Source organism: Mauremys reevesii, linkage group 2, assembly GCF_016161935.1.
Source record: "Mauremys reevesii isolate NIE-2019 linkage group 2, ASM1616193v1, whole genome shotgun sequence".
NCBI classification, from domain to species: domain Eukaryota; kingdom Metazoa; phylum Chordata; order Testudines; family Geoemydidae; genus Mauremys; species Mauremys reevesii.
This window is the reverse complement of record NC_052624.1, coordinates 174,000,800-174,061,747: the sequence shown is the minus strand read 5'-3', so window position 1 is coordinate 174,061,747 and position 60,948 is coordinate 174,000,800. Positions and strand designations below refer to the sequence as shown.

At 42.4% G+C, this 60,948-nt stretch overlaps 1 long non-coding RNA gene across 1 annotated transcript; it reads right to left on the bottom strand.

Annotated features, from left to right (window-relative positions):
• Positions 1-17,035: 17,035 nt before the first annotated feature.
• Positions 17,036-43,009, bottom strand: LOC120398438. The gene is made up of 3 exons (XR_005594411.1): positions 42,842-43,009; positions 35,000-35,091; positions 17,036-17,808 (listed from the first exon to the last, which is right to left on the bottom strand). It is a non-coding gene; the product is annotated as an uncharacterized LOC120398438 (long non-coding RNA).
• Positions 43,010-60,948: the final 17,939 nt, after the last annotated feature.

The window sequence follows — 60,948 nt, the reverse complement described above, 5'->3', positions numbered from 1 at the left end:
ATTTAAAGTGTTGAGAAACTTTATCTCTGAATCCCGTCCTGAGGTGACATGTACCCAGTCAATATGGGGATAGTTGAAATCTCCCATTATTACTGCGTTTTTTATTTTTATAGCCTCTCTAATCTCCCTGAGCATTTTGCAGTCACTATCATTATCCTGGTCAGGTGGTTGCTAGTATATCCCTATTACTATATTCTTATTATTTGAGCATGGAATTACTATCCATAGAGATTCTATGGTACAGTTTGGTTCATTTAACATTTCTATTTCATTTGATTCTATGCTTTCTTTCACATATAGTGCCACTCCCCCACCAGCACAATCTGTTCTGTCTTTCTGCTACTCATTCTGGAGTACTGTGCAAAATAGGCATCCACAATTAGGCCCTGATTCGGTAAGCTAAACATGTGCTTACACACTTCCCTGAATCAGAACTGAATTACCCCGAACTTAGTAGTCAGTCGATACTGTCATGGATGTTATCTTGCCATTCACTTTACATTTGTAAATTAAAAGGGGTATTTCAAGGTTTAATTAATTAATCTTGATGAAACACTTTCAACTCCTTGGATGGAAGTTGTCATATAATATAGCTATTGTGTGTTCTTCATCATTGTGTTTACCCCCTAAACAGAACTGAGCTGCTCTCAGTTATTCCCCAATCCAAATGTATGCCTACATCCATCCATCCATCTAATGCTGTCTGTGGTAGTAATGGGTAAACTTCCTGTTCTAATGAGACTGGAAATAAAATTAAAAGACTTTTCTGCAATATTTGATGCTTCAGCTTACAGTTCTGATTGAAACAGAAAGTTTCTATGTACAAGGAATTAAAATAGAAGAAGGAGCAGAAGTTATTCAAACAGTTCTGAACCTGCAAAACTCTTGAGTCTAACAGCAGTTCATGTTTTGGGTGAAAGTGTGGGTCAGCTGCTTTTATCTCAGTGGCTCACTCATCTCTAGATTACAGCTGAAGTTCCATGGAAATAAGTTATTTGATTCTTTGGAAATAATTAAATTGAATCAATTTCTAGTTATCTTGGGTCATGTTCTGAAAATTAACTGCAAATCTTTTCCTTGTATTCCGCAACTGGGTTTCAGATGAAGAAATGATAATGCATTTATAATTTTGAATGTTTGTTTAGACTTTCATACTCTCATCTGAAAACTTCCCTGATGTGTATATTTCTGTGGCATTGATTTCTGAATAAGCTGTTAAATTGAGGTATGATCAGTTATATGGACAGGCTCACTGCACTCTCTTATATCTGAAATATCCCTGGAGGCTCTTGCCATTTCTCAGCGTCATAGATGTTAATCTTTATGGATCTGAAGCCTAACATTACTGAGCATACACTATCTCACTTACCTCAAATGTAGTATACAGTACTTGCAAGAAGTATCACATAATCCAAACTACCATATGCATCTAAGGCCTGATCCAAAGTCCACTGAAGTCAAAGTCCACAGAAGGTGAGTTGCAGTGAAATCACAAATTTAGCTAATTTCTGTGATTTTCTTCCTAAAATTCCTTACTGAAAAGGTTACCCTCTATATTGCACAACAACAAAATACTGTAAAGCATTTTTCTAAATCGGTAATATAGTCACCTCTTTATATGTTACGTTGTTATTTCTTGAAACAGTAATAGAAACCATAATAGAGTAGTAAATTATGATATAGTGAAACTACACCTCTAACCCGATATAAGGTGACCCGATTTAACACGAATTCGGATATAATGCGGTAAAGCAGCGCTCTGGGGGGGCGGGGCTAAGCACTCCGGCGGATCAAAGCAAGTTCGATATAACGCAGTTTCATCTATAATGCGGTAAGATTCTCTGGCTTCCTAGGACAGCATTATATCAGGGTAGAGGTGCATATAGTGAAACTGAATGAAAGTTCTAATTTATCTGATTGCAATTCAACAATAAAATCTTGATACTATGCAATAATTTATATTTCAAATGGGATTAGGACTTGCTAAGACTGGGAAAATGACTATTTGCTAACATGGAGTGGTAGAAATGTAGGGCTCGAAGGGACCTCATGAACTCATCAAGTCCAACCCCTATGCTGAGATAGGACCAAGCATACTTAGACTATCCCTAACAGGTGTTTGTTTTATCTCTTCTTAAAAACCTCAAAGGATAGAGATTCCACAGCATCCCTTGGAACCTACTCCATATCTTAACTATACTTATAGTTAGAAAGCTTTTTTCCTAATATCTAACCTAAATCTTCCTTGCTGCAGATTAAGCCAATTACTTCTTGTAGACTCTCCAGCAGACATAAAGAATAATTGATCACTGCCCTCTTTTTAATAGCCCTTAATGTGTTTGAAGATTCTGAGGTCCTCCTCAGTCTTCTTTTCCAAAGACGAAACATCTCCAGTGTTTTCCTCATGGTAGATCAGGTTTTCTAAACCTTTTATCATTTTTGTAGCTCTCCTCTGGAATCTCTCCAATTTTTTCCTCATCTTTCTTGAAGTGTGGCATCCAGAATTGGACACAGTAGTCCAGTACCTAGTAGAATGGGGCAATTATGTCACAAATCTGTGAATACACCCCAGAATTATATTATCTTTTTCTGCAACTGACTCACATTGTTGACTCATATTCAATTTATGATCGATTATAACTAAGACTGCGAGTCAGTCACAAAGGTCATGGAAGTCACGGATTCTGTGACTTTCCATGACCTCTGTGACTTCTGCAGCAGCTGGTGCTGGCCCAGCAGTTTGGGTGTGGGGCAGGGGGCTCAGGGCTAGGGGCAGGCGTTTGGGGGTGGGGGAACTTACCTGGGGTGGGGGGGGCCTGCAGCTCCTAGGCAGTGGAGGGCCAGAGGGGGGGTCTCTGTGCCACACGCTGCCGGCACCCGCAAGCCCCACCCTTGCAGCTCCCATTGGCTGGGAACCACAGCCAATGGGAGCTGTGGCAGCTGGCACTTGTGCAGGGCCGGCTTTAGGCCAATTCAACCAATTCCCGAATCCCCGCGCGCCTAAGAGGGGCCCCCACAAGCCTCTGACAGTGCGCTGTACCGGGTGGCCCAGGGGCAATTTAAAGGGCCTGGGGCTCCCAGCAGGACTGGAGCCTCAGGCCCTTTAAATTGCCACCAGAGCCCCACTGCTAGAGCTCTGGGGCTATTTAAAAGTCTGGGGCTCCTTGCTTCTACTGCCCCAGCCCTTTAAATAGCCCCTGAACCCCACTGCTTTGCCAAGGCTCCCGTGGCTATTTAAAGGACGGGGCTGTAGAAGCAGGGGAGCCCAGGCCCTTTAAATAGCCCCGAACCCCGGGCTGCTGCTGCTACCCTGGTGGGGAGGGAGGAGGAGGCACTTACCGTACAGGGTGGGCGGTACCCCCAGCCCCCCCAGCCTGCACCCCGCGCCGCACTCCCGGCCCTGCCGGCAGCCAGCCCCTGCCCGCACCAGCCCCGCACCTCCTGCCCTGTCTCCAGACAACCCCTGCCGCACGCTCCTGCCTGAAGCCAGCCAGTCCCGCACTCCTCTGTGTCCAGCGCTGCCAACCCTTGCCACACCCCCCTGCAGCCCTACCTGAAGCCAGTCAGCCCACCCCACACACCCCAGCCTCCAGCCAGCCCCACACCCCTTGCCCTGCTTGCAGCCAGACCCTACCTCCAGTCAGCCCCTGCCCTGCCTCCAGCCAGCCCCATGTCCACTGCTGCCCTGCAGTTCCCAGGGCAGTAACCCTGCTTCAATGAGGGGGGGCAGGGAGCAGCTGGGACACACATGGGCACACCCTAGGGTGTCCAGAGAGCAAATGTGAAAAATTGGAACAGGGGTGGGGGTAACAGGAGCCTATATAAGAAAAAGAACCCCAAATCGGGACTGTCCCTATAAAATCTGGACATCTGGACACCCTAGCACACCCCAGGAGTGGCGGGATCCACACACATGAAACGGAGCTCAGTTCTAGTTCAGGCTCATCTTTTAAAAAGAACTTTAGGTCTGGTTAACGTACATCTGTATTTTCCCAGACATGTCCAGCTTTTGGTTCTTAAATCGCCATCCGGGAGGAATTTTTAAAATACGGACGTATGGTAACCCTATTGGTACAAAAATACATACTGTGGCACATCCTTAAAGCAGAACTTTTACAGGAACCGGTTGCTAAGAAATGAAAGGCTTTTACATGTTTTTTTTAAAATGTTCGAATTGGGCCCCGCACTTCCTAAAGCCGGCCCTGCACTTGTGGCAGGAGCAGCGAAGGAGCCCCTGCCCTGGCCCCTATCTCCACTGCCTAGGAGCTGCAGGGACATGGAGCTGGGTAGGGAGCCCCACTGCAACCCACAGCCCGCCCCCCATACCAGGGGGGTCCCAGCCACGCACTGCAGCCTGGTCCCCCTCTCCCCCAGCACCAGAGGGGGTCCCAGGTCACTTTGACCCCCTCCCCCAGCACCTGTGGCACCACCAGACTTCCCCCCCCCCTCACCCGAGTACCCCTGCCCAAGTTTTAGTCACAGTAGGTATTTTTAGTAAAAGTCTTGGACAGGTCACGGTCCGTGAATTTTTGTTTACAGCCATGACCTGTCCATGACTTTTACTAAAAATATCTACCATGACTAAAACATAGTCTTAATTATAACCCCCAGGTACTTTTCAGCAGTACTACCTCACCAGTTATCCCCCGTTTGGTATTTGTGCATTTGATTTTTTTCTTCCTAAGTGTAGGGCTTTGCACTTGTCTTTACTGAATTTCATCTTGCTAATTTCAGACCAATTCTCCAATTTGTCAAGGTTGTTTTGAATTCTAATCCTGTCCTCCACAATGCTTGCAACCTCTCCAAGCTTGGTGTCATCTGAAAATTTTATCAGTATGTTATCCATTGCATTATTCAAGTCTGACAGTATTCAATCGTGCCAGGCCCAGGATAGATCCCTCCAGGATCCCATTAGATACGCCCTCCCACTTTGACAGAGGACCATTAATAACTACTCTTTGAGGATAGTCTTTCAGGCAGTTATGCACCCACCATAGATTAATTTTATCTAGACCACATTTCCCTAGTTTGCTTATGAGAATGTCATGTGGGAATGTGTCAAAAGCCTTACTAAAAACTACATATGTTAGCTTCTATGTATTTAAACACCACTCAGAGCCTAATGTAGACAATGAAGTTTAATAACCCGTTAGCTGCTCACTGATAACCATAGGGCTATAAGACCTGTTGAACTTTACAGAACTTGAATTTTTCTGTTTTTTTAAAAAATCATCTGAAGATACAGAATGCCATGCTATTTAGCTGTGTTGTCATTTGCAGTGTTTTTATAGCCATGTTGATCCCAGAATATAAGCAAAACAAGGTGGGTGAGGCAATATCTTTTATCAGACCAACTTCTATTGATGAAAGAGACAAGATTTTGACCTCTAGAGTGACCTGAAGAAGAGCTCTATGGAGCTTGAAAGCTTGTCTCTGTCACCAGCAGAAGTTGATCCAATAAGATATTACCTCAGCCACCTTATCACACCATTTAGCAGACTGTAGTGGATCAATGTTTATTAAGGTCTTGGGTTTTAAGCACTGGATTGGGACTCAAGAGATACATAACGGTGAGCAAGCCATTGAGGTCCAGATTCAGTAAGGGACTTAAGCATAAGTCTAACTTTAAGCATGTGAGTGTTTCAAATTTAGTAGTAATGAGTGGTTATATTTAGACACCTGCTTAAGTATCTCACTGAATAAGCCTTATCTCTCTGTGCCTCAGTTCTCAATCTGTAAAATGGTGATACTACTTTATTTCTCCCATCCTTTGTCTGTCTTTTCTGTTCAGATTGTACGTAATCAGAACAGAGACTCTCTCACTATATGTTTGTACATTGCCTAGCACAAGGTGGCTGATCTCACTGGGGACATCTAGGCACTATAATAACATTAAACAAAACTCATCATAATAATTTAGTACACATTGTACACTTGATATCAGAACCATTTCTGGCTATTAGCAACAACCTTTGAAAGTGTACTCTAAGGGAACTTGGGCAGTTTTCTAATTAATTTCTGAGCATGCTTACCCTTTATAACACAAACCAAACATCAGCAAATTATGTTCTCTGTAATTGGAACTTTCCAAACCTTATTTTTCCGTTCTGTCTCCTTCACTTTTCCTTCCAGCAGAAACAGATACAGTTAAAAATCGCACAGTGAAATATTTCCATTTACATTCAGTTAAAGCATTTGCTATTTTTATTTCTTTTATGTTTAGGAACCTTTCACAGGTCTTCTGCTTCTGTTCAGGGGATGACTGGGTAAATGTAGTATATAGCTGCCCTGCAACATTGTTCTTAATTACCACAGACTACAGGACATTCCAGTGTCTAATAGTCTCTCTGAATCATACATGAGATGTGGATAATAGGGACACCTAGGTTCATGAACTATATTTATTTATTTAAATTTCTACTGTACCATTCTCAAGACTCAGGATACTTTTCAACATGTAAAACCAGCAGTACCTGTATATTTTAGATTAAAAGAACTTCATGTCATTATGGGCTCATTTCTCAACCCTAACTCACGCTGAATAATCCCTTACTCTAAAAGGAGTCCTAGTGACATGAATGGGAATGTATGCAGTAAGGACCTACTAACCATGAGTACAGATGGCAGGATGGAGCTCTTCCTGAAACTATCCTCAACAAATCATACACTAACAACAACACACTTAAGCCAAACCCAATCAACCTCTATTCTCCCCAAATGCCTATATATATTCATGGACTTTACTGTATGCCCAAAAGGTTCACGAATCCAGGCTGTGGCAGGCCATGGAAGAGAACTCCAAAGTGACAATGTTGCAGCCCACCTCCCCACTCTCCCAAGGAGAACTCCCACCTTAATAGCCACTTCTTATCATTTAAATGGAGGGAGCTCCTGCTCTGAAATCTCCAAGTGCAGCAGTTCCACAACGGCAGAGGGAGGGGCAGTGTCTCAGGAAATCAGGTCTTGAGCCTTCTAGGGCTCCACAGATCTGAAATGGTAGCCAGATTGTGGATAGTAGTGAAATAATAGGAATCTCTTAATGGCTTTTAGTGTTGCCATCACTCTGAAAAAGGTACATGTCATATGCTGTCAGCAGGATGCACTGCTTAAAATTGGACTTTGATGCAGCTTGCTGGAACTTTGGCTAGTCATTGTACACTGTAGTTTACCAGCAGTGTTGTTCCACCGGATTCTAAACTTGGTATGCAAGGGAGGGGAGAGTAAAACTGACAAGATCAGTTTCAAAGTTTCTCCTCATCAGTTACACCTGTACTGCTATGCTGTCTGCACATATAGATGTGGGAAGCTTGGGGAGAGAAGCAGGGGACTGTGGATGAAGGTGCCAGTGGGGACAGTTAATACATGTCTATGCTAGTGCGTGATTTTGGCCCATGGATTCCAAACCCATTGCAGTTGTGTCTGTATGAAAAGTATATATATTTACCATAGATAACAGATAAGTCCCAATTATATGAAGATCTTGGGGAGCCTGGGAAGTCTTCAGATGATATGGCGTTGCAGTAACTGGGAGTTCTGCAACTGTGAAGCTGAAAAGCTCCATAGGAGCTTAGCTTCAAGCCCTGAAGATTTTCTAAACTTTGCAATAGTTGAGCTCTATGCTCAGGACACAAAGAGGTCAGAAGGAGGACTGCAGCTTATGGAGATGGCTGTTTCAGTTGGCTCTGGGAGCAGATTTGCACAGCTATCTCATGGATTCCACCTCCCTCCCTGCATTGCACCCTCCATTTTTATTATCCTACGTTTCACCCTTCCTTCTCTGCTCCTAAATAGCTCCTACAGTAACCCCAGGGGGTATACTAGATCTTTGGTTAACCCAGAATTTGAGGGGTTGGGTAATTAGAGTGTATTACCTGTAATGCTTTACTTCTCAGAAGCATATCAATGTGTGAAATGAATGAACTCTCTTCACTGAGCAATAACATGAGAACAAAGACATTGAAGATGTGCAAAAACAGCCAAGTTGGGAAAAGGAAAATGTCATCCATATAAACATTAGAGACACAAGGTGGGTGAGGTAGTATCTTTTAAAGGACCAATTTCTGTTGGTGAGAGAAGCTTTCGAGCTTAAACAGACCTGAAGAAGAGCTCTGTGTAAGCTTGAAAGCATGTCGCTCTGACCAACAGAAGTTGGTTCAATAAAATATATTACCTCACCCACCTTGTCTCTCTAATATCCTGGTTACAACAACACTGCATACAGTCATATATAAATATGTATTATTGAAACACAATATACAATTTAGAGCTACATTTCAAGTGGAAGAAATGGACTTCAGACATAACATGAATTCTAACTTTCCTAAAGCTTTGAAAACTATCTGGAACCTCTGGATTCACCACTCTTCAGGGAGTTAATTTATTTTTCCTTGTTGTTTTAGGGAAGGAGGGATATAACTACTGTAATTAATTATATCTTGGTAATCCACTACAATCAAGACACAAAGCAAAAACAGGATATTCTTCTCACTATATTCTATCTGATGCAAGACCAAGCAAGTAAGAAGTGACTGCAAAATGTTAAGTTTCCAGAGAGGTATTTTCTCAGAGAATACTAATTTCTCATGGGACAAGCAATATAGAATCATAGAAATGTTGGTCTGAGAAAGACCTTGAGAGGCCATATTTGGTGGCAGAGGCAATTTGACAACTCTGTCTATCAACCCAAGCAAATCTATCGTTAGGGCTAAGCATTTCTTAACTGTCAAACTAAAACATGGACTTACAAATAAAAAAATTGTTCTCTGCTCTGAACTTTCTGCCAGAAAGTACAAAAAAAAAAAAAGAGGACTTCCAAACCATAAATAATATTTTTGCAGTCATGCTTGCATCCTTATTCCTGAAACCAATTTAGAAAACGATTGGACAGGACACCCTGGGAATAAAGAATCATTTGCCATTAGACTTTAATGTGTGATTACTTAGTAACATAATTGAAAGCATGACTGGAGCACATTGCCAGTTTTCTATTGCCAGGAGATTACATCATGAATGATACAGAGTATTTCAAATCATATTTTTTTAATTCCATATTTGTTGTTATAAGAAGTTTTACTTAATATTTGCATTATGTTTTCATTTTCAAATATTGTATAACTGTGGGGAAACTCTCAATGTCAGATTTTCTGGTGACAATCATAATACAAACAACTAATTACAACGATTCTCATATGAGGAATGCAGTGGAGGCTGGTGACATCTGAATGTGGGTTGATGGAATTGGCACAAAGGTGCAATCAGAGCCAATTTGTAGCAGTGGGTAGAGACTGAAATGAATTGGATTCAAAACAGTGCTAGATCCTCAGCTGGTGTAAATTGGAGGGACTCCTATGAGTCATAGAATCATAGGGTTAGAAGGGACCGCAAGGGTCAACTAGTCTAACTCTCTGCCAAGATGCAGGATTTGTTGTGTCTAAGCCACTCAAGACAGATGGCTATCCAGCCTCTTTTTGAAATCTATAGAACTTCCATGACTTCCCTAGGCAGTTTGTTACATTCTCCTACTGTTCTTACAGTTAAGAAGTTTTTTCTGAGATTTAATCTAAATCTGCTATGCTATAGTTTGAACCCACTGCCTCTTGTCCTGCCTTCTGTGGCTAGAGAGAACAATTTTTCCTCCATCTTTTTTATGGCAGCCTTTCAAGTATTTGAAGACGGCTACCATGTCCCCCTTAATCCCCTCTTTTCCAAGCTAAACATACCCAGTTCCTTCAGCCTTTGCTCGTATGGCTGCATTCCATCCCTTTGATCATCTTTGTCACTCACCTCTGGATCCTTTCCAGTTTCTCTACATCATTTCTCTACATCCTTTCTATACAGCGATGACCAAAATTGGACACATTACTCCAGCTGAGGCCTAACCAGCACTGAGTAGAGCGGTACTTTCGCTTCCTATGATTTGCCCAACCCAAAACTGCATTTGCTTTTTTTTGCAACAGCATCAAATTGTTGACTCATGTTAAGGTTGTGATCCACCACAATTCCCAAATCCTTCTCAGCAGTGCTACTGCCAAGCCAGTTATCCCCCATTCTGTATTTGTGTATTTGGTTTTTCTTCCCTAAGTGTAGCATCTTACATTTGTCTTTCTTGAATTTCATTTTGTTGTTATCCAGGTTCTCCAATTTATCAAGATCCCATTGAATTTGAGCTCTATCCTTCAAACTGATTGCAACATCCCCTCCCCCCAGCTTTGTGTCATCTACAGATTTGATCAGTCTGCTCTCTATTCCTATATCCAGGTCATTAATAAAGATATTAAACAACACCGGACCCAGAACAGATCCCTGTGGAACCCCACTTGAGATCTCCTTCCAATCTGACATCATTTCATTAATAGCTACTGTTTGTTTGTGGTTGTTTAATCAGTTATGTATCCACTTAATGGTAGTTCTGCTGAGCCCAGAATTCTCCAGCTTACTTATGAGAATGTCATGTGGGACTGGGTCATAGGTGGCGGATATAGTAAGCCAAGGGAGGCGCAGTCTCCCTTGGCGCAGCCACTGCCAACCCGCCACTGGATGCCTGGGCCGTGGTGACCTTACCTGCGCTCTGCCTCTTCCTGTCCCTTCCCCAAGGCCCCACCACCCACTGCTGCCTGGTGAGTCCCTCCTCTCCTCCACTTCACCCCCATCTCCGGAGGTCCTCACCCGCCGCTCATCACGTCCCTGCTGGCAGTAGGGGCCTTGCAGGGGAGGAGGGTGGAGGAGAGGCAGGACACACCAAGTGGTGGGCAGTGGGGGGCCCATGGGGAGGAGAGGAGGGACATGGCACAGGGCCTCATGGGGGAGAAGGGTGGAGTGGCAAGTGGTGGGGCCCTCACAGGAGAGGGAGAGGAGAGGAGGAATGCAGCAAGCAGCAGCAGGGGGCTGAATAGGGAGGGGGACAACCTGGAGCGGGGGCAGGGCCTGGCACAGAGCAGGGGCAGGGCTTGGCACAGAGCGGGCATGGGGTGTGCCCTCTGGGCCATGGGCAGAAGAGGCTGGACAGGGAGCTAGCCTCATGCAGCAGCAGGGGAAGCTTCACCTGCCACCTATGGACTGTGTCAAAAGCCTTGCTGAAGTCCAGGTATGTTATATCCACTGCACCAGTTACTTTATCAAAGAAGGAAATCAAGCAGGTTTCACATTTGTTCTTAGTAAATTCATGATGGCTGCTAGTGATCACCCCTTCATCCTCTAAGTATTCACAAATTGAACATTTTATACATTCATCTAGTAGCTTCCCAGGTAGCAAGGACAGGCTGACTGGTCTATAGTTCCCCAGCTCCTCCTTTTCCCCCTTTTAAAGATGGGCACTATATTAGCCCTTCTCCAGTCTTTTGGGTCCTCTCCTGTCATCCATAAATTTGCAAATATTATTGCCAGTGGTTCTGAGAGTTCTTTAGTTAATTCCTTCAGCATCTTGGGATGCATAGCATCAGGCCCAGCTGACTAGAATTCATTCAATTTAGTCAGAAGACCTCTGACATGTACTTTACTTACCCTGTTCCGCATCCTTTCCCCTTTATTGTCTATGATAACTTTGCTCATCAGCTGGTCACCTGTTGTTTTTTGTGTGAAGACTGAAGCAAAGTAAGCATTAAGCAGTTCTGCCTTCCTACCATCTTCCATTACCAGCTCACCTTCTTTACTGAGCAGCAGACCCATACTATCCTTGATCTTTCTTTTTTGTCTAACATATTTGTATAACCCCTTCTTGTTGTCTCTAACATTTCTGGTCAGCTGTTACTCATTCTTTGCCTTGGATTTCCTGATTTTGTTCCTACACACTCATGTTATTCCCATGTATATTTCCTTAGTGACATGCCCATCCTTCTATTTCCCGTATGTATCCCTTTTGGTTTTTAGATAGCTAAGAAGCATCTTGTGCAGCCACATTGGTCTCCTGTGGCTCTTCTTATCTTTCATCTGCATTAGAATAGCTTGATGTTGAGCTTCTAGTATTACATTTTTTATGAACTACCAGCCCCCTTTGACTCTTTTTTTCCCTAATTGGTCTTTCCATGAGACCATGCCTCCTATTACTCTGAGTTGGTTGAAATCTGTCAATGGAGCTATGTGGATTTACATCAGCTGAAGAGCTTGGCCAGGGAGTACAGTATTTACTCTACATACTTTGTGGTGCCTACAGCAAGATCCTCAGCTGGTATAAAGAGGACACATTAACTTTAGGAAAGGCATGCCGATTTACATGATCTGTGGACCTGGTCCTACCAGGGCTGGCTCCAGGATTTTTGCCACCCCAAGCAGTGGAAAAAAAAAAAAGCCACGATCATGATCGGCGGCAGGTCCTTCCCTCCAAAAGGGACCAAGGGACCCACTGCTGAATTGCCGAAGAGCCCAACATGCTGCCCCTTCCCCTTGGCCGCCCCAAGCATCTGCTTGCTGAGCTAGCGCCAGGAGCCGGCCCTGGGTCCTACACATGAGGAATGTGCTGCTGACAGAATTGCATAAAATAGACGCTCATGTTTCCATAGACAGGGTTGCATTATGAAGCTCTTTCTCCCTTTTAATACAATTGTGAGCTCAGACAAAAGCCCCAATTTCTCAAAAAGAGAATTTTATGCAAGAAAGAACTAAGTAAGAGTGTCAGGATTGGGCCCATTGGGAGTTTTGACTAAATAAAAACTGAGGGCCACGTCATATCCTGTTGATCTTTGTGCTCCATGTGCACATAGTTCCATAGAGTAGAGCTGTATTAACATCCCCCTTGCTCACGAATCCCCCTTAAGGAGAGTCCATCAGGCAGCCACTGGCAGGTAGGTTCAATGGACCTAAGCTGCCAGAGAGCCACCAAGGACTGGGACCCTGCATGAGTGATCCTGTAACTACTGAAGAGGCCCTAAGATATGCATTGTACGTTTTAAGGCCTGTACCCCATGAAGCTGGAAAAGATGAAGAATTCAGAGGAAACTGTGAGGGGAAACTCACAGTGACCTCCTCTCCCTTTGTTCCTTCTTACCGGTTTCTCATCTCAAGGGGAAGGCCTGAGCCTTTGTAAGGACTCTGGAATTTGGTTCATGGACTGTTTTTGTCCTTTTTACTGTACCTCAAATGGCCACAGGTGAGAAACTCAAAGGACAGGGGAGGCTTAAAGGAATTTGCTGCTTAAAGGAAACTGCAGCTCTCATCTTCCATTCCACTCTTGGCCAGTCACAGAAAGCCAGTGTGACAGGGGATCCTCCTTTCTGAAGCTGACCATAGTCTAATTTTCCTCAGCTGGAAGTCATGACAGGCTCTTCAGAGGCTTCTACTCACCAATCAAATACATTTCATTTTCCAAAAGGGAAACTTTTGATTACAAGACATCTCATAAAACTTAGTTGGTTCCTGGCTGCTTTTACATAGTTTCCTAAGCTGTTTCACAGTATTGAATGATTGGAACAAACTAGATTACCTCCTCCTAATTTGTCCTGGTGAACTACCATGTACATGAGTAAAGGGATAGCTTTCTACAGTGAAAACAGAGCTAAAGGCAAAAAGTATGTCAGGCTCATTAAAATACTTTTAACCTGTTCAGTTCGTGACAGTGGAAGTACCCGAGCCTTCTGGGCTTTGTAATATAATAGCACCCCTTTATCATGTTGAATGGTTTATTGGAATCAGCTTGTACATATAATTTAGTTTACCATGGTGAGGCCGCTACTGCAGGGCTATCATCTCTGCTTGGGGATTCTTCTGTCATTTTTAACATTTGGAAGTTTGGAGTAGGGGAGTGGAGTTGTTTGTTGGTTGTTGATTGCTTTTGCTAAATAAGCTTTCATTTGATTTGAGCATTGTTTGCATTATTTATTATTTTTAGATAGCTTTGAGACCAGAGCTGAGGCAGAGATGCAGAAAGGCAGAATGCACTTAGGGTGACCAGGTAGCAAGTGTGAAAAATTGAGACAGGGGCTATGGGGTAATAGGCGCCTATATAAGACAAAGACCCAAATATCGGGACTGCCCCTATAAAATCAGGACATCTGGTCACTCTAAATGCACTGTATTTGTGAATGGCTGCTGTATAGTCATTTCGTTGGCATGAACAATAACACAGAGTGCAGGCGAGTCCTTTTGCTGACACCCTCATAAATAGGAAACATTTACATATTGCATTATATAGCTAAAGTCAGCTTAACAAAATACTAATATGACCAGCTTCACCATTAGACTCACTTTCTATAAATTATATAATTTATCAGTCAGGTACTAGGCAGGTAAATCCACACAGCCCCAGTTCACTCACAGAACACAATGGCTTTGGTAGAACACAGCAGCTCCCCTGTGGTGTTTCCTGGGATTTTATCATCTGATAATCTACTGCCAATGTCATCACAGGATTCTGCACTCGGCCATGCATTCAGCAATTTAGACAAAATAGTCTCTCTTTGAGCCTAACCCAGTGTTTCTCAAACTGGGGTCACTGCTTGTGTAGGGAAAGCCCCTGGTGGGCCAGGCCAGTTTGTTTACCTGCCCTGTCCGCAGGTCCAGCCGATTGCAGCTCCCACTGGCCGCGGTTCGCTGCTGCAGGCCAATGGGGGCTGCTGGAAGCGGCAGCTGGTAAGTCCCTCGGCCCGTTCCACTTCCAGCAGCTCCAATTGGCCTGGAGCAGCGAACCGCAGCCAGTGGGAGCCGCGATTGGCCGCACCTGCAGACAGGTAAACAAACTGGCCTGGCCTGCCAGGGGCTTTCCCTAGACAAGTGCTGACCCCAGTTTGAGAAACACTGGCCTAACCCAAAACAGGTACACTATTTGCAATGTTATCATGACCATGTTTAAAAAATAGTTACTTTTTTAAATTATATTTTTTTTATTGAGACTTACACTAGCGCCATAAAAGAGCATCCAGCCCAGGCTATGAGTGAGCACAACCGACTCTTAAAAATAGAATTCATACACAACATGCTCTAACCATCAACCTAGTTCTTTTTTGTCACCTTTTAAAGCATGCAGCTTTTCTCTTGGTTCTGCAGGGAGATGGGAGAGCAGTGATGTTGTGGTATCCCATGGTAGTTCTTCTGGAATTTAATAATCAGTCCCACCAAAAGAACCACCATGGGATACCACACTATCACCCCTCTCCCATCTCTCTGCAGAACCAAGAGAAAAGCTATACCTTGCAACATGCTTTGAAATGTGACAAAAAAGAGCTGTGCAAAACTTTCATAATGGAACCCCAATTCAGGCAATATTCACCCGAGTTCATCTCTTTACTAAAATCAAAGTCCTCTTAATGACTTTCATGGACTTTGGCAAGAGATTTGTAGGGACCTCTAAGAGGACTCCAGCTCCAGATTCCCTCTTCCCCCTCCAACACCTGGAAGCTTTCACCTTTACCTTGAGCTGTCTTGCAGTTGTGGTAATACCTGCAACCTTATCTTCTCTCAACATCTCCTGAGAGCAGCTGACCAGTTCTCTCCCCTTTGTGAGATTTTTTGATAAGTGGGAGGTACAAGGTAGAGTCGTTCACTGGGTCGTTTCTTTTATTTAAAGACATCCATTTAGTGAGGCTGGAGAAACTGTCAATTTTACTGCAGTCATAATCTGCTCCCTCTCTTTCAGGCATATTCTGAGGCAAGAAAATTTGGGAGTAGATATATCTCAAGGCAAAGCTAGAGAATCAGAGAGGGATGACGGTACTCAGAGTTGCTAAGCACTTTGAAGGATTGGATCCCAAGGGAATTATGTCAATATTGGAGCAAGGCAAAGAATTCATAATGAATAATTTATTAATTTTGCCTTTTCTCTCTGATTGTAAACTGTTCATGTATTCATTTATTTAAAATTATTCACCTAATAATTTCTGCCAATATGTATGGCTTGTAGGTTGTCTGTGAGCAGCTCCTGGCAGCTATTCAAGCTCTTTTGAATAGATACGTATGAATTAACAACATAAACGTAACATTTAGAATCAGGATTCTGGTGTGACTGCTCATGTTTACATCTACTAGTTGGTGTATGGCAGTGGTTTTCAACCTGTAGTCCGTGGACCGCTGTGGGTCTGCAGACTATGTCTCGGGGGTCTGCAAAAGGTTGTCATTACCATAGAACAGTGGTTTTCAACCTAGGGCCCGCAGACTATGTGTAAAATTTAGCAAGGGATCCATCTGAAACTTTATATCGATCCACAAATGAAAAAAGGTTGAAAACACCTGGTATATGGCACTGATGTTTTGAAGAGGTACCTAGAAAAACCTGCACTGGCCTGGAACAAGAGACTGCTGCATAAATGCCTTAGAAACCCATATAAAAGCAGCAGCAGCAGCGATGGATTGCCCACCTAAAACATGAAAAAAGAACCCACATGTCATTTATAGTAAAGAAAAGCATTTCAACAACTGTTCACTCTTATGAAAATATTAGCCTTGCAGTGCTGCCAAGGTCAATAAAAGCTTATGTTGTCTGTCATATAAGTGCCAGTTGTGAACATTAGATGCCTGCGGGCTGGGCTGGTCTAGTTTGAACATATGACCTTTCAGAATATTTTCTTCCAGTACTTGATCTCTCCTGATCTGAGGTTGCAAATTGGTCTGGACTTTGTCAAAATTAAGTAGTTTGTGTAATGTGGACAAATTTCTATTGGTGACATGCTGGTAACTGAGACCACCAAATACATTACTGTAGTGAACTCCAGCCACATGTGAATCCAGGTTCACAGAGGTAAAAGACAAGGACATAATTCCACTTGACCATGTAGCCTCCAGTATATAAATTAGATTTGGATAATCTTGCACAACAAAGCTATTGGATGAACTGGTGAAGCATACTATAAGAAACCAGATACAAAAGTCTGCAGTAAATTACAGTTAGCTTGCCAAATTGCATAAGTACATTTCGGTTGAAGCTAAAAAAAAAAAATTATCCTTGCAAGTTAATCCAATTTTGGGGAATTATCGAATTCCCCCAAATTGTGAGCTAACTCCTGGCTCACATAACAAATGGATACAGTTTTGTCACAATTACAGCATATGGAATTTATTAAATAAATATTCCAAAATACTTGTGGGATTGTTTTTTGTACAACAAACCACAACAGGTTTTATATTTTTCTTTCTTATATCTCTTCTCTTTGTTACCATCAACATCATGTAACAATGCAGCAAAAGGTGGGGGCAATCATGACCCTTTACTTAAGATTATGGATTAGAGGAAAGAATATATTTCTACAGTACAAAAACCTATATAGTCCAGCAAACTGCAGCTACACCCACCTTCTGCTGTGATTCCATCAGATCTCAGTACTTGTGTGAATCAGTACTTCAACAGGAGCCATGTAAGGAACACACACCTGCTGCAGAAAGTGCTGGCAATTCAGTAAACCGCACTCGTCATCCCCTTGAATAATTACAGAACCTGTTCTCCTTCATGGTGTTAGGCAGGCAGACACTGTTCTGCTGGTTGTGCTGGGCCAGATCCTCAGCTGGTGTAAATCAACATAGCTCCATTGACTTCAAGAACATTTAATGACTTCAGTGCTGTTTGGGGATATGCCCCAGTGACTTCTGGATTAAATCAAAATCCTGACTATTTAGGATCATCAACGATCCCAGGGTACTTTCTGAAATATGAGTCGTTGTATTAATTTCAGCACCCTCGCCAAATTCCAGACTGGGCAATAACATCGCATGCACCTAAAATTCCCTCTGCAGTTTCAAGTGTTGGCTTTCTACCCAGGGCTGTTGGGCAGCATTGCTGTGTGCTGTTGAACATCTGCTGAGTTTTGTCCCAGAGACAGGATGCATTTCAGTTATATATGAAGTAACCATTGTGTGTAGCATGTAGTTAAGTTTGCAACTCGCTCTAGCATCCTGCAAGATGAAAAGGTGTTATACAAGTGAAAGCTATGACATTAGAATAGCTTATTTTTCTTTACTATTCACCAGGACTGAGCTTTACAAGTGTGCAAAGGCCTTCTCTACACCAGACTATTGTGGATAAATCTCCCACCAATTTTACTACCACCAGTGCAATTTCACCAGATAGCAGAAGTGCTAATGTAGACATGGCATTGATGTACAGCAGTGTTTTATCCTCAAGCAATACAAATAGTCCTATTCTGAATAGGATTAGACCACATGTCAGTAAAAAAAAAAAAAGCCATTGTCCTATCTATACTAGCACTCCCACCATTATGCTGATAAAAGCAGAGAGGGAGATTTCCCAAAAGAAGCTAGTATAACTACAAGGCTAAGAAAGAAACTGCGTTGAAGAGGAAAGGAAGAAATTGCAGCACGGGTCAGCTTGTACAACTTTGTAGAAAGAAATTAGTAACAATAATTCATCATTTTTCTAGCATTTGGTTTAGTTGCATTAAGCCCCTTGATCATCTCTCCAAATTTACTGTCTTTGGTGGTATAGTGAGCAAATATCACTAGCTGGAGGAATCTTTTAGGATGCTAATTAACTTTTCTTAGGGGTGGAATGTTTCACCTTTCTCATGACAGAGTGCCAACCTTGGGGCACGCAGTCAAGAACCAGGGCAAAACCCCCAAACTGGTTGTATGTTCTATAAATAGATCTCACCAACCCCGTAATAAATATGAACGCCTGAAGCACTATAACAGCCTTGCCATGGAGTCACAGACAGTCCCCTTGGGCATTCCAGTCCATCTTGCCGCCCAAGCAAGCTGAACTTTGTGATAGATGGCCCCTTACACCAAAAATCACAACCATATTCAGGTTACTCCCAGTACCAAAGGACCAGTCACTTAACCCAGGTCAATTGTACTCTGATCTGAAGCCAAAGATAATGCTTGTAGCCTATCCTGTAACAAACTAGTTAAATGTTTATTAACTAGGAAAAAGAAATAAAAAAAAGTTATTCACAAGGGTAAAGCAGGTAAACCATATACACACAAATGAGGCACCATCTGAAATTCAAAAGGTAATAGAAGCTTCTATAATTAGCAGCTTTTATATCCTTTTGGGCTAACCCAGCCCAAGCAGCATGGGGATCTCTTGCTTATGGTTAAGAATCTTTGCCCCTCAGAGCCCAGACAGCATAAATATGCCAGTTTCTCCTTAACAGGCATTTTATTCCCTTCCCCCAGCATTCAAGCTGTGATGAAATGCAGCTTGTGCACATACCCTCTTCAGAAGTGTTGGGTGACAATTAAAATAGTTTGTCTACAATGGCTTGCCTGGTGTCTACAGGCCTTCTTTTGTTGGTGAGAAGATAACACCTCTTGTGCTAAACTAGCATTTCATATTTGGTAATGCTTCTCCCACGACTGCAGAGAATTTACAGTCTTAGCAAACATTTTTATAGTTACAGAGCAAACATGTAAACATTACCTTATAACATGGGATACAGATATTATAAGTAAGATTAATACATGCAGCATCCTACAAACATTCCACAAAGTCTAAACACTAAACACATTCTTATAAACACTAATATCTACTTTAATAAAACTAACACACAGGTAAGACAGACTGGTTTCCAGCTATGTATTTGTCAGTGTTCAGTAAGGCCCAGGGCCTTGGCATGAGCTGACGCCTGGTCTGCCAGCATCATAGGGGGTCTCAGAGGGTACGTCTACACTACGGGACTATTCCGAATTTGCATAAACCGGTTTTGTAAAACAGATTTTATAAAATCGAGTGTGCGTGGCCACACTAAACACATTAAATCGGTGGTGTGCGTCCACGGTCCGAGGCTAGCGTCGATTTCTGGAGCATTGCACTGTGGGTAGCTACTCCGTAGCTATCCCATAGTTCCCGCAGCCTCCCCCGCCCCTTGGCATTTCCGGGTTGAGATCCCAGTGCCTGATGGGGCAAAAATCATTTTCGCGGGTGGTTCTGGGTACAGCCTCACCCCTCCCTCCCTCCCTGACAGCGGCAGACAACCGCTTTCGCGCCTTTTTGCTTGGTGAACCGTGCAGACGCCATAGCACAGCAAGCATGGACCCTGCTCAGCTCCATACCGCAATCGTGGATGTTTTAAACACCTCGCGCACTCTCGTGCAGTATATGCTGAACCAGGACCTTCGAACCGAGGCGAGTAAGAGGCGGATACGGCAGCGCCGCGATGACAGTGATGAGGACGTGGACACAGAATTATCTCAAACCGCTGGCCCCGGCGCTTTGGAGATCCTGATGGTAATGGGGCAGATTCTATCCATTGAACGCCGATTTTGGGCCCGGGAAACAAGCACTGACTGGTGGGACCGCATTGTGTTGCAGGTGTGGGACGATTCCCAGTGGCTGCGAAACTTTCGCATGCGTAAGGGCACTTTCATGGAACTTTGTGACTTGCTTGCCCCTGCCCTGAAACGCCATAATACCAAGATGAGAGCAGCCCTCACAGTAGAGAAGCGAGTGGCGATAGCCCTGTGGAAGCTTGCAACACCAGACAGCTACCGGTCAGTCGGGAATCAATTTGGAGTTGGAAAATCTACTGTGGGGGCTGCTGTGATGCAAGTAGCCAAAGCAATCACTAAGCTGCTGCTACGAAGGTTGTGACTCTGGGAAACGTGCAGGCCATAGTGGATGGCTTTGCTGCAATGGGATTCCCTAACTGTGGGGGGGCGATAGATGGAACCCATATCCCTATCTTGGCACCGCAGCACCAGGGCACCCAGTACGTAAACCGGAAGGGGTACTTTTCAATGGTGCTGCAAGCACTGGTGGATCACAAGGACGTTTCACAAACATCCACGTGGGATGGCCAGGGAGGGTTCATGATGCTCGCGTATTCAGAAGCACTACTCTGTTTAAACGGCTGCAGCAAGGGACTTACTTCCCAGACCAGAAAATAACAGTTGGGGATGTTGAAATGCCTGTCGTTATCCTGGGGGACCCAGCCTACCCTTGATGCCATGGCTCATGAAGCCATACACAGGCAGCCTGGACAGTGGTCAGGATCTGTTCAATTACAGGCTGAGCAAGTGCAGAATGGTGGTGGAATGTGCATTTGGCCGCTTAAAGGCTCGCTGGCGCACATTACTGACTCGCTCAGACCTCAGCCAAACCAATGTCCCCTATGTTATTGCTGCTTGCTGTATTCTCCACAATCTCTGTGAGAGTAAGGGGGAGACCTTTATGGCGGGGTGGGAGGCTGAGGCAAATCACCTGGCCGCTGATTACGCGCAGCCAGACACCAGGGAGATTAGAAGAGCACACCAGGAAGCGGTGCGCATCAGAGAAGCTTTGAAAACGAGCTTCATCAATGGCCAGGGTACAGTGTGACTGCTGTGTTTGTTGATGAACACCCAACCATTTGATTGACTCAGTCCCTGTAAGCAACTCCCCTCCCCTTCGAGTACAGCTTACTTATGCAAATAAAGTCACTCTCATTTAAAAGCATTAATTCTTTATTATTACATTATAAAAAGAGGGAGAGAAGTAAGGGTGTGCTTTGGGAGGAGGAAAGGAGGGATGGAGAAGGCCATTAAAAAAAAATTCAGAGTAACGGCATCCTTCTGGTTGGGCTGTCCACGGGGGTGGAGTGGGCGGGTGCACGGAGCCTCCCCCCACGCGTTCTTACACATCTGGGTGAGGAGGCTAAGGAACATGGTGAGGGGGGAGGGTGGTTATACAGGGGCTGCAGCGGCACTCTGTGATCCTGCTGCCGTTCCTGAAGCTCCACAAGACGCCGGAGCATGTCAGTTTGATCACGCAGCAGCCCCAGAGTTGCATCCCGCCACCGCTGATCTTCCTGCCGCCACCGCTGATTTTCCTGCCGGTCTTCCTGCCGCCACCTCTCATCTCGGTTGTCCCTCCTGTCCTCACGTTCATCCCTCCTGTCCTCACGTTCACTGGCCTCTTTCCTGTAATTTGAAACCACGTCCTTCCACTCATTCAGATGAGCTCTTTCATTGCGTGTAACTTCCATAATATCTGAGAACATCTCATCTCGCCTTCTTTTCCTCCGCCTTAGCTGTGCTAGCCTTTGGGATGGAGGAGGGACGCGTGACAAAAGTGCAGCTGCATGAGGGAGATAAATATTTAGAAAGATACATTTTACAGAACAATGGTTATACTCTTTCACAGTGAAAAGCACTATTCACCTTACATAGCACATGTGATTTCCCTACAAGGTCGCATTTTTCATCTTAATAGTGACTGCTTGCATCTCTGGGGTTACAGATCTCACAGACACAGGTCCAGGCATCAGGATTCAGCTTGCATGCGGCCATGGTAAGCCACTGTCTCAGTGATTTCCCCCCCAACGCATGGCTACTACCACGCTAGCTCCCTGCTAATCAACAACCTTCCCCTCCCCACCCACTGCTTGTCCGGTAGCTTGGGAAGCTCGCCTCGCCGGTGACCAAACAGAAAAGATCATCGGCATTTCACCCTCCTCCCCGCTTCGCTACGTGCAGGAAAGTGTTTTTAAGCTGCTGCATTCCACGAACCCAGTAGAAAAATGGCCACCCCCCTTACTTAAATTCCTGATTTTTAACCAGGTTATCCTGAACGATATCACTTTGCTGAGGATAACAGAACAAGATAAAGAGCGGATGCTTCTTGAATGCCAGCAGTCCCCGGGACCATACGCTGCGATGCTTTGCCACGCAATGATACCTGATTACTTGCTACATGCATGGCATGGTAAAGTGTCCTACCACGGTGGGCAGAACAAGGATGCCTTGCCCAGAAACCTTCTGCAAAGGCTTCTGGAGTACCTACAGGAGCGCTTCATCGAGATGTCCCTGGAGGATTTCCTCTCAATCCCCGGACATGTTAACAAACTTTTCTAAGTAACTATACTGTCTGCGAATGCATCCCAAGTCCTCAGGGCAAATCAATCATTAAAAAAGGCTTGCTTAAAAAACACTGTTTGCTATTTGCAAAGGTACACTCACCAGAGCTCCCTTCCAGGGCGTCATTCTCTGCAATAGTTGCTTGCGAGGGCTGGGAGCAGGGTAATTCCGTCAGGGTGATAAAAAGCTCCTGGCTGCTGGGGGTCACGGAGTGCTGTGTGCTCTGCGAGGTCTTCCTCTTCTTCGTCCTCGTCATCGTCCCCGGCTGCATAATCCTCAGACATGGCAGAGATTACAACCCCCACCTCGGAATCCACAGTCAGGGGTGGGGTACTTGTGGCGCAGCCCCCTAAAATTGCATGCAGCTCAGCATAGAAGCGGCATGTTTTTCGACCTGCCCCGGACCTTCCGTTTGCTTCTTTGGTTTTCTGGTAGGCTTGTCTGAGCTCCTTAACTTTCACTCTGCACTGCACGGAGTCCCTGCTGTGGCCTTTAGCAGTCATAGCCTTAGAAATTCTTTCAAATACTTTTTCATTTCGTCTTTGGAACGCAGTTCTGTTAGCACTGAATCATCTCCCCATATAGCGATCAGATCCATTACCTCCCGAGCGGTCCATGCTGGGGCTCTTTTTCGATTCTCAGGAGACTGCATTGTTAACTGTGCTGATGAGCTGTGCGTGGTCACCTGTGATGATGAGCTCTCCACGCTGTCGAAGCAGGAAATGAATTTCAAAAGTTCCCGGGGCTTTTCCTGTCTACCTGGCCAGTGCATCCGAGTTGAGAATGCTGTCCAGAGCGGTCAGTGGTGCACTGTGGGATAGCTCCCGGAGGCCAATACCGTCGATTGCGGCCACACTAACCCTATTCCGATATGGTAATACCGATATTAGCGCTACTCCTCTCGTCGGGCAGGAGTACAGAAACCGATTTAAAGAGCCATTAAAATCGATATAAGGTGCCTCCTAGTGTGGACGGTTGTGGCGTTAAATCGGTTTTACACTCGTAAAACCGATTTAAACGCCTAGTGTAGACCAGGCCTAAGTAAACTCCATTTATAAACCTTATAGATATTAAGGGCTTGGCTATGCTTACATTTTATAGCGCTCTAACTTGCTGGCTCAGGGGGATGAAAAATCACCCCCTGAGCGCAACAAGTCTGAGCACTTTAAAGCGCTAGTGTGGACAGGCTTTGAGCACTGGGAGCCACGCTCTCAGCGGTTGGAGCTAATCCCCTCGTGGAGGTGGATTACCAGGAGCGCTGGGAGACCTCTCTCCCAGCACTCACACTTCAAAGTGCTGCCACGGGAGCATTCCTGCAACAGCGCTTTGAAGTTTCCAGTGTAGCCAGGCCCTAAGTCAAGTCTCGGGGCTTGTCTATATGGGAAAGTTGTACTGGTATAAAGTTAAAGTGTGAATTTAAGCCAATATAGATATACATTACTAGTAAATCCTCTTGTGTAGCCACACTTATTCCAGTATAAAAAAGTGCCTTTTTTCAGTTTAGCTTATACCACTTGGGAGGAATGTGCAAGCTAAACAGGAAAAAAAGAGCCTAAAACTCTAATACCAAAATACAAGTGTTGACACAAGGGGTTATTCCGGTATAACTATACTGATATAACTTTCCTGTCTAGACAAGGCATTACCTACTGTCTGCCCTGAAACCTTAGGTGATTTTTGTGCTGTGCAGCTTTGGCTCAGAGCCCAGATACCAGCAGCCCGTCTAAAGCACACTAACCTCAGCCTGGCTTCACCACCCTGGTTACTCCTTGCAGAGTGACATCAACAGCACCTCCAACTCTCAAGTCTCCCCAAAACCATCTCCCTTGCAGTGCCCAGTCCCTCTCACTGGACCCTCACAGAAGTTATCGAGTTCAGTGCCCCCAAAGAAACAAAGCACATACCAGTCTGTTAGTTTGGCTGAGGATTTCACCCTTCAGTGTGATACACAGCACTGAGATGGGGTTGTGATAAAACCAGAATGAAGCCTGGTCTACACTAGGCGTTTAAATCGGTTTTAGGAGCTTAAAACCGATTTAACGCCAAAACCGTCCACACTAGGAGGCACCTTATATCAATTTTAATGGCTCTTTAAACCGGTTTCTGTACTCCTCCCTAACGAGAGGAGTAACGCCAGTATCGGTATTAACATATCGGATTAGGGTTAGTGTGGACGCTGATCGACGGTATTGGCCTCCGGGAGCTATCCCACAGTGCACCACTGACCGCTCTGGACCGCAATCTGAACTCGGATGCAGTGGTCAGGTAAACAGGAAAAGCCCGCGAACTTTTGAATATTTCCTGTTTGCCCAGCGTGAGCTCCGATCAGCACGGGTGGCGATGCAGTCCAAATCAAACTAAAAAGAGCTCCCGCATGGACCATGCGGATGTGATCGCTGTAAGGGCAGGCAAATCCGTTCTATCAGCGCTCCGTTACAGAAGATGAAATTCAGAATCCTTTTTTAAAAATCTCCAGACAGACGCCATAGCAGGGACTCAGCGCACTGCAGCGTGACAAGTGTAACGGAAAGCCAAAGAATCAAATGGACGCTCATGGACTGGAGGACTGAAGCTATCCCACAGTTCCTGCAGCCTCTGAAAATTATTTGCATTCTTGGCTGAGCTCCAAATGCTTCTAGGGTCAAACACAGTGTCCGCGGGTCATGGCATAGCTTGGCAATCTACTCACCCACCCCCCACCCACCCCCAGAAGCGAAAGGTAAAACAATCCTCTGACTCTTTTACATGTCACCCTATCTTTACTGAATGCTGCAGAGAGACGCGATAGTGCAGCAGTCAACACCAACATCCTTGCTCCCCCCCCCCCCGCCATGGGCGGCTGATGGTACAATATGATGGAAATCCATCCTCATCATCAGCATCAGCTGATCATGCAAAAAGCTGGAAATCCATCCTCATGATCAGCTTCAGCTGATGGTACAAAAGGACTGGTAACCGTCCTCGTCATCAGCCTATTGGCCCTAATTTTTTCTGGTGGATGGATGGTGCAATATGGCTGGTAACCATCCTCATCATAGCAACAGGGGGCTGAGCTCCATCAGCCCCCACCCTTCATGTGTAAAGAAAAGATTCAGTTGCCCCTGGACTAGCAGTGGGATGCTGGGCTTCTCTCCTACACACTGCTTAATGTCCTGTCTGGACTATCATAGCAGCTGGAGGCTGCCTTCCACTCATTTCTCACTAACAAGTCAGTGTGTCTTATTCCTGCATTCTTTATTAATTCATCACACAAGTGGGGGGACAATGCTACGGTAGCCAAGAAAGGCTGGGGGAAGAACGGAATCAACAGGTGGGGTTGTTACAGGAGCACCCCCTGTGAATAGCATACAGATAATTTCTGCAGGCTCTGACACAGAGCAGCTGTGCTCTCTGGTTCTATGATACGGTGGTTCTCTAGCACACTTGCCTATATTAGGCAGCACTGATTCTATTTTTAGATACCAAAAAGGTATCTAAAAGGTATCCGTTCTATCCGTTCTATCAGCGCTCCGTTAGAATCCTTTTTTAAAAATCTCCAGACAGACGCCATAGCAGGGACTCAGCGCACTGCAGCGTGACAAGCGTAACGGAAAGCCAAAGAATCAAATGGACGCGCATGGACTGGAGGACTGAAGCTATCCCACAGTTCCTGCAGCCTCCGAAAATTATTTGCATTCTTGGCTGAGCTCCAAATGCTTCTAGGGTCAAACACAGTGCCCGCGGGTCAGGGCATAGCTTGGCAATCTACTCACCCACCCCCCACCCACCCACAGAAGCGAAAGGTAAAACAATCCTCTGACTCTTTTACATGTCACCCTATCTTTACTGAATGCTGCAGATAGACGCGATAGTGCAGCAGTCAACACCAACATCCTTGCTTCCCCCCCCCGTCATGGGCGGCTGATGGTACAAAAAGATGGAAATCCATCCTCATCATCAGCATAAGCTGATCGTGCAAAATGATGGAAATCCATCCTCATGATCAGCTTCAGCTGATGGGACAAAAGGACTGGTAACCGTCCTCGTCATCAGCCTATTGGCCCTAATTTTTCTGGTGGATGGATGGTGCAATATGGTAACCATCCTCATCATAGCAACAGGGGCTGAGCTCCATCAGCCCCACCCTTCATGTGTAAAGAAAAGATTCAGTTGCCCCTGGACTAGCAGTGGGATGCTGGGCTTCTCTCCTACACACTGCTTAATGTCCTGTCTGGACTATCATAGCAGCTGGAGGCTGCCTTCCACTCATTTCTCACTAACAAGTCAGTGTGTCTTATTCCTGCATTCTTTATTAATTCATCACACAAGTGGGTGGACAATGCTACGGTAGCCAAGAAAGGCTGGGGAAGAACGGAATCAACAGGTGGGGTTGTTACAGGAGCACCCCTGTGAATAGCATACAGATAATTTCTATGGCTCTGACACAGAGCAGGTGGTTCTCTAGCACACTTGCCTATATTAGGCAGCACAGATTCTATTTTTAGATACCAAAAGGAGGGATTGACTCAGGAGTCATTCCCAATTTTGCTTTTGCGCCCTGGCTGATCGGCCAGGGGCACTTATGACAGCAGCCAATGGTACAAAACGATGGAAGGTGCAATATGGCTAGCAACCACTCTTGGCTTTTGCACCCCTGGCTGATTGACCAGGGGCACTAGCAGCAAATGGTACAAAAGGACTGGTAGCCATGATCATCCTCAGTTCCAATTTATGGAAGGGTTTGGATGGTGCAATATGGCTAGTAACCATCTCTGCTGTCATGCAAAAGCAAAAGCATGCTTCTGTGTAGCGCTGCTGAATCGCCTCTGTGAGCGGCATCTAGTACACATACGGTGAGAGTCACAAACGGCAAAACAAGCTCCATGGTTGCCATGCTATGGCATCTGCCAGGGCAATCCAGGGAAAAAAGGCGTCTGCCGTTGCTTTCCCAGACGAAGGAGTGACTGACGACATTTACCCAGAACCACCCGCGACAATGATTTTTGCCCCATCAGGCACTGGGATCTCAACCCGGAAGTTCCAAGGGGCGGGGGAGGCTGCGGGAACTATGGGATAGCTAGGGAATAGCTACCCACAGTGCAACGCTCCAGAAATCGACGCTAGCCTCGGACCATGGACGCACACCACCGATTTAATGTGTTTAGTGTGGCCGCGCGCACTCGATTTTATAAAATCTGTTTTACAAAACCGGTTTATGCAAATTCGGAATAGTCCCGTAGTGTAGACGTACCCTGAGATTGTTAACAAAAACAGAGATGAAAGTGATAGAAGAGAGAAGTGTGAATACAAGTAAAACAAAACATGTGACTAAAACTAAGTTACAATCTTTGTCTAAGCAGTTTTCTTGCCTATAGTCAGTTTGCAGCTACTCTTGCCTCCTGGGCTAAGAGACTCCACTTTCATGAATTCAAAGAGTGCTGCTCCCTTTTGTTCCCTAGGTGATAGATACCCCCAACGACTTTTTCCAGTTTCTTATATCCTCAATGTTTTTCTTTGTTTTCAAAGTCAGGTATCTCTCCTGGGAGTCCAGCTTTTTGTGACTACCAGGGAGTCAAAGTCAGGTTAATTTTTGCAGTCTCCTGTGATTTTACAATGCAAATGAACTTTCTGAGATCCCTGATGCAAATGAATATACCATTGTCCTTGGCCACACTTGGCGTGATATGCAATTGAGCCAGAATGATGTTGGCCATTCGCCTTTGTCTGAAGGGAAAAAAAAAAACCACCACCCACTGTTTTGCCTTCTTGGTCCATTTACAGATTTCAAAACCTAATATCAGAGATTATCCATAATTTCACATACAGCATCATTGCATACATTTCACAGTGATATTAATGACCAGTGGGTTATTAGTTTTCAAATGATACATTACAAGACACTTCTAAATAAATATAATGACAATGGTATGTGAGGTGTATTGAGCTGGTCAGGCCAGCTGAGGTTTATTTTTACATACAAGGCAGCTCCTTGCCCTCCAGCACTGAGGTGGTCTTAGAGTCACAGTGATTAACATAGGTTTCAGAGTAGCAGCCGTGTTAGTCTGTATCTGCAAAAAAAACAGGAGTACTTGTGGCACCTTAGAGACTAACAAATTTATTTCAGCATGAGCTTTCGTGAGCTAAAGCTCACTTCTTCGGATGCATAGAATGGAACACACAGACAGGAGATATTTATACATACAGAGAACATGAAAAGGTGGAAGTATGCATACCAACAGGCAGAGTCTAATCAATTGAGATGAGCTATCGTTAGCAGGAGGAAAAAAAACCATAAAGTTTTTTTTCCTCCTGCTAACGATAGCTCATCTCAATTGATTAGACTCTGCCTGTTGGTATGCATACTTCCACCTTTTCATGTTCTCTGTATGTATAAATATCTCCTGTCTGTGTGTTCCATTCTATGCATCCGAAGAAGTGAGCTTTAGCTCACGAAAGCTCATGCTGAAATAAATTTGTTAGTCTCTAAGGTGCCACAAGTACTCCTGTTTTTTTTTTAGTGATTAACATAGTTTAACTGCAGATGTAGACCAGAACAAAAAGTGTGTCCTTCATTGTTTTATAAAACAGGGTTAAAACCTGCAGTTTCACCAAAGAGCTTGGATGGATTTGCCAAGGAGTAGTTTTTTTCCTAATGTACACTAGGCTTTACAGTAAGTACTGTTATCATGTTAATAGCGCCTTCATCTCAGGAAGGCTTAGTGTGTTTCCTGGTTAATTTTTGTTAATCTTTTACACAGTAAATTTAAACTCATTGTAATTCATATAAGGAATACAATTCAGAGCAAATGGCTAGACTTCACTGCCACTATGGTGTATAAACCTCCTATCTAAGGTACTTCTGTGGCCCCCATGACCATAAAATCTGACCCACCTCACAATCATTTATGCATTTATCCTCAAAACACTCCTGTGAGATATGGAAGTGCTATTATTTGCATTTTGAAGATGTCAAAGTGATAACAGCATTTAATATCAGGTAGAGAAGGGATGGCTCAATTACTCTGGATGACAATGACTTTTTTGAGGGGCGGGCAGGGTTTAGACCAAGGCCCACAGATGAACCTCCAAAAACAGTGTTGAACTCAGGATGCTAGAAGTGGATGGACTGAAAATACCCCATTTTCTATGACCAGAAGATCAGTCACTGCAACATAGATGTATCATATAACTGATATCTATCTACCAATTCTTACAATTTTGTGGATTGGCCAAACCAAACCAAATTTGGATAGCCTTGAGTTCTGTGACCATCTGCTGATTCTAGGAGGTACAGGTTCTTCTTACATGTTCTTTAAGCAAAAGCTGGTAATACTATAGCTGTTAACATCTGGGTATCTATTTGTAGTCATGTTAGGGGGTGGAAGAAGAATAGGCGTTATGGTCAGGTTTTACCATTCACCAGGTAAATTGCAAGGCCATCCATGAAACAGCATCCTCCAGACAATTCAAGAATCATTTCAGTTATAACCTGCTTTCCCAGCAAGTGAAACATTATTACATTCTCTGGAGTACTAAAACTGGAATATTTCACATCCCTCTTCTCATGACCTTAGGAAAGCAGAGGGGAGGAAGGAGCTCACTATTAAAGAAAGAATGAATCTGAGAAAAATGCCACAATCCATGCACCTTTAGGGCTGAACTCGCCTGGACCATGGAACTATATAAATACTATCCCAATGGTGTAGAAAGCATGTAAAATTGAAGGTGATGAGATTAGCAGGCATTTTCTTGTCTCTGTGCATAATATCTTCCTATGAAGAACCTGATGGAATGAGTGTGGCTCCTCCTAGCCAAGTCTTAAACAAGACATAATTCTGTCCACATTTAAATCAAAGTTGCTGTCCTTGCATGATGTCAATGGAGCTGTGCCAATCTGCATCACCTGGGGGATCTGGCCCATAGTATGAGATGAGCTTTTTGATTCATAAGGCACTGATGTTGCCATGATTAACAGCACTGATGCATGACACCTGGGCACATTTCTCATCATGTGTGTAAGCAACCTAGAAACAAAGGCTGTAAAATATGTGTGATGTGCAAGTCATAGCAGCAAAGAATCCTGTGGCACCTTATAGACTAACAGACATTTTGCAGCATGAGCTTTCGTGGGTGAATACCCACTTCTTCGGATGCAAGTAGTGGAAATTTCCAGGGGCAGGTATATATATGCAAGCAAGAAGCAAGCTAGAGATAATGAGGTTAGTTCAATCAGGGAGGATGAGGCCCTGTTCTAGTAGTAGAGGTGTGAAAAACAAGGGAGGAGAAACTGGTTCTGTAGTTGGCAAGCCATTCATATTTAATCCTGAGCTGATGGTGTCAAATTTGCAGATGAACTGAAGCTCAGCAGTTTCTCTTTGAAGTCTGGTCCTGAAGTTTTTTTTCTGTAGGATGGCCACCTTAAGATCTGCTATTGTGTGGGCAGGGAGGTTGAAGTGTTCTCCTACAGGTTTTTGTATATTGCCATTCCTAATATCTGATTTGTGTCCATTTAGCCTTTTCCTTAGAGACTGTCCAGTTTGGCCGATGTACATAGCAGAGGGGCATTGCTGGCATATGATGGCGTATATTACATTGGTGGATGTGCAGGTGAATGAACCGGTGATGGTGTAGCTGATCTGGTTAGGTCCTGTGATGGTGTCGCTGGTGTAGATATGTGGGCAGAGTTGGCATCGAGGTTTGTTGCATGGGTTGGTTCCTGAGCTAGAGTTACTATGGTGCGGTGTGCAGTAACTGGTGAGAATGTGCTTCAGGTTGGCAGATTGTCTGTGGGCGAGGACTGGCCTGCCACCCAAGGCTTGTGAAAGTGTGGGATCATTGTCCAGGATGGGTTGTAGATCCCTGATGATGCGTTGGAGGGGTTTTAGCTGGGGACTGTATGTGATGGCCGGTGGAGTCCTGTTGGTTTCTTTCTTGGGTTTGTCTTGCAGTAGGAGGCTTCTGGGTACATGTCTGGCTCTGTTGATCTGTTTCCTTATTTCCTTATTTCCTCGTGCGGGTACTGTAGTTAATTTGACACCATCAGCTCAGGATTAAACAAAGACTATGAATGGCTTGCCAACTACAGAACCAGTTTCTCCTCCCTTGGTTTTCACACCTCTACTGCTAGAACAGGGCCTCATCCTCCCTGATTGAACTAACCTCGTTATCTCTAGCTTGCTTCTTGCTTGCATATATATACCTGCCCCTGGAAATTTCCACTACTTGCAGCTGAAGAAGTCGGTATTCACCCATGAAAGCTCATGTGGCAAAACGTCTGTTAGTCTATAAGGTGCCACAGGATTCTTTGCTGCTTTTACAGATCCAGACTAAGGGCTTGGCTACGCTTGCAAGTTGCAGCGCTGGTGGAGGCTTTCCAGCGCTGCAATTATTCTCTGTCCACACTTGCAAGGCACATCCAGCGCTGCAACTCCCTGGCTGCAGCGCTGGCTGTGCATCCGTTCTGGTTGGGGTATAAGGAATGCAGCGCTGGTGATCCAGCGCTGCTCATCAGGTGTGGACACACACCAGCGCTTTAATTGGCCTCCAGGGAATAAGGAGATATCCCAGAATTCCTGTTCAGCCACTCTGCTCATCAGTTTGCACTCTACTGCTCTGGCCTCAGGTGACCCGCCCTTTAAATGCCTGTTTGCTGCAGCCAGGTGTGGAGTGCAATCAGTTAATCTTTACAGGTGACCATGCCTCCACGCGGCAAACGAGCCCCAGCATGGAGCAATGGCGAGTTGCTGGACCTCATTAGTGTTTGGGGGGAGGAAGCTGTGCAGTCCCAGCTGCGCTCCAGCCGTAGGAATTATGATATCTTTGAGCAGGTATCAAGGTCCATGCTGGATAGGGGCCATGATCGGGACGCGCTGCAATGCAGGGTTAAAGTAAAGGAGCTGCGGAGTGCCTATTACAAAGCCCGCGAGGGAAACCGCAGGTCCGGCGCTGCCCCCACGACCTGCTGTTTTTACAGGGAGATGGACGCGATACTTGGGGGTGACCCCACTGCCAATCCTAGGACCACGATGGACACTTCTGAGCAGGGTGGGGGACAGGAGGAGGAGGAGGAGGCGGTGGGGGGGAGGAAACCGCGAGTGAAGGTACTGGGATGGGGGAAGACACCCCAGAGTCCCAGGAGGCATGCAGCCAGGAGCTCTTCTCAAGCCAGGAGGAAGGAAGCCAATCGCAGCACACAGCAGTTGCTGAAGGACAAGCAGAGGAGCGAGTTACCGGTAAGCGGCTTTTATTTTCAGGGTGGAAATGTTTCGGGAGAGGAGGGGGGGTTAGGGCTGCATGCCTAGATGTGGAATAACCCATTGATGTGGTCTATCACGTCGCGATAATCAGCTGCAGTAATCTCCTCAAAAGTTTCAGCCAGAGCGTGGGCAGTGTGCCTGCACAGGTTTATAGGGAGAGCCACTGTGGTCCTTGTCCAGTCAGGCTTTAAAAGAGAATCAAACTTAACATCTATGAGTGTTCCAGGACAGCGAGACACTAAAGAGGCAGATGTGCTTTGGATCAACCTATGGGAGAGGAGAGAACAGTTGAAGAAGGCAAATAAACACATTTTTTAAAACCCAGAGTGTCCCAGCTGCTTCATGGGAAATAGGAAGAATAATTAGACCATTGGCTTTTTTGTGTTTATGTGTGTGTTATAAAAACCTTCTTTGAGAGATTAATGCCATAACCACTTAGACCATAATTCTCCTTTGAGGCAGCAATTTAAGACCACATCACATTTTTCTCATATCTGCCTATTACCAGCGCTATCAATTTAAATATCAACAGTTGGTGAAAAATGACATATCTACACTTTTTGTTGTTGTTAATTAATGGGTGGAGGTCAAAACCCTTCCACCTTTACCCACTGATTTAATTGGAAGTTCTGCCCACATGTGAACTCACTGAGAATTGCAGGGTTTATCCCAGGTATTATCCATAACTATTGTCACCATACTTAAATAATATAACAATATCCCTGAAGTATGTGAGAGACCAGCCTGCAGGGCCTGATCTAAAGACCACTGTAGTCTTTGGGAATTCTTCATTGACTTCAGTGGGCTTTGAAGCAAACTCTAAATTCTTTAAACTATTTTAAAGTGGATTTTGGCTGCCGGCCAAGAAAAAAGACTTGAAAAAGAGCAGAGAGGTTCCTGTCTGATGACCGGGATGTATTTAAGGTTTCCCTGCTTTCCAGGGACAAGAGACTCACTTTACAGTATAATTGTATCAAGACCGGCATTCAATCAAAAAAGGAAAAAGTAGTTCATTATAAGAATCTATTTGTTTTAGCACAGCTATTGTGCCCTAGCCTGTTAAAGTGTTTGAGTATTTATCTCAAGGGTGAAGAAAGCTTTATGGCTAGCTAAATACACAGCTAATGCAGGTTAAAATGCCTTCTCTCTAATGTTTTTGAGGTTTAACTTTAATGTATGGCACTACTACTTTGTGGAAGGGAAATGAAATGTAATGTAGAAGAATCTAATGACATATGATGTATCAAATCAAGGCTTAGAGAGAGAATACTACTTTACGGATAAAAGATGTCAGTCAATTTACGGCTCTTTGTATTCATTTAAATGAATAGATGTTAAGAAGATAATCACCATTTCACTTCTGATATTTCATTGTGTACACACTAACTCAGGTTACAAATTGGGATTTTTTTAGATGATATATTTTGAATTTTTTATATATTCAATATTTTATAAGTTAGAAAATCACCTTATTTAAATTGCTGGCACAGATGCATTGATTTTCATCATTCAACTTATCTAATTTATTTAATCTGATCAGTTTACGATTTCCCTCTCGCTGAAACCATTATAACTCGATTGACTCCTCATTTATTCAGCGACTTCTTTGAAGTTATTGTGGCATAAACAACTGAGAATGTTTCCTCCAAACATGCATTAAGTAACAAAATTGTATATTTCCTAAATAAACAGCTCTACTCCACCCCCTGTTCCACTCCGCAAACTCCGGCCCGAGCCACAACATCACTCCTCCCCCAGCTCTGCCCACAGCCCAGCTCTGCCCTTATTCCCTCTCTGCCCCCAGGTCAGCTCCACCTCTAGCCCCAGCTTCTCTCCCATCCCAAGTTCTGTCCCCAGCTCTGCCTTCAGCCCAAGCTCCTCTGCTGAACCAACTGTGCGGTAATGGGGGGGGGGAACACAGACAGATTTCATTACTGGTAAGGGGGGAGGGGGCGCAACAGAAAAAGTTTGGACACCACTGCAATAGCTGGAGCCTCCACCCAGAGTTGTCGTCCTATTTCTGGCTCAGAGAAATTAAAATAAAACAGTCTGGTCACCTTTACAGATGGTTCTTCTGCACTCGTGAACACTCAGTTGTCTTTTAGGAACATGGAACCACAAATATCTTTATTTGAGGAAAAGGAAAAACCTATTAAAAGAAACATGAACATGATGCATATTCCATACAAGAAACTGAGCTAACCAAATCAGGGCATCAGGAGTTTGGTCAAGCCCACAGTTCCAAATTATAATTGTGAAACTTGGAGGGCCAGACTCTTATTCTCACCAAAAAACCCACCCACCTAAAACCCCCACTCATAAGGATTCAGTGGTAGTCAAATGGTGTCAAGGAGTGGCTGTCTTCCACTGGTCTGCTCCTGCCCAGAGACCCCCAATCTCTGCCAGGTCCTGCTCCATGTGCAGCTACCTGATCCAGTTCTGCGATACCTGTTCTGCTTCTGAGGACTTGGTGGGCCAGTATATGGCTATGTCTGTCCTATACTGTTGTTAGGCTGGTCAGGCCTTGCTGCAAAGTCAGCGCCACATTGCCATTGCCAGTAAACTGGTCCGACCCTGCAGATTTCCTCCACACAAAGTGCAAAATTTTCAGGTGGGGAACCCAGAGAAAAAGATGACTCTTGAGTTTCTGATCTTTAGGACGGAGCCCATTTCCCCACACACCCTCTGTTAATCTTGATTTTCATTTCAAAACCCAAGTCCCCTACCTATAAGTGGATGATCCATTCACTCCAGGCATATCCTGCACAATTTCTATACCCTTTTAGGAATATAGTTATAATAATCTCTGATGTATACAATCAAAACAAATTTCAACCAAAGCAGCAATACCCAGTAGGTGGAATTATGAATAAATAATATTATAATTCATGTAAATGAAGCTGGGTTTCAGTCCAGGGCCCTGTAGTGAACAGTTAAGGTGTGCATCTACATCACCTTACTGCTCTCATCCCTGAACTCCATCCTACCGTGCTTCTTCTACCTTACCTCAGGGAGAGGGACTGCAGGCTTCCTCCTAGCTGCTCCCCCTACACTATTTTCAGCCTCCTAGCTTTCTAGAAGCCCCAACCTGTTCCCTCACAGGCGAGCTTGCTTCTAATTAGCTCCCTCCTCACAACTTAAATCTCCCCTGTTTGCAGTTTACTGGCTGATTGGACCCACTTGGCCTAATTCAGGTCTTGCTGGGCCCATGTAGGGAGTAAACCCAATCACAGTTTCTCTAGATCATGCTCATTTTCCCTTTGTAGGTGGTATCCATATTATCACTTGGCATGGAAGCCATGTTGGTGGCATCTTTAAAGCATGTCCAAAATGCTGGCCATTGTCTTGTTCTTATCATATTTGATACTTTCAGTTGGCTGGCTCTACTTAGAATTTCTGATGTTGCAACTCTTTCCAATGGACTCTGAAGATCTTCCACAGGAATGAATTGTCCTTTTTATCAGTTTATGCTGTAGATTTCAATTACACTACTCCATCTCACCCAGAAGAGCTATTCAGTAGATTGAGCCAACAGGTGTATCAAGCTTGTCTTAACTTTACAATGAAGTTATGTTCCCACTGAGGAATTTTCCATTTACACAATTTCCTCAGGGGGGACAGGAGGGGAAATCAGATCTTAGATTATTTGGATAACAGTGTGGGATGGAAGGTTTGCAGGTATCTTTGAATTTTGGTCAGTGCAGTCCTACAGAAGATGCCACAGCTTCCTACCATGAACAACATGCTTGCCCCATACACCAGACGGGAAGCTTTGGGACCATTATTAGTGAGGATTGTCAATACCTCTTTTCATAAAGGCAGGATGCCAATCATCTGTAAACAAGGGATGCTGAGATCTGTAACCAAGAAACCACTGACACTAGCAGCCTTGCCAAATATCATCCAGTCTCTAATCTCCCCTTTCGGAAGAAGGCTGTTAAGAAGGTAGTGGTTAAGCAGCTCTAGTCACATCTTGGATCCAGAGGTGTTTGATCCCAACTAATCTGATTCTCAGTGTGGGGGGTTATGGGTGTGAGGGAGGGAGGGAGGGGGAAGAAAGCCAGAGAGAAAGTGGTGTTATCCATCACTGATAATCTCCTACAGAGAATGGACAACTTAGCAGCTTTCAGTACTAATGGCCCCTGCGTAATTTTGAAGGAATCTACAATAGTTCCAGTCTTTCCTTGCTGAGAGATCCAAAAGGGTGGTCTTCGTATTTACTCATTCTTCCTCAGCACTCTGGTAATCAAGATTCAGCACGGTTTCATCTGGTCACCTGTTAGATGTGATACAGCTGCTGGTATCAAGAGTGAACTGTTTGGGTCTGCAGCATCATAAACATCAGACAGTCGAATCAACACCTTTTGCTGAATCCAGATATTGAGGTCTGACAGAGGACAAAGGTGGGGAGGTATAGGGAAGTAAATCAATTTATGCTACATGTGGCCAACTATATAAAGTTATGCTGATAAGCATAAGAAATGCACCAGGATCACAACTGCACCTTCTGTTGGATGTGTACATCTGACCTTTGCCAATACAATATGCAGTTTGCAGGTCACTTTGGATCCATTGCTGCTCTTACATTCCCATAGGACAACCTTGCAAGTTAATGCCCATTTTTAATCTATGGTTACCCAAAAGGCATGAGCTCTTCCTCTCTAATGTGGACTTCACCACAGAAATGTAATACCTTTACAACCAGAAGGTAACTTTTGTTACCTTCAGGGCTGCAATGAGCATTACCTGGGGATACACTTTTAGAGTACTCAGAAACTTCAGCTGGCACACCTTGTCTCTTCAGTTAAGTGATCCATTATAAGCATATAATCACAAAGCAAGTTTCTTAGGGGGGTAGGATCCCATTTCTTCTTTTTTTCTTTTCAGCACCAAGCACGTTATCTAGCTCAACTAATAACAAACAAACAAGAGCAGCAGCAGCGTTTTGCATTGGTTATCTGCTGCCTCCTGGTGCAATACAAGGGTTTGTTTATAATCTAGAAATTCCTAATTGGTCCAGGGCCCATGTATCTGAAACATCTCTTTTCACCCCATGTCTCACGGCAGGTGTCATTTTCTTCTGGAGCTGGCTGACATCTTCTGGGGTAGAAATCTTCAAGACTAACAAAAGGGTGTGCTCAGTCACCGGCTCCCTCTGGCACTCTACTAGACCTGATGTTCTGGACGCTTAAGGGCACAACACAAGACCTGTGTATTAGAAAAAGGTTAATAGCAGGTCTGTGCAGCATATGGAAGCTAGGAAATTTAGCAGGTGGAGAATTCAATCCCTGCCTCATGTAAAATTATCATTACTAATTTGAACAACTGTTTTTTGTTAGGTCCAGGGAAGAGGCACAATATCAAGTTGCAGAGCGAAACGGGTGACTCAGAAAAATGGCAAGTGGGGTCATCTGTTGGAGAGATCTGCTACTTGCAGAGGCCTAAGGTGCAGTGCCAGAGGTGGGATATTCTCTCGAAGTAATGTTCTCCCCACCCCTCCCCATTTTGGTGCAAGATTACCTTAAGTGGATGCAGATCCAGTCAAGGAGCAACTGTCAGCTCAGCCCATTAGGGACTGTGATGCTAGCACTGAGAACAGAGGCCATTTTGCAGTAACAGACATAGCCATAAAATTAACAGATCAAGAGTAAACTGAAGTACTTGTTTTCCCAGGAGCTTCTAGTCTCTGCCAGCCCAGAGAAGGTAGCACTAAGTATGAAACCCATACAGTGATCTCCCATTGGGCAGCAATCTCCATTATTACTAGACAGCTGGACCAGCCTATTGATGGTGTACTAAGGCTCTGTGGCTTTAGATTTCTTTGGCTAACACATCATTGTTTTGGAACAATATTGCCAGTTAGTTTGTCACCTAACATGGAACAGAAGATCTGAGTCTCTTAGCCCAATGAAATCTTGAAGAGAATAAAACAGATTAAAACACAAGGACCTGTTGCCAATAAAGAAAGAGAATGGGTCAAGTGTTTATGATCCAGATTGTATGTGGACAGTAAGTAGAATAACCTGCACACACTAGGGATGAAATTCTGACCCTGTTGAAATCAATGGGAGCTTTGCAGTTGACTTCAGTGGGGCCAGGATTGCACCCTAGGTATTTCCCCACATCTGCAGGTAATATGGTTTTGAAACATGGTACAGCTTTAATTATTGCAGCACTTAAAGAGGCAACACCCCACACACATAATTCCTGCCCATTCAAAGCAGTCATAATTGGGTTAATGTAACAGAAAGCCAAGGTGTAGCTAGGTTATCATCCAAAACAGGTTTAACATAGAGCCTACAATCAGCAGGATACTTGGAAAAAACGAATAGCCTTGAAGGGATAATCACTGTTTGGAAGTCAAGTTATGTAAAACATATTTCCCCCTGTGTTATTGCTTCAAGTTGTTTGATTGCACCTAGTATGTGTACAGAGTGAAAATTACAGAATCTTCACCCTTACTGGTTTAGGCTCTGTTTGTTGTAATAGCTACTTAAGTTTTAAAGGGTTTTCTTGCCTTCTTCCTTTGGTCTTTCTTCATGCAGGTAAAAGCTGATAGGAGTAAAGTAATGAGACGGGATGAAGAAATAAGCAGCCAAGGAAACACTGCCAATTTTCTAAATCAGACGCCAATGCTTTTGGCACCTTCTTGTAGTTTACTAAACACTGAGTCCAAATTTATCATCAAAGAACTAGCTAGGCATGCAGATTGCACACATGGTCCATATCTCTCTCAAAGGAAAGCTTACAAACCTAGACTACTTCACAGTATCACTTTCTTTTAAAACATAGATCAAATAAAAAAAATCCCCAACACTACACTGTATATACTATAATATATAAAAATATACAATTGTATTTCTCCTTTTCCCCTTCTGTATTAATCCATATAAAATATATATATAATGTACATACACAAATGTACACTAAAAACTAGATACAGAATACATTTTAAGATAATATAATACATCAACACACACAAGTGGATTGTGAGTGCTCATACTGATTTGATGTAAATATCTCTGGTATGTAAACTGAGATATTAGAGGCATATATTAATAGATCAATACAGAATCCCCTGATATACATTAATAAAATATTTTAATCCCTGGATTCTGATAACATATACAAGTCACTTCTTTTGGTTTCATGTTATCAGTAAGAAGACTGAAGTCTGGCTCCATGGCCCTTATCCAGCAAAGCACTTCATTACATGTGTAGCTTAAGCAACTAATAAAATTTAATATTAATATTATAACTAAAATAGTACTATTGACTACTCAGATGCTTAAAATTATGCATATACTTAATTGGTTTGCTGGATCAGACCCTTAAATAGTAATCAAAAACATTAAAATTGATGCTTGCCAGTGTTTGAAAGGGGACAACAAGGGACACATCTTGCATGAATTTGAGGCTGAAAGGAAGGGTCATTATTGTGTGTACTTCAGCTCATTCTCATCTTTCTTTCTCCCTTTTTCCTACTCTTGTTCCCTTTTTGTCAACCATTAGTAGGGACAAGCCAGGATATCACACAGACTCCTGCATTTTCCAAACTGAACACTATACAGTCTCATCTGTGTTTACAGTAGTTTAGGAGAGCTCTCTTGCAGGAACAGTTGAAATATGATTTTTTGATATTTTGCTTAGCAGTAACTTTTTTTTTCTAATATTGTGGGCAATTTGACTTACAAGTATATGCTACTATGAGAACCTTAATTTTTTATTTCCTGCTTATGAGGGGGAATTGACTTCAGTGGAGTCAGGATTTCATCCCGACTCATTGAATGTCTAATTAATGTGCTCATTTTACATTTTAAATATTACATTATGGGGCAGATCTTCAGCTGGTATAAATTGAAATCAATAGACTATGCTATGACAATTTGCACGAAGATCTGGCTACACACATACCCATAGAAATATATCAGTCTTGCAAAATTCTACTTACCTTCTTGATCATGGTTAAGTAATTTTTTATGGGCAAATACTATTAATTTTTTCATTATAATCACCATTGCGGTAAAGGGCTGGAAAGTAGATTTTTGCCTGGGCTGTTCAATTTTCACTCCAATTTTACAAGGTGAAGATTATATTTTTATACAGATAAACACAGATAAAAGAATCTAAACAGAAGAGGATGGGCAAATAAATACATTTTACCAGTTTGCTAGAATGTTATTAACTGTGGAGATGAAGGTCATGCTTCATGTCATCTGAAAAATAGTTTTGCCTGTATTTCCACAGTCTCGTTGCCTTTTCCAGAATCACCATCTAATTTTCCCTAATTTTGAGATATATATTGTGCCTTAACCCAAGATAGCTATTTTAATAAATTACACATTTTCAATATAATTCTTAATGTATCACATGTGCAACAGACTCTGAGGACCATGCTCTGCCTTCCACTATGCAGGACAGCTTATAATTCAAAATAAGCAATGAATCATTAATGATAGACACCTGCATAGGGGAGGTCCAAATAAAATCCTGAGTCTGTCTCTTATATTAGCACTCAGACTCCAAATATCATGATGTATGTAACTTTATACTTTGTATCTATTTACCATAGTAAAAAGTAATTAGGGAAAAAATAGCTGTTTATATTGCTTTTTTGGCTTCCTCTTTAGTCTGGCAATTGGATAAATCCCACTAATAGGTTGTTACAATGAGGGCCCTTCCCTTCCCAGTTAAAGATTTTACATTTTTTTAAAAATAAAGTGGAAGGAAATTGGGAACCAAAACATCCTTCCAAAGTGAACCATTTTGACATTTCTCCCCAAAAACTGTTGACTGAAACAATTTGCCAAATTGACCTAAATTTTCTAATTGTTTTGATCGACCTAAATTGGCATTTTTTGGTGAAAAAATTGATTTTAATGAAAGATTTTACCCAGCTCTTCTCCATAACCTATTGAGGTAGGACACTGCATAATCATTTGGAGCTCATTTTATGAGATCTGGGAATTATGATTTTTTGCCCACCATGTTGCCTTTATTTATTGCAATAAAAGCTGGCAGGAAATTTGAAAAATTCTGACTAAAATTTTTTGCAAAAGCTTTGAAAATATTTTGTCAAACAGATTTGCTGTCCTTTGACCATCTGAAACAGTGGTAAAGGTTTTTCAAACTTTGAAATTTCAATGAAAATTTTAAAAAAATGTTCCCAAATTGAGCTGCTCTAACTTCAGTTCTGTTAATCACTATTTCTGTTACCATGCCAAAAGGACTTTCTCAGTGTGTGCCTATGCAGCCATGTTTATTTGGGGCCAGACAATGACTGGCATCAACACAGCTGTGCAGTAGATTTAGGCCCTTTGAACTCCCACAGCTACATTAGGGTTCCCTTCATCAAGGGTGCAGCTGTCAGAAGGAAAGCAGCAGCTGATTCCCACTACTTAAGAATGACACTGCTTCTCTCTCTCACACACACACGCGCGCACACACGAAACCTCACAAAGTTTGGTAAAATTCAGGTTCAGAGCTGGATCCAGACTTCGTGATTGGACGCCTCTCTAATGATTATGGCAAATATTTCAGAACATCCGCTTGCATTTCCAGTGCAAACAACTGGGCTTGAAGCAGTAAGTAACTGCTACAAAGTTCAGCAAATCAATATTAAAACTGCACGATCTGAAGAGGGTGGGGAGTATAATTTGTGAGGGGAAAGCTAGGAGTGCTTTCATCAGGAAAATTCTTCTTAATGGATACACCTCTTTTGTGTAATCTGATATATTCCAAAAAGAAAAATTGCTTTTCCTTAATATCTCTATAAGCCTGAGATAAATGTCTTAAATGGCAGAGAGAGACTAGAAGTATCAAAAGAATGGGAGATGAATACCACAACAGGAAGGTAAATTCCTCCCCTTTGCCCCTCCTCCAATGCAAATACTACTTACCTTGTTTGTTTCATTATAGGTGAAGTGAAAGAGCGGAGAAGGAAAAGTACTCATAACACAGCACCAGCATGGCCTCCAGATGTTTTCTGAGTAATAAAGAACCCAGAGGACTGAGAAGCAAATCCTAATCCAGGCAGTCTCCATACAAAGAGACTGTACTGCTGAGAGATTAACAGATTTTACCCAGAGAAATACTTTGGGACTAAACTCTTAACTTATTCCACCTGGTAGGACCCTCCTGAGCTTACTCATCTGCTATCAAACTTGAGGCAGCTGACAGGTTTTTAAATGAGGGACTCCTTTGGGTCACATTACTTAATTATATGGTACATCCAGGGATACGCACATGGGTCTTTTATGGTAAATGCTATGACTGTCTTAAAAACTCATTAATATGTCATTAACCAAGCAGACATTTACTAATTAAACAATTAGCCCCTCTCTTCTATTCCTTTGTTCCACCCAGAGATTGGTTACTCAGATCCTGACTTTAGATTTTGAAAAATTTCTTTTCCAGGAAAAAATGTATGTCTATAAAACAAACCCTAGGACCAAGACATTTCCTTTGCTTTTGGCCCAACAATCAAACATGAAACCAAGGATAAACCCCTGATCCCACTGCTAAATTTAAATCAAAGGAGTTATGACAATTTACAACCCCTGAAGATCTGGCCCCAGACTTTCTGAATGCAAATGATTTCGTGATTTCAAAATGTTAGTGCACAAAATCAAAATGTTGACTTTTCTAGCTCAACCTAATTGTGATTTCAGGAATGTGTAGAAGTGAATTCAGCCTCCATTTTAACCTACATAATTATTAAGCACACACACAAACCAACACCGGTAAAACAAATATAAATATGGAAGGATTAAGGACTGGAAACAGATCATTCTGAATCACCATATGAAGTTAAACACCAAACAAGCATGCTGTATTCTTGTCTTTGAAACTCAAAGGATTTTTAATAATTTTACTCACACTGTTTTCTGCTGATAAATGTAGCTTGATCATGTTTGATGTGCTTTAACTGTGTTAAACTATGGTTCAAAGGAGGATTATCAAATGTATTGAACTGGAATACAGCAAATGTCTTTTTAGAGAGAACCTGCCCTTTATGATCAAAAAGTAAACAAAATTGTAGTCCTATTTAGATTATCAATTGGAACTGTATGTACAGTACATTATACCTCTGTCTCTTTCTAGTTTCTTCTACGTGTTCTATCATTATAAATATACTGCCTCCTAACGGTTCCATTTCCTGTTGCTTGTTGTGAAACAGTCTTCAAGAAGCATTGGATAATATGAAAAAGACCATGAGACAAGTTCATCCTGGCACTGGTGAAGGGACAGAGGGGAGGCAGTTTGCATTTCACCTGTTTGGGGCTTTACAGGTGCTGGTGTACACTTTACTCTCTGAAACCCCGGGGCAGGCTGCGGCTGCCCTAACTTGCACCCCTGCTTCCAGAAGCCCTATGCAGCTTTCCAGGGACACAGAATTGTGAGGCCACAATTCCCTCCTTACCCTGATCTCTGCCCCATCCTTACCCCACCCCAAAACACTCCCATACACTGAGAGAGTCCTCCTGTGCCTAACTGGTGCACTAGAACTGAAAGGCAAAAATGAATCAGGTCTCATATCTAATAGACTTTTGTAAACTTAAAGTAGATTGAATTTCTACACTGATGTAGCTCCTCTGAGCTCAGAATTAGGGGGCTGGTATAGCTAGGGGCTGCGGTGGCCTCCAGCACAAGTTACTAGAGGTGAGAGAGTGGGCTAGGAGTTGTAATAGCAATTCACAGTCATCTGGTCATTCCCTAACACAGGAATCACTTATAACAGTGGTCAATCAACAGTGGTCAATTATACCAGCTTCAGGCTGCTGGAGTGATGTAAAACAACCTTACTGCACTGGCAGATCTGCACCAGAAGGTGCAAGACCCACTTTTTCCTGTTTTAAATGGCTAAACTATGTTTGTGGTCACAAGAGGGGGCCTGGTTGACACCTACAGAGCCTGAGATCCTCTATATATCCATGGGACAGGTACAGCATGGACAGCAGTAGTGCAAGCTTCTCCCAAACTGCCTCAGCCAGACCTGAAGGGACCACACCAACGGGCTTAAGGGAAGATTAGTATCTATAACCCCAATTCTTGAGTCCAGCCAATGTATGCTTGACACACAATGGATGGCAAAGGTGACTTCACATGACATTTGCTGCACTGATTCTGGGGCTAATCAGGGGTCAGTTCAGCCCCCAGCTCAGGTGTCAGCAGCCTCAGGGCTGCTCTGTCTTACACTTATTTGCCTATGGCCCCGAGGGATCATTTCCACTGCCAGGAACCAGGGGCGGCTCTGGGCATTTTGCCGCCCCAAGCACGGCAGGCAGGCTGACTCCGGCCGCTTGCCTGCGGAGGGTCCACTGGTCCCACGGATTCGGCGGCACGCCTGCGGGAGGTCCTCTGAAGCCGCGGGAACAGCGGACCCTCCACAGGCAAGCCGCTGAAGGCAGAGCACCCCCCACAGCTTGCCGCCCCAAGCACGCGCTTGGCGTGCTGGGGCCTGGAGCCACCCCTGCCAGGAACAGCTGGAGTTCAGCAGTGTTCCAGTACACTCCCATTTCCACAGCCACACCACTATGCTGGCTAAAAGGTAGTTAATATAGCGATGCTATACTGGTTTTACATCACCCAGATATTCCCCCTACACAAAGGGACTTCCCAGGTGGCCACATGCACTGGCTTGGTAGCCCTGTGTGTCATTAGAGGGTACAAAAGGCTGTAGTGCAATGGAAAATTGGACTCTGTCCATACAATCCATGTTGTTTTTTAAGGAGCCAGTTCTTATCAATCCATTGGTGGTTTGGGTGATGGAGGCATTTGTCCACTGGGAACTGTACTGAAACCACAAAGTCATTTCACACAGAACACAGAGAAACCATGATATGGAAAGACTTGGTAACTAGTGACCTAGGCTGCAATTAAACCAATGGTCTACATGTGAAAAACTCTTTACTCATTTGCAATCACCCAAGCCCATCTAATCCCTCAAGTATTTAATTTACTAGACATATCAACACATTGGGGTCCTCATTTTCATAACTACCACGTGAATATGATCACATATGTAAGGAAGCTAAGGCTTTAATTTTTCATATCTGTTGTACAGAAGGACAATGTTCCACCTTTACAGAAGTGGAAACGCAGAAGAGCAAAGTGGTATTTGTGTGAGAAAGATTTTCATAAAGGAAAGATCAATCCTCCCTCTACTGACTGAAGAGAAAATTAATTACTGCATTTGGCAGAAGATAAATTATTCCAATTTACAGAGTTGTGTAATTAGAGTAGCTGCAGAGTCGAAAACTGGCTGCTAACTTTGAACCTCAACCCCAACATGACATTCCTACTTGCGTTTAGTTCTGCCACTTGTGAGCACGTTGAAAGTTCTCTGACTGTGTCTTAATCATTATACGTTGGTTCAAAAATAATCATTGGCTTCATTGCCTAGATGAAACCTTATCATCTGGTTAGCAAAAGGTTGTATTGTCTTTGAAGTGCTGAAATCCCCACAGTGGAAAATTTATTAGGGGAAAGTGATGTTATGGCAACACAATTAATTCTGCCACAACATGTAGAATTAACTGCACTGTTAAGAATTAATGATTCAAGAAAGAGTTCAAAGAAAGAAAAATACTTAGTCAAAACATGAAGTATCACCTTTGATAAGGTCTAACAAGACCATATTTAAAAAAACCATCTCACCAGGAAACCAAGTTACAAAAAAGTGGAAAATAAATGGTTAAGAAAAAGGGGGAATTTCTTTAAGCCCCCCCCCCCCAAGTCTTAAAGGAGGTTGTCAGTTATGCTTGTACAGAGAATTTTGTTCTCTTTTTGAAGCCAAGAGAAAAGTTTTTAATCTCATCTTTAATTTTAATCCTTTAAAATATGTAAGAGATTTAGAAGTGAACAGGGTAAATTTGGCAGAAGATCCTAGTTATGGAAGTAAGGTAATTTCTTTCAACTACTGATTGCCAAGGGAGTTCAAAGCCTGCCACCTAAACTATCTATCAATTCCAGCTACAAGCTGCAATCTACTGATTTTTTACATTTCTTTCTATTGATCAGAAATATTTAGAAAAGTCAAGCACAAGCTACAAATGAGTGAGACAATGCAATTATTACAAAGAGAAATGAGAGTTGGTTTTTTTTATTTTTTCAGAGCAAATGAGAATGAAAGAGTAAGTTTTTCTCAAGCAATATTCTTAATAGTATTTCTGGTGATTTTAAAGTATTGTAGTTATTTATGTACAAAAAAAAAGTCCATGAAAAGAGTCTTAGAAAGACAGAGAAAACTTGGTAGGTGGGTGAGTCAACCCCTTAGATTTTAACACACCCAAAACTACTGCAAGACATTTTTCAATGAGTTTACAGACATTTCATACTTTAAGAAGCCATTTCATATCAACAGGTCAAATCCAGCAGGGGTGCGGAAGGCAGAAACCATGTACAAGGGTTGTTATTACTACTTCAAGCCAGGAGGTATGGCAGCACCTCCCAACACACACACCACTAGTTCCAGCACCTATGAATCCAGGTTAATCAGGGCTCCATTGTGTCAGGCACTGGATATATAATAGTAAGACACAGTCCCTGACCAAAACAGTTTACTTTCTCCCAACCTGTGCCTGGTTGCAATGTTATTATCTACATATCACAGACGGGGAATTGAGGCACAGAGAAACAAAGTGACTTGACGAAGGACACACGAGAAGTCTGTATCAGAGCTGAGAACAGAATCCAGTACCTTAACTACAAGACCAACCTTTTTCTGTCAAGGCCAAGTTCTGACCTCAGTTACTCTGGTGTGAATCCACTAGCTGAACTCAACAGAACTACTTGGGATTTGCACTGGTGCAACTAAGGGCACAATTTAACCCTCCATTTTACTCAGTCCCCCTTTCTCAGGCAAACACTGATTGTTTTTAATGGCATTATGGCAACCAACCATGAATACAGTGGGAGTACTGAGAAAAAATGAGTAAGGACCTCAGAATTTGGCCCAGTGTTGTTTGAGTCCAAAAAGACAAAGCAACTCAGTAACAGGATAAACTTGGCTTTCTTCACCCTTTGATCTATTTAAGATGTGGCAAGCTTGTGCTATGAGGGCGGGAAATCTTTGAAACAGGAGCTAGTGGGCCACATCTACTCTCAGACACATCTTTTTAAACACAGAGCAACTCAGGTGAAGTCAGTGGATTTACACCAGTGTAAATGAAATTAGAAGTTAGCCTCCTATCTCTCTGAAATAGAAGACAGTACTAGCAAGCTATTATTAAAAAATCAGTATGGAGGTAAATATATGATGGAATATTTCCATATATTTAAAATATGCTATACACTGCAGGTATTTTATACAGATGTAACCTTATATAACATTTTATAAAATTATCAACAAATTTGAGTTATTTTGTGCCATATTACATATTTCTTTTAAACCCACTTCATTCTTCTATTCAGGAAAATCAATTACTGCTGAAACTTTTTAAGGCCAAGATTTTCAAAAAGGACTAGTGATTTTATGTGCCTTAAATTCGAGGTTCTCAATCTGAAATCTTAAACACCTGATTTTTAGAAAGTGCTAAGAACTCTCTAAAAATCAGACACTGTTAAGGTTTCTCTGGTTGGGCCAAAAATTGAGGCATCCAGAATCATTAGTCACTTTTGAAAATTTTGGCCTAATAACGTAATATTTGTGATCACACAAATATTTAACCTATTTACATAATATGTTTATTAAATATTTTGCAAATGTTGAGAAAATATTTTTCTACTGGTGTAGTAAGTTCCAATATAGCACTCAAAATTCAAGCAAAATTCCCACGGAATTCTGTGAGAATTTTTCCAGAGTAAGGAGTGTAGAATCTTCCCTCTAGTATGGAAGGAATAGTTTCATCAGATGTTATATTCGGGTCTGATCTAAAAGGCCAATGATGTCAATGGAATGACTTCCATGGGCTTTGGATCAGGCCCTTAGAAAGAAAATTACATACTTGAGCAAATATGCAAAGAGAGAACATTTAGACAAAATGCATTTTACTATGCCTGTAATTTTCTGTTAGCCCTGATGTTATTTAAGGATTTTTTTCAGAGCTTTCATCCTTACCAGAGACCTTCTAATATGGAAGAGTCATACAGCAGAACTACAATCTTGTGTGTATGACATCGTAATCTGTTGCCATGGAAATTACTACTATTCAGCATTATGACTTGTGGAGAACAGATGATAGGCTAAAATGGGAAAAGCCTCTTTAGAAGCACAAATATATTCAGCAATTAAGAAAAGGCAGGAAAACAATGAAAAACAAGAAACTTTTCTGTTGAAGCTTACCCTAATGTTAAAGGCCCCAGTGCAACAAGACACTTAAGCATGTGGACAACTTTAAGCCTATAAGTAGTTTTTGGGAGTGCTCATGTGCATAATTATGCACATACTAAAATGTTTTGCTGGATATGGGCCAAAGTCCTCTCTGAAGAATAGGTCAGAAGGAAAAAATATTAGTACATTAACAAAAATAATAATTAAAAGAGTTAAATAAAAGAAAGAGAATTGTCGTACTCTTCAAGTCAAATTCTGACCTGATCTCATTGGCTCCAGTAAGAGTTACAGCCATTTATAGAACAAGCCTGAATTTGGCCTCTAAATTGGTTCTCTGCTTTTTTAGGTCTTATTACTGTACATGCTGTAACTGCTCTGTATGAATGTTGCTGAGGCATGTTGTAGGTGTATGTACAGTGGCAACAAATAGTCATTTTGAAAAGTTATGAATATAGTATATTTTTAATCCTCTGTGATAATGGGAAGATGTGGTGCAATCTCTAAAATCTTGCTGGATGCAGGATAAAATGTGTGTCATGTTTATGAAAGGGGGGGAGCATAAACTGCTATATGGCAAAGGGGAAATGACACACGAAAGATTCAATGAGTCTTAATTCTAGCTGTGCTTTTCAGAGGTAAATGAAACATTGATAAAAAATGCAACACTGTGCAAACTTTAAAAGTTGTGGGATGTTGCATTTTCTTACAAATGCTAAAATTGGCCAATTGCTACAAAAAGTGCTAGAATATGCACATTCTTTTTAAAATCTGCCCCTTTTTTGAGCACAAAATGGCCTGTTTTTAAGCACAGGTGGCCTGGCATTTTTAAAAATGACTTTTCAATGCAAAAGTAACCATTTCTTGGAATTTTCATAGGAAGTGAAATATGGAAAGCTAAATGGCATAAAATGGCACCAAAAATCACAATACATTCCATAAAACATTTTTCTCAAATGTTGCATTTGCATTACTGTGCATATTTGTGCTCTTACATATTTAAGCACAGAAGGAACATATTTCAAATGGATAGGAACCTGACTTTACTTTATCATTGACAGTTCTGAATGTTCACTTTATACTGCTAAAGGAATTTGAACAGGGCAGTTGTGGCTATGAGAACAGAAAAGCCTCAGATGAAGAAGAGCATCGAAAAATATGATGCTTGATAACATGGTTTTCTAAGACAAATTCTTTTAAAGCTAAATAAGCAATTCAAGTCCTAGAAACAGGGGTAGGAGAAGAGAAAAGGAGCCAGGCTTACCTCTGCCTGCCTGGCAGCACAAGGCTTTACTGCATTTTACTCAGCCCAGGAGTCACCTTCACTTCCCCCATCTCACTGCTCTTTTTTTGAAGGAGCATGGAGTCATTGATCCTGCCCTGATCCTTGCAGATCCTTGAATTAAGGACAAACAACTTTGCTGAAAAGCATTTTAACATTTTCCTCACCTCCCCAGGAAAGAGAATTGGACCAGGTCAAAAAATGATGAGGCTATTTCATGAACTTGGTAATTTTCTAATTGTTTTTTAAGCCTCCCAAAACCAGAATAGTTTTCAGTTTTAGATTTAGTTAGTTAGTTCATTCGTTCCCCTTTCTCTCCCTCCATTTTTTTCAGTGGCAAAATGGAAACAAGAAAAACAGAAAACGGGGACAGCGATGAGCAGAAAGAAAAAAAGGAAGAGAAAAGGGGAAATGAACTCAAGTTCTACTATTCATTAAAGAAAGAAAAAGAAGATTGAGAGTAGTAAAAATGATGTCAATTATGGAGATTAACTAAATGTGTTAATTGCCTGTACTAAATCAACAAGGAAAAGAACATTTAATACAGCAAAAACAAAGAACAACAATCTCCAAAAACCCTATAATAGGTTAATGAAACATTATGCTTTGCTTAAAGCTGAGTGAAGATAACAAAAAAAAAATCTTGTGAATAAATCTCTGATTCACTTTAGTGGTGGTAGGGTTTATTGATTTGTTTGTTGTTGTTTGCTTTTGAGTTTTGTTTTTGTTTTCACTTATCCAGGAACATTTGGCTGAGCAAGTTTTTGAATTTAAGAATATTTGCAGAAAGTATACAGGTGAATACTAGCCCAAATAAATATTCATGAAGGCACTCTCACCAGACATGTTCGCATGGCACTGCAGAAGAGATCTTTTTATTATTCACACAATAGAGGAGTTGAACAACCACAAATGTTTGTGGATAATTTGTAAAGGAAAAAAGGACTCCTATTGTTTACAAATTTTATGTCACTTAGTCAAGGAATCAAACAACACCATGTGATTTAAATGAGGGGTTAAAATTAACTCAGAGTTTTCTAGCCCCTGCAATGACTTTTCCCAAATAGAGGCAGATGGCACCTACACTGGTGGAGAAAAGGATGTTAACCTGTCTTACTTTGAAAAACACACACACACACACCCCTAATGACCAGTGTACCAGCTAGACTGAGCACATCTGATAGAATCACCTCAGGCATCATATAGCAACGTTCCCAGATCTGGCTCAATCCTATTACTTCTGGGGGAATTCTGAGCCACTGCGCAATACAGAATTTTACACTAATTAACATTGTGTGCACAGAATTTCCTTTTCCCTCCACAGAAATGGGCTGCAGAAATGTTGGCCACCACTAGGGACCGCTGGACCCAGCAGAACCCAACTCACAAATAGAAGACAAGGCTGGGGGGAGTGGGAGGGAACTGGAGGGTTCCCAGCAGCTGCAGTTCCCAGCGCAACCTGAAGGAAGGAGGCAGTGCACAGAAAACTCCCTGCAAAGCCAGAACCCAGCATCAGGCTGTTTTTTTTCCCTCTGGATCCCTGGGCTCTAAAAGGGTAAGGGGTGTGAGTGTCTGGTCCGGGGGAGGCCACAGCTGGGCTTTGGGGGTGCGAGGGAGTGTGACTGTCTGGGCCAGAAGGAGCCCCACAGCTGTCCTCTGGGGAATAGGGGATGCGAGTGTCTGGGCTGGGGACAGCTGTGGCTGGGCTCATATGAGTGTCTGGCGGCCTGGCTGGGCTCTGGGGGGAGGGGACAGAGAAACAAGAACTGGGTTGTTATAGGGGTTTCTTCAACTCTCTACTCCTGGGGGAAAATTGTGTGTGTATCTGTTTTTACAGACATACCTGATGACAGGTATTTTGAAATTAATTACCAAGATAATTGAAACTGGTGTGATTATATAGTGTTATTTTGACAAATAAAAATTGCAGACTTAAAATATTGTGCACAGAATTTTTATTTATTTTTTTTGGTGCAGAATTCCCCCAGGAGTATCCTATATATCTATGAATCTCTGAGGAGGCCCTTCAGGCAACACTAAGTGTTATCAGGGAATGTACCCCTTCACACATCAAAGGGAGAGTTTGAGGCCACGGTAGGCAGAATTGTTTTTGTCCATCTTAGGGACACGGCTGAAGAGCATGCAATGTTGCTTTTGGATATGATGAGCAACTGCAGGGAGTCCAGATCTTTGTGAGATTATGACATTTTGCACAAACCATTTTAATATTCAGGAGTTGGCACTGATAGCACATATGGAATGCCTCTAGCTGCTCCAAGTCTGTCTGTAGTTGGTCCAGGTTACTGACCCATATACCAATGCAGGCTGTACACAGGTGTGATAGATCCTGAATTTTGTCTCAGCACAAAGACATTAATTTTAAAATGATATTGAAATTAGACCTGAGAGAAATTTGGAAATTCCGATATTTCAACATCATGATGACAAGTTGAAATATTGAATATTTTTGTGGAACAAAAAGTTCTGAAAAAATGTCTATTTGGAAATGATGATATTTTGATATTTCCAAATTGAAATGTTGCATTTAGATTTGTAGACCTGGCCGGAAACATTTTGTTTCAAGTCAATTCAATATTCAACTACATTTCCATATGCATAACCTCATGGGAATTGTAATTCTGGTGGCCTGATGACCACCCACATTCTTATGTCCTATGGTGCATCCACAGCCAAGTGATTCCAGTGATGCACCATGCCACTTAGTCAGAGAGAAGACTGTGTTGCATCAGAGATGTAGGGGAGCCAGACAGATCACCCCATAGGAGACAATAAGAGTCTGAACTACAGCTCCCAGAAGGCAATGAGTGAATACAGTTTAGTGTTGAATAGACTCAAACTGAAGTTTCTCTCATCAATTGAACAATCCAAAATATTTTAATTTGTGTCAAACTGACCTGAAATAAAATATTTGGTTTTGATTTTCCCCATGCAAATTTGAAAAAAAATTACCAAAATAAAAATTTCAAACAGAAGATTCCTCACCAGCTCTAACTGAAATATTAAGAGGAGGAGAAAGAGAGGGATTACTATTCAAGGTTCAGAATCATGAGAATGAATATCTGTTTGGTGACATGCTGATCTGCATACTTGTGCTCTTCTAAAGAGGAAAAATTGGGAATGATCTACAGAGGATGGTGCTGTAGTTGAAACAATGGTATCAGAAGAGGTCACCTAAGGAGAAAGTAAAGAAAGAAGAGTACAGGACACAACAGATTCCTGAAGGGTACTAACAAATAGTGGGGATAAAAGGCTGCGATGCTGAAAGAGTGGTGAGCAAAGCAGGAGAATCAGGAGATCATAAACCTATGAAAACCTAGATTGGAGATGAAGTGGAGGAATACAAAGTAATCAGCTGCATCAAAGTCACCAGGTAGGTAAAGAAGAGTAAGCCCCTTTGACTTAGTTAGGAGGAGGTAATTAGTGAAACTGGTGAGGGTGTGTTTGGTAGACTGGAGAAAACTGAAGCCATAAAGGGTGAAGGGAAAAGCTGAAAGAAAGGAAATCCAGGGAATCAAATTTAACTGATGGGTTTGGGAGACAAAGAGGACGAGGAGAATTAGATGGCAATTTGAGAGGTCAGAAGGATTGAGCAAAGGTTTTCAGGATGCAAGACACAAAAGGATGTTTCTGACCTACTACAAAAAAAAAGGGTGCATCTACTGAAAGCACCAGGACTTCACTCAACTACCATACCAAAGTGTTCTCCAAGCAACACCACATGAAAACATGAGATGCTCAGACTACAACTCCCATGGGCCCATAGTCAGATGCAGTTTAATGTCAAACTGAGTCTAAACTAAATGTTTGGACATTTCCAAATCAAAATGTTTTAGAACTTTTCATTCCAGAAAAAAATGCCACTAATTCAATTTATTGTTCCAATTTAGGAGGAAAACACATGCAGAAATATTAGGATTTCCCATGGGAAGAAAATTCTAATTTTCACTTAATTTAAGTTTTCATCTATTTCAGAAAAAACACTAAACCCTGAACTCAGGTCTTGGCAGATGAACAAATCTTTCAGTTTATCTTTGAAATGTATTTGTCTTTTTGAAGCACCACATTCTGCTAAGGGAAAACTCCCATTGCCTGGCATCCATTGATTTTTCCGAAGCCTGAATAAGGACTTCAGGACAGGAACTTACTAGCTCTCCTTTAATGTTCATTACAATTACATGACGCGTAGTTTGGACATATTACAGCACACATGTTGACTCAGTGTTTTCCTTTTATCACTAACAAAAGACTCCTTTAATATTCAGTATTATTTGTTATCTCCCAGCACTCAAAGGTATGCTAGGCTCCTCACAGAAAACAGAGAGAAATCAATGAGCTTCTGAAGGTGAACTACAGACGGTAGGCTATTATGTATTTTATGAGGTCAATTAAACAGAGATGCAGATTTCAGATTAGATATAATTTTACATCTACATTTGATTACAAATATAATGATGTAATCATCCTGAAGATATTTTAGTACCAATCTTAAAAAGCAGTATTTTGCTTTCCAAGTTAGTTTGTGTGACAAAGTTCCGCCTCTGCCTTGGTGGGTCCTGTGCTTACTGGCAGATTTGCTTGCCTCACAGATTCACTGCAGCCCTCAGTTTGGCCACTTTTGCTAGTGGCTCAAACCTGCCATCCACTCAGCTGACCTCTTCACTGGCCAGCATGGGGGAAACAGAGAACAATCCCCACAGTCTCTGTGTCCCACCTAGTGGGTCGGGGACAGGCCAGGTCCCTTTCCAATTTAGACTTTCCCTTCTGGTGTTTCTCACAGACCAGGTCAACTCCTCCTGTGTCCGATCAGGAGTTGGGGAGATGGGGGGAACCCAGGCCCACCCTCTACACGGGGTTCCAGCCCAGCGCCCTGTGGATTGCAACTGTCTTACAATGTTCTCGGTATCAGCTGCATGACAGCTACAACTCCCTGGGTACTTCCCCATGGCCTCCTCCCAGCACCTTCTTTATCCTCACTGCAGGATCCTCCTCCTGAAGCCTGATCACACTTGAACTCTTCACTCCTCCAGCAGCACCTTCTCACTCCCTGCTCCTTGCACACACCCCTACTAACTGATGGGAGGTCCTTTTTAAACCAGGTGTCCTGATTAGCCTGCCTGCCATAACTGAGTCTAGAAAGTTCTTAATTGGCTCCCAGGTGTCTTGATTACCTTGCCTGTCTTAATTGGTTCTAGCAGGTTTCTGATTGCTCTATAGCAGCCCCTGCTCTGGTCACTCAGGGAACAGAAAATTGTTCATCCAGTGGCCAGTATATCTGCCTTCTACCAGATTCCTGTACCCCCCTGGCCTGGGTCTGTCACATTTGTCAGATCACATGAAGCTAAATGTAACCAGTCCTAGAACTTAAGATGTTCTTAAAGGCAGGAGCAATGACCATGGATTAATGTTTTCAGGACTCAAGTAGGTTTTTTTTTTTTTAATTGAAAAACAGTCATTGAAAATTCCTGAAAATGCATGAGCATAAGTTTGGAAGAACCATTATTGGGTCTGATATGCTGTCATTTATGTAAATATAACCCAGAAGGCCTCCAGTGACAGAGATTAGCGCTGAGTCCTTATAACCAGGAATATAAATATTGCGTTTTATACAGTTTTTTACTCAAAGTATTTAAGAGTTATTTTTACAGCAGACTGCTTTGTTTGCTGACATCTTAAATAAATATGTTTTGGGGATGCTGAGTTTTATAGATTCCTAGGCCAGAAGGGACCACTGTGATCATCTAGCCTGACTTCCTGTATAACACAGGATATAACAATACCTACGTAGCACTTTTCTTTTATTGGTGCTCCTTTACAAAAGAGACCAGTGTCATTATCCTCATTTTACAGATGGGGAAATTGAGGAACAGAAAGGAGAAGTGACTTGCCCAAGCTCAGTCAGTGGCAGAGCTGAGAACTGAACCCAAGTCTCCAGACACCCAGTCTTGTGCTCTCTTCACTAGGACACACTGCCTCCCTATGATGCTACTCCCTAGGGTCAACCTGTATCTAGCTCCCTCGAGGCCATACAGGGGAGTAGAAGGGAATCAAGATTCCCCACTCACCATTGCATGACCGCATAGGACTGGCTACTTGCCCAGGAGCTCTGGGTACATAAGGGATTTCAGGAGTGCCTCTCAAGCTCCCAGTGCACAGGCCAATAAATAATAATACCTAGCTCTACTATATTACTTTTCATCCATAGATCTCAAAGCACTTTACAAAGGTGGACAGTAGCATCATCCCCATTTTACAGAGGGGGAAGCTGAGACACGAGGCAATTAAATGATCTGCCTAAGATCTGTTAGGAGGCCCGGGGCATAGCTAGAAATAGAAGCCACATCTCATGTGTCCCTGTCAAGTCATCTATCCAGTAGGCTCTGCAGCCTCTCAAGAAATGTTGCAAATTCTTCCAGCTCCCCAACACAGCAGAGGAGACATTTCTGACGCACATTTCTGGTGCTACCATTTGCGTGGTGTGTCTAAGCACCACCCCTTGCTATGGATAGCATGCAATGGTACGGTCTAGCCTTGAATCATTATTAATAGAGATATTATATCCCAGGCAAATTGGAGCTGATACAATTCCCATTGAATTCAGTGGCCCAACTTCCACTGATATTAACAGGAGCAGGAGCAGGCACCGATTGTTTATTACTGTCCACCAGTGCTGCCCTTCAGTTGTAGCTGGGAAAAGAGAACATTGCTTCAGAAAATATAAATGTATGAGAAATCCACTTAGGCATCCCCAGCCTTGACATTATTACCTTCTATCACCACACTCATCCTTGAAGTAATCTGTTTTCTTGCCCTTCATCCATCCTTTATCCACTGCTGTACAATAAACAGCCTTAAACTTTAATTGGCTGCAGGACTTTTATTTCCTGCTCTTTTGCTGAATTTCAGCACAAAAGTTGCTACATGTTTTATAGTGTAACACAAAGGTGCTTGGAGAAGAGATTATGCCTGGAAGATTGGAAAATGTCTACCTATAAGCCATATTATACACATATGAGGACCTAATACTATTTAGATAACAGTTAAAACCACAGCCTTCAAATACAAAGCCAGCTATTAAAATATTGCCGGAGGCAACATGGCAAGGTTTAGACTAGCTTTATGCAAGATATGGGAAAGGGAGAGAAGGTTGGGTCACTTGAATGACTTCACTGTATTTCTCTCTATTTTTAATTATCACAGATTTAATCAACTTGTCCTGGTTGTATATTTTGCAATAACCTCTTTCCTGCCCCCCTTTTATGGAGGGGGAGGGGATTTATATAACAAAGCCAGTTTAAAAAATATGAGCTACATGGAAGACAGAACAGCAACTAAGATATTGTGATTAATTTGATAGACTTCCAGTAGGAAGTATTTAGTTTATCGGCACATAGTAAATGAATATTAAAATATGCATACCCCAAGGCTACAAGCGAAAGTAGATAACAGCTGTTGGTCTAAAATGTGGTTTCATAATGCAGAGAGATTGGAATAAGCTTGTAATTATGAATTAAAGCTAGACCAGTAAAAAAAATATATATATTTTGAGTGGGCTGTCTGTAGCCCGTACCATTTAAAACCAGTTCTCTATATTAAAAATAAAAAGGATTGTTCACTTCAGCTTCTGAATTAGTGTTGGAGTGACATCAGCAACTACAGGCATCCTTTGGCTCAACTTTTAGAAAACAAATGAAAATCTCACTGTGTGTTCAACAGTTCCGTAACATTAAAAAAAACCAACTGCAGAGAGGGATTTAGCCTTGGATGGCCAATAGTAAATTTTAACACATTTTTTTTTAAATTGTAATATTGCATAGATGGTAAAGCAGGAAAAATTCAGGGTCAAACAATCATCTGATGTCAAGTATACTATATACTGGTCTGTTATACTTTAATTTTGCATGGTTACTATACATGGAGGATGTGAGTCGGTATAAAAGATGCAGCTCTGTCTCACACTGAAAAAAATGCTTTTTTTCTGTAGGATTATATATACTCCATATTTTTCTCATGTATGTTCTGGAGCTATATTATTTATCATCTCCATTAAATAAACTTTACAAATCCAAAAGTCATACAACTCTCTAACTTTACCTAAAGTCATTAACCACAGAAGCGTATTAAAGTCTTTGTATTCAAAACAGTGCTCTTCAGGAAACAAACACAAAAAAAGATCTTTCAAAGCTAAGCAAAAAATTCACCATTAATTTACACAAATAGGGCCTGATTTAAACCCTGTTGAAGTTAATGGGAAAAACTCGTATTGACTTCAGTGGGCTTTGAATCAGGCTCATACTGCTGTAGATATGTTATGATGCTTGTGAAGATCTGATAGAAAAAGCTTCAAATTATGACTTGTTCAACCAGTATGTCAGTCAGCAGGAATACAAGGCATACTGGGGTTAGTTTACCCTGAAAAAGAGCAACAGGTGATGGGAGTAGATGGTCTCAGATGCTTATTAGTCTGTTGGCTGGGAGTCAAGATCTGCCTGGTGTCTGGCTATATACTTTTAAGGAAAACCAGAAAACTTTTATATTCATAGATTCTGAAAGAGGATGGTGCAGGGATTTTCAACAAAAATAATCTACATATTGGACTCACCTTTAAGGAACAGAGAATCTCTAAAAGCAAAGTGTATCTCTGTGACATTAATACATGAAATGATTCTACTACTATGACATTGACATAAATACCTGGATGTTACTACGTGATGATGGTGAAAGTCCCAAACTGGTGTTTGATCATAAAGTCTCAATCATAGTGCTCAGTTGAAGGTTTGTGCAATTGCTTACCATAGGTTGACTTTTGTTTGCAGGCTTTGCTTCAGGAATACTTTCTACAGCTGTGGTGCAATTTTTTATGTATATAATTTTCCTGACAAAAAATACAGCTTAATCTTTCTTAATATTTCCAGCAAATATAGAAACAAAACTTTAGTGTCAAATTAACATTTTATTTTTGTTTACCTTTAACCTAAAATGATGTTTGGTTTCAGTTTTTTGCTTTAAAACAAAAAAATTACATTTTCTGTTGAATTATCAATCTGAAATTACAATTTTTGTTTTGATTAAAAATGTTAAAAGGTTTCACTTCAACATTCCTGATTCAAAACTTCAGAATTTCCACTCCACTAAATATTTTGATATTTTCACTCTCCATACCGATTAGGAAAGGACACTGATTTTAAACTGTCAGAATGTCCCCTGGCACAAAAAATTCGATTTTCCAAACAGCTCTAATAATTTCCTACCAGAGTAAAGAAATGAGGAAGTGGCTGCATCAAATACTGAAAGTAAGTATTTTCCCAGGAGAAATGGGGATACATAATTTTAAAAGATATGTATTTCCTTTCACACTGCTTAGACCACATCAATCCCCTGTGAATCTCTTAACTAGCCAGCCAGTGTTTTCCACATTAAGTTCAAGTTCCTGGACAAATCAATTTCTACTTTCATTTTCTCTCACTCTCCCTCCCGCACATTTCACTCTATCCTAACCTCCCTTCATTTCCTTCTCCCACTCTCATCTATGCTTTTTTTATGCTGCACCTTATACTTGGAAAAGCATCCCTTCTATGCCAAATGTCACCCTCTCCTCAGTCTAACTTCTCATAAAAACTTCTGCCAAAAAGCCAATTAAACGCTGGTTCTTCCACTGAAAGACAGTTCACTTCTTTGATTTTGACCACAAGGTTATTAATAGAGCTAGTCAAAAAATGCCCATCTAATTTTTTTCATGGGGAATTTATTTTTCAACTATACAAAAAAATCTCATGGAAAGCATCTGCTTTCCTCAGAAATTTTCAGTTTTTCATTGGAAAACCAAAGACTGAAATATTTCTGTGGAAAAAATAATTTCTGACCAGCTCTAGTCATTGGTGATTTTATTTGCATTACAGAAGCACCTCACAGGGCCCACCAAGATCAGGGCTCCAGTACCCTTGGCGCTGTCCAAACAGCTAGTGTGATATAGTCCCCGTCCTGAAGAATTTACAATCTAGACAAGGAAAACAAAGGGCAGGAAAAGGAAGTATTATTATCCCCATTTTGTGGCTAGGGAACTGTAACACAGAGAAATTAAATAACTTACCCAAGGTGACACCATAAGCCAGTAGTAGAGCAGCATATAGACCCCCAGTGCTTCTCAACCCCAGTCCACCATCTGAACCACTTCTTCCTCTCTGTTAGCTGGATATTTAGATATCTCTGTATTCTGCATACTTAGAAAGTACCATACTGTACATTAACATGTATTTCACAAAACCATCCCCAACATGAATAGAAACATTTTAAACAAATCATTGCAATAAGAATTTATTTCACTGAGTGTATTTGAACTGTGTTCCTATGAAAACAAAGTTGAAACACACTCTCTGAAATAACTTCCTTTCTAAGGTGTAGCAACTAATATTGCGCATAGACACAATTCAAATGTT